General features: G+C 41.6%; 1 protein-coding gene across 7 annotated transcripts; it reads left to right on the top strand.

The window, feature by feature from the left end:
* The first annotated feature begins 24242 nt into the window (after positions 1-24242).
* gria1a (glutamate receptor, ionotropic, AMPA 1a) lies at positions 24243-68507 on the top strand. 7 transcript variants are annotated; one of them, XM_041047638.1, is made up of 16 exons: positions 24243-24432; positions 28658-28842; positions 32708-32761; positions 35317-35475; positions 35943-36110; positions 37097-37201; positions 37945-38055; positions 42522-42728; positions 43022-43312; positions 43385-43467; positions 57146-57344; positions 57725-57972; positions 61962-62076; positions 66143-66277; positions 67632-67635; positions 68323-68507. In XM_041047638.1, the coding sequence occupies exons 1-16, from the start codon at positions 24258-24260 to the stop codon at positions 68505-68507; spliced, it is 2424 nt and encodes an 807-aa protein (XP_040903572.1). In that variant the 5' UTR covers positions 24243-24257. The 7 variants fall into 7 exon arrangements, with proteins under 7 accessions (XP_040903572.1, XP_040903570.1, XP_040903573.1 ...); XM_041047636.1 differs by lacking the exon at positions 61962-62076 and adding an exon at positions 61125-61239; XM_041047639.1 differs by lacking the exons at positions 35943-36110; positions 61962-62076 and adding an exon at positions 61125-61239.
* Positions 68508-72089: the final 3582 nt, after the last annotated feature.

The raw sequence follows: 72089 nt of genomic DNA, 5'->3' as shown, positions 1-72089 counted from the left end.
GATGTTTAGCAGGCAGCCAGCAACTGTGATTTTTTCTGTATGGTTTAATGGGGGCTCATGTTTGGGGGAATGATGAAATGTTTAGATTTCCTACTTGCAAAAATGTCTCTAGTTTTGTTTTTTTGTTTTTTTTTTATTGACTGCGCTCACTTTACTTTTGTCTCTTTTCCATTACTTCTCAGCTGACATTTCCAGCTCTGTTCTTTTCTCCCACTTTCCAAGACTTTCTCTGCAAGTATCAGGTCAGTCGGACAGCATCAGGCAGCGATTGAGATCATTAGAGCTGCTGATTTAAAGAGCTCATGGCACCTCTTGCAGCTGTGGTAGTAAGAGGTTTGTGCTGCTGACATAAACACACACACACAAATGTCCACACAAATTGATTGGACCACCACTGATTTCCCTGGGCAAATATGCGATGCGTGGTTGGTTTCATGGGATGGAGCTGTCAGCACCATTGCCTGCAATGTATGCTGCAACACATGAGCCATGAGCCATGATATTGAACCCTGCATGTATGTGAGTGTGTGTAAGAGAGAGAGAGAGGAATAAAGAAGCAGACAGTGGTTATCAAACCAGACTCAGAGCTTTCAGAGGGATTTCATGATTAGAAAATTAATTACACTGCATCCAAATTTTTCTTATTCTTTCCTTGATGAAGATTTTCAAGGCCTGAGCGGAGGCTTTTCCACTGTGTCAAAAACAGTTTCAGCAGTATATTTTTACTCTCCCTCTCCCTCCCTCCCTCTGGCCAAATGGTCTACACTACTATTATCACATGCAGCCACTTCTACATTTAGTCAGAAATAGTTCTTATGAAAACAGGTCATGAGTAAACACTGGCCAGCAAGATTGACAGCTCGAGGTCCCGTTAATCATTTATTTTCCTTTGACTGTCCCTGTAAGCGTGTCTGATCTCATTTGGGCTGACCCTGTTAGCCGTGCAGAACGTTAATTTGTTTTGATTGATCCTAAATGCTTGTTAGCGGAGGCAGAGACATTCACACAGAGAGACGGCAGGCTCGCTATTCAAAATTATGAGGCGGTGAGACAGTTAGGTAACGTATCAATTTACACCCCACAAATTTACTGTCGTTAGAGCACATTCACCTGAAACGTATCCCTGCCATCGTTAGAGAAAATGCAAACAAATTCAAAGAAGCAGATACTGTACTCAACGTTATTTAAACAATATCCGTCCGATTGTTTATTGCATGTTTCTTGCAGCAGCAGATGGTGGAGGGACTAAAAGGTTTTATGTAAATAAGACATGTTTATCCTCTTCAGTAAAGCAATTAAGAAAAAAACAAGGAATCTCATTTGTTCATTGTAATTAAACCAAAGTGTCAGGATTAATTGACCATCAGCGAATGCTTAAACCTGCTACACACAGAACTTACACTAGTTGTCGCAGATAAACTGTAGGTTTCCTAGCTCACACAGCTTTGAACAGGTTCCCAGTTTTGTTCATACTGGCTCACTGTCTCACTGTCATCATTTACTGGGCACTTGAATGGAACAGAGCCATTCTTAATGCTGCTATAATGGACATAAGTAAATGGGACCATCAGTGAGATGATTCTCATTGTTTTTTCATTGGGTCAGTATCAATCCAGCAGAAGCGGGAGCATTTACTGCTTCAAATGTGAAAGCAGCCAATCTGTTACTCATACTAATCAGTACTAAAAGTTATCAAAACGATTACTCTGAGGCAGAATGAAACAAAGTACATTTAATCAAGTACTGTTCAGTTTTGAAGCACTGGTGTTTCATATTATTTCCTTTTTGTCAAACCTCTTATCAAGTGCAGATCTAAGAAAAACTTTTTTTAATATAAACTGTGATGCATCACTACAGATGTAAAATGCCCAACAGTCTATAACAATCTATAATAAAATAAGTTTGTAATTTAATTTATGTAACACCTTTCAAGAACATAACATCTTTCAAAAGCATAACATCACAAAGTGCTTCACAGAAAGAACTAAAGCAACATCAAGAGAGTCATAAATAGAGAAGTAAGAAGAATAAAAAACACCATAAAATAGAAATAAATTCACATAGAGGTAAATAGAAAATTACACAAAAGCAATTTTGAACCAACGGGTCCTCCAAACTAAATCAACATCGAGATCGTTTTTCCCTGCTCTCTGATTCGTCCTGAATTAGCGCCCCTACGGTGGCAGGGGATATGCCACAGATAAAATATTGAACTCACTGTTGAAAAGTAAATAACTAAACATTATATGTTGTAACAATAATGTAAAGGCTTGGTCAGGTTTAGGGAAAGTTCATGAAGGTTAGGGGGTGTTCATCGTCATGGTTACAATAACAAATCCATGGTAAAGGTTATTTAATCATAGTGGTCGTGGTTAAAGGAGCTGCACTGACTGTTGGATTGAAATGGAGAACGAACAGAGGTTTTCTGTGTTAAAGTCCAGTGTTTTGTCGACCCATCATTCCCCCCTGACCTCATCCCTCATTATTAATATAGGTTCGTCTTCTTTGTAAAGGTGTCCACAGTGTTCATAGATGTAAAGTCCACAGAGAGAGAGAGTGCCAAAGGTCTCCTGTGGTTTTAAGCCTGGAGTGCAGAACAGCCAACCCTGCTCAGACCTCAGAGACCTTCTGATGATAAAGGGCTGCAGTAGATCTCTGATGTAGGCAGCTGCCTGTACTGTAAGTGATCACAAGAACCTTTAATTGGATTCTGAATTTGATGGTGAGCCAGTGAAGAGAAATCAAGATCAGTGTCATGAGAGACTTTTGGGAGATCCTCATCAATAGCTTAGCATCAGCATTTTTGGACCCCTCGTAGCTACAGTCTTAAAATATAGCTCTGAATTAGTGCAACAATTAATGCTGTATACCCACAGTTAGAGATACCTACTTTTCACGGTGACAACTGGAATTTTTACAAAATACTATTCTGTGTTTGCCCGGTAATATAAACTAATTGACCCAATGAGATTAATTTATGTTGTTTTTACAATGGCCCATCATCTTATGATGCTTAATATGTGATTCTGTATTTTTTGTACATGTTTTATCACAGTATAATTTCAAATCATTGCACATACTCCAAGTGTTTTAAGTTATTAACATAAAAAATATATTGTAAATGACAGCCGCTTAACAAAGAGCGACCTTTTAGTCAGTCTGTTTCTCATTTAAGTTTCTTAAGTAAGTAAGTAAAAAATAAATAAATAAATCAAGAACTATGTGGTCTATATAGCTTGACTTGTTACACAGTGCTGTGTTCTTATTGCACAGTCAATGATAAATGTCAGTGAGCTATAAAACATTAAATCAGTAGGCTGTAATCTAATACACTGCAGATACTTAGGTTTCAACAGTGATTCACTGTCTTTACGCTGCATTACTGTCACAACTGTTGACCACGTGATTACTCCGTTTCCTCAGAGCTCACAGTGAGTTTCTGTTAATCAGGAAGAGAACAGTGAAAGTAATTTTTAAGGATTTGGAGACAGTCTGACTAATAACTAATCATGTCACCAAAAAAAAAAAAAAAAAAAAAAAGAAAATCTACTCTTGAAATTTGGCTGATTTATCATTTACTTCTTTTTCACGCGTTGTTAAGCAGCCATAGCTATGAATTTCCTCTTCATCAACCTTCCCTTGTGTCTCCACAGCTAGACAATGGTTACAAAAGCCCCCTGAGTCTGGTCCTATTGTACATGTCCTCCATGAGTTCATAGGTATTCACAATATTTCCATTTTCCCAGAGGGGATTAATCATGATGCAGGCCATTATAATTTGTTCCCTGAAATTTGTCATGTTTTTGTGCGGCGATGCTCGATGTTCTGGAACCGCACAAGTATCGACTCCATCAATCAGTATTACCACAGTAATGTTGTGAGAGCTCCACTTCCCCCGCGGCCAGTGGAGGGGAAAGGCAATTATGCAGGTAGCATATGAGGGAGAGGGAGCTAGAGACAGAGCCAGAGAGAGAAAGAGAGAGAACACCGGAATAGCTGTAAAAGGATAGACAGGAGGAGAGCGTGTTTATTCCCCACGCCACTTAATGTTTTTCTCTTTGCACTGTATGCCTGTTTGATAATTGGCATTATCTGATTGACTGTGCTCTGTGCATAAACATCCTCCCTGGGTATAAGAGGCCGAATGGTACAAACATTAAGTGTAACCATCTGCAATGGCTTTCCATGATTTGGTAGCTCAAAACTGCCCTTAGGTAGAGAGTGGCTTAAAGGACTATGCCAGTGTTTTTCTATGGTGCTTATTGACTACAATATACAGAAGTACTGCTGTAGACTTTTCAGTGTTTTCCTCCTCTTATAGGCAGGGGTTGGTTTCCACCCAATTCACTGCTATAAATATCAAACAAGAAGGAAAAGCAAAGATGCACTCCAGTCTTTTCCTTTCTTTTCTTTTTTTTTTTTTTTGAGTATAAATATCAAATTGGAGATACTTGAAAATTGCAGTGAATTACATATTATGCAGCTCAAATCACTGATTGGTTTGGGAAATATACACTGAATTGCCAGATAACAGTAATATAGCTCTGGAAATAATGAAGACAGGCATAATGTGCACTGGGATGACTACCTATCTGAACCTGATTACCAAACCCAACCTAACTACCAATACGTATTGTTTATGCAGTCAGAGCCTGATAGCTTATTCCCCTGTTCCACCGTGCCTTGTTGCTGCCCAAAAAAAAACTATTAAAAATGCATCAGAGAGTCACATTCTTGCACTGGATGATATGCTCCTTCATTATTTTGAGTCCCACAAACGCTGTCCTGCTGCCATAAATACTCACTAGTGCAGCGTATTCATCCAGAGCTGAAAATAGTCCCCAACAAATTCATTTATTCTTATTGAGTTTAAAGAGTTATGGCTTTAGTAGGAAACAACAGACTTGGAGATAAGAGGGACAAGGAGGCTGTAAATTACTGAGAAATGGACTAACACACGATTGATTTTGGTCTTTTCAGTAAAACATAGAACATTACCAACCTTACTTAAAAAGAAGAGAATATACAGTATGTAATAAGTTAAATATGACAATTAATTAGTGAAATGTTCAAAAACTACATCTGAAAGTGAATTTATCAAATTTGAACTGGTTATTTACACTGTATTCATGTAAATTCATATCATTGTTCTATAATGTAAAACAGTCTGATATACTGTATGTTTGTAAGAGTCTATGCTTATACCTTCTCCTCACACATAAGTGAACTCACGAGCAACTTTGAGACTCAGTATTTTCAATAGTCCCTGATCTCCTGCTTCTAAAAAGGAATACATCCTCTCTGGGCAGACCTGCTAAATCAATTAGGGGGGCAAATAATTAAGCCACTTGTCAATAACTCATCCCAATTAAGGTACAGAGCAGAAATCAGGCGTGCACTGAGTCCAGGCCGGTCTGCTTCCTATCGATTCTGTGCTAATGCCAGGCATTTGTCCAAGGCTGCTGGTGTGCTTCCACAATGTCTTTCAGTCAGTCAACAAGTGCTGTAATCAAGTCTGCAGATAAAGCGAGTAACAAGCCAAAACCGTCAGAATCCATTACTGATTTCTGTGTGTGACATGCAGATTGATCAGTGCTGCGCAACAGCTAGATCACATTCAGAGGGGTGGGAGGACAATTTTGCTGCTATCGCTTTATGAATTGTGTTTTGCTGTGCTTCTTTTCCTTTGTTTGAGAATGATGGGAAACAATTGCACACTCAATTGGTGCAGTCTACCTTTTTTGATGCAGTTTTTTTGATTAAGGCAAATTGGCTGGAAAATCTCATAGGATTGGTGAATTTCTAAACAAAAATAACATAAGAATATCATGTAAGAATATGGGAGACCCTCAGTTTATCTTTGTTTCTTACATAATTTTACTCGGATATCAGAAAAAAACTCAGCCTTGTATTATTGTTGTAATGTTTCACCACTGAAACATTTGTAGTATATATTGTAACCTGCTACTGCTAATCACACAATGACAACAAAATGTGTGTTTGTGAGTCAGTATCAGGGCTGTGGTAAGAAAAGTTTGTAGTTAGCTTTTTAGAGGCTGATACCAGTGCCAAAGGTGATTTTCTTTGTTAAACACAATTCATTAAAACTTTTTAATGATTTTTGGCCACTAGGGAGCATAAAAATACCAAAACAAACCAACAGATGCACAGCCACTATCTTACCCGACAAATGCAAGTTTGGTATTTATTGACCCTTTTGGGCTTCCAGTGTTCCCCAGCTAATTAGTCGCTAATTTGGTTTCTCTGTGGTTTGGTGCTGGTGGGTAGCATATGTTTCATTTGTCAGACCTTGTTTGTTGGAATTAGGTGGGGGTTGATGAAAGCAGTGAGACTTAATAATAAATAAAATGTTGAGGCCGCAAAACCAAAACAATGAGCTAAAAAGGCTAAAAAACCTCTGCAGTTAGCCTAAGTTAACTCTTTCTGTGCTATAACTTAAGCAACCTACTGGATTTTTATTCCCTGTTAAGATTAAAAATACTGATGAATTCAGGTTGAGTGGATGATACAAACCATCAAACAACCATCCCTGCCAGTGTTTTTGTTCTTACTGTCAATAGTTCCTGTCCTCCCTGGAGAGCTATCCACATCTATTCCTCAGCCCGTTTGACATATTTTGCTCCTTTGTCACTTCTGCAACAACATACTTTTTATAGTTTTGCCTCCAGCAGTATGACGTACACAAGTACTTGACAGCACAAGTGCAGTGGCTCAATTATGGGAATAACATGCTGGGGAGTTTTTCTTTTTTTTCCCCCTCCTCACTCAAACTGGAGTGGAACCGGCAGATTTTGACGGATTAGCCTCATTATACTCTTCACATAGACTTCTATTAAAAACCTCCAGACAGACACTCACGTTATGATCTATGATGGAGACATCTTTAGGAACAAAAAGATGGTGTATTTCCTTCTTTCTGTTACACAGACTCTGTCTGATGGTGACGATATTTTTAACCTAGACCCACAAGCGATTGCCTCTGTGATTGTTATTCCTCTACTTAGTGCCATAGAATATTTAGCCACCGTTACTAATGCTATTCTAAGATCTATTTGCATTAATCAGGATTTTAAAAAAAATTGCATGGTACTCATTACACATGGGGCACTGCAGGCAAACACAAATCACACCCAAACACTGAAATAAACACTATGAAATGGGCTGAGAACAAATATGCATAAGTCAAATGTGTTCTTGCACACACACACACACACAGAATAAAATGCTAAAAGATGTGACAAAAAAGAAGTATTGTAATGAAAGCCTGCCAAACCATTTACGTATGAGCCAGCCCCTCATCATTTTGAACAAAGGTGAGGAAAATTGACAATTCTGCCTGCATTTATAGGACATCCATCATTCATAAATTAGATAACCTTTTACTTCCTGCATTTCTATTGCTCAAGTGTGTAAAGAGCTGTGGCCAGAGGTAGTCCGTCACACTTTTTTTCCCCTTTTTTTATCAGAAATGTCTCTGCTGCATTGGAAACACTGGAAATCTAATTCAGCATAAGCTTCTAATCTTCTAAATTTCATTTTCTTGGAGAAATGAGTTAATGCCTGTCTTTGTGTTGTGGAAACAATAAGTGGGGAAAGTGATTTTAACTAAAGAAAGTACCCTGCCTTGGTCTGATAAATGAGCTCATCCCTAATCCTAATTGTGTCAAAGGCAGGATTTACCACTTCATTTTCTAAACAAGCACCGGGGCATTACACCACAGTGCGGTTTGCAATCAATCTCATGTGAATATCGCCTGCGTTGGTTAATTTTGCAGTGTGTACAAAAGCATGGGGGCATGTACCTTTTTCCTCAGGAAGTAACTGGCTGCAGCTGTCAGTAAGTACATGGTTTAAATCATAACCCCCCTTATCAGCTGCTCGCCAGTCCTGCATTATGTGAGAGGGCGGGGGGAAAGCATGCAAAGCAAAAGTCCTCTTTCACATTCCGAATTCTAAAATTTCATATTAAACCAAGCCAGTTTAAGGAATGAATCTTGGCATTATTAAACCCATTTTCCAGAGAGTGCTCTCTCCCTTCTGATCCTCCTTAAACTGAAATTCTTACTTGCAATTCAAATGGCCTTGTGTTTTAAGCTCCAAGTGATTGAGAGCAGATTTCTCAGGTGGCAAACAAAGTACAGTAATCCCTGGTGGAGATGTTTCCATCCAGCCAGCCATCCATTTATTGTGTTTATTTCATAATCCTGTATTACAGGATTATGAAAGACATCCAATCATTCTCTTAAACATGTTGAAACTCTGGGACTTGGAACCAAGTGTAGTTTTTAAAAACAGGAAAATTGTATTTGGTCTTTTTTTTTTTACTGCAGACTGCATCAACTGTTCTGTCTGTGTTTTTCTTGACTACAGTAAACAGACATAATAAGAGTGTGCAATAATATGTCGGTCAGTGACAAGAATACAAAGAGCTAAGGTTTAAAACTGATGTGTTCCTATAATTTTCAAAATCTACACTTGTTAACTGTGTTGTCCCGATGCTTTCAAAACACACGTCTTCAAGTAAATCTTCATCATGTTAGAAATGCCAAATTAAACCTTAGCTACCTATATATGAATCTTAATCAAAATGAAGGACAATGGTGTGGACAGTGTGTGTTTTTATTGCACTGTAGGACAGATGACTTTAGGGATTATCACTTCTCTTTACAGTGGGACGTAAAAGTCAGGTTCAAAGTTCACTCTTTAGGGTCCATTTAGTAGCTGTTCTGCAGCTTTTGGTCGTATCACGTGGTCTGCAGATGGAGTCTGCCCAGTTCATGTCCAAATTTTCACTTTTTGTTATGAGAACTTCTCACGGCTTCTCACCCATGTTGGCTTGAAAACTGAGGTTCAAAGTTCGCTTGAAAACATAAGAAATATCATTTTAAATCGTATTATGAATTTACATTAGCTGGATTGCAATAACTTTACACCCCTACACCATCTTGAAATTAATCCCATTTGAAAATGGTGTTTGCTTCTTTACTGCATAAAACCTAAATTTATATACATATATATCCAACATATATAGGCGAACAAAGGTAACATATTGTCATGAACTATTTTACAAAAACGCACACAATCACAAAACCTAATCCACTACAAAATAAAACTGAGAGTAGCATTATAAATACGTTGTGATAGTAACATGGATACTTCCTGCAGTGCTGGAAAATGAATGGATATATCCATGAAACCCCGTGCGACTCCTGAGGGACCTGTGGGTGCGCTCTGAGGGTGTACACTGCAAAAAATATTCATCAAATCACCGAGTCAAGAACTGAGCGTGAAAATGTCTTTTTTTTTTCAGACATGAAGATATCATCCAGCAGGGTGGGACACCATCATTTGTTTATTGCGCAAAACTGTTTTTCTTTCTTTTATTTATATATTTATTTTAGGAATATTTCTCATTTGTCCACATGCCGTTTCCTTTATTACAGCCTTGTTGCACTGACGCTTGTTTTTAGACTTTTTTTTTTTTTTTTTTTTAATTTAAATTTTTTAAATTTTTCCTCCACTCAACAAACAAATGAAATCTGTGGAGAAAATAAATAAATAAATGCATTCTAAAACTGACATTGAGACTCAACAGCTTGTCGAGACGGGCATATTTTTTGCAGCGCGGCTAATGCTGAAGTCATTCTCCGTCTCATACAACAGCAGCCAAGGACAAGAGAGCATCAGCAGAGAGAGATAGAGAGAGAGAGGAAAGAGGAGAGAGGAAGGTGCCTCCTCTCGCCATTGCGATATCTAATTGTCTCGCTGTTGAATCGATGTCGGTGTAAACGCTGCTCTAACGGGAGGCGACAGGAGGAGAAGCGGGGGGTGATTTTTTTGTTAACTTCACACACGGACAAACCTATGCTCGGATTTCGGCTCTTTTTCCCTTCGCCAATGCAAAAGGAAATATGCAGCGAAGCTTCACCATCCTCTACACCAGTTTACTGGGGATGTGCTTGGGTTCAAGCTCAAGTTTTCCAAGTAACATCAATATAGGTGAGAATGACGCACACGCGTCAGATTTTTTTGTCTCAGTATTAAAACCTTTTTTTTTTTTTTAAAGTTACCTCATGTGTCTCCCTCTCTCTTTTAATGTGTGTGTGTGTGTTTCGTGATTTGCTCTCGGGTCCAGTTTGTCCAATATTAACTCCTGATTCTTTGCTGCTCAACAGGAGGATTGTTCCCAACCGAATCGCACGAATATGAGGTTTTTCGCTTCGCCCTCTCGCACCACCAGGACATCCCCAAACTGGTGCCGCAGGTGGACATGGTCAAGATGGGGAATAGCTTCTCCATGACATATGCCTGTAAGTACTGTCTCACTGGAAACATCTTATTTCCGCCGCTATTGGCCACGTTCTGTGCGTTCAGCCCGTTTTCCTTCCTCTCAGTCTGTTGATCGACTTGTTCAAGAGCGCCTGGAACTCCATGTGTAGGATAAAGCCTGCGCAGGCTATAATCGCATATATCATAGGCCTACTGCAAAGACACGCGTGTGTTTGTAGGTTATCTTATTAACTGTTGCGTGGGGCCGCCAAGGACTTATTTTCTCTGCCTTCCTCTGCATGATTGCAGCGTGGTTGTGCGCTCCGGGGAAGCCTCGGGGGTTTAAAACCAACCTCTGCAGCAGCAGCAGCAGCAGCAGCAGTAGAGATCCTACAGTCATATAACATCAGGTTTTCGCAGGTATATGAATTGTAAAACGACTCCCACTGATCCCAGTGCGTCTTTCCTTCTTTAAACCGAGGTAGAGAACAAAAGAGGAGAGAGAGAGAGAGAGAGAGAGCGCAGATCAGGGCTCTCAGGCGATGTGAACAACGAGGGAAAACGACTCTAAATGCAATTCTAATTAGGCACGGATCACAATCCGATTATCTTTTTCTGGCAGAACACACACTATTAAACCCTCCCACAATGAAATCTTGACAAAGACGCGCGTCCGTGCGCGCATGCACGCACAATTTCAACTTTTAGGACTTCAGGATTACCTGCTCTGTCTTTGTCGATGTGGATTTATGACAGATTTCAGACTATCTAGGATTAATTTATGTGAAGAATCATTGTGACAGTGTTTTTGAATTAAGGTGACTGCATGGTGGCAGTGGGATGCAGGATTTATGGAAGTTTAGAAATCATTATTCTGAGTCCATGGTCAGAGCAGTGGGGATGCCATTCTGCTGCGGGTGGTAATGTGTGCCATTATGCCAGCCAAACAATAACTCCATGTCTGAGCTTTACAAAGGAAATGCCAGTCTAAATGGTTTTTTTCCCTGCACTTATCCCTCCTTTGTATTCTGACAAGATTTTGTCGCCCTTGAGGCTCTCCAGCCCTGTTTTTTCCCATTCCACCCTCAACTCTTCTGAGTTTGCCTGTGGCTCACTCACACTCACCACAGTGAAGGCACAGACTTCCTGTCTCTCTGCCAGGTGTGTGACATTGCCTCGGTAACAGAAATTTTGGTTACTTCTTTCAGACATCAGTTGTTGCGTTTCTGGCTTTGCATGCAGCCACAGATTTCAGTCATAGCTCACAGAATAAACAAAGACGTAGGAAAGAACACGATGCAGTTTTATAGAGACACAAAATACGAGCGTAATGATATTCTGACTCAGGGGTTTAATGTAATGTGGTTGTAGCAGTTCTTATGAGATTCAGTTATGAGCTTAGAATTGGATTGGAAATGAAGCATTATGTGCATCAGTGCTCGTGCAGATTTATAGACATTCAGCACTGGCTGCCGCTGAATGTTGAACACCATACTAAAAGGAAGTATACTCTCATCTGGCAGACTATGGTACAGATTGCCCTGCACTTCTGTTTTACTCAGCATCGGCTTCCTAGCAGACTTCACAAAGTTCATCCTGTCCAGAATTGGCTTTATAGCTTTAGAGATAAGACATAGGACATAATAAGACATAATAGAAAACTGGACATTCTCCAGCTGACCCCCCCAACCCCCGACACCCATCCATTAGGCTAGGGCATAGGCAGAGAGCAGTGTAATGAAATGTAAACATACCCAAGATGCTCTCTTTAATGAGATGGTCCTCTGCTCAGAAGGGAGTGTGACGTGAATATGAGGGTCAGGCTGCAGCTGAACGTTTCCAGGGATGTCGCTAGCAGACCAAACATGAGCCTATAGCAGCAGGGAAGTGTGTGTGTGTGTGTGGTCTCAGTCACAGTGTGCACTCTGGGGAGAGAGAGAAGCATTTTATATGTTACTATCAATTTAAAACTCAATAAAAATATTCGATACTTGAAATGTCCACAAAGATTGACTGTCCCAGTCTGAAAGTGTTCAGGTAACTACTTGAAGACGATTATTTGATCAAGTATCACCAGCCACTATTCAGGATTTACTAGATCCAGCCCCCGTCATCACTACAGGATATCACCCCTCTCAGTCTTCAGAGAGATGTCATCGGATTTGACATCTTTTCTTCGTTCTGTCACTCGTATCACTGCAGTCCATAGGTACGATGGTGGGCTGTGGAACAAGCGTGTCAGAAAGATTCACAGTGGAGGGAGACGGCAAAAATGAAAATGACACCTCTTCCTGCTGTGTGTCACTTGTTCTAAAAGAGTCTTTGGATGTGGAGGCTATAGAGACGTGTTTGTGAGGAAAAAAAAAAATAAGAAGGGCTCCAGGGCTTGTTTATAATGAGTCAGATGAGAAAAGCAGCCTATTCCTGGGTTATTATTTGGCAAGCCTCTACGGAGGAGTGTGTGTATGTGTGTATCTGCATCTGGGCGCCCATTCTGGCATCTGCGTAGGACGTCTTGAGCGAGTGACGGCTCACCTCTGTAAGTGCGCGTGAGTGTGGGAACGTGCCCGGGGCTCTTGGGGTCCACGAGTGTGAAAAGCAGCGGGTGAATGGGCCCTTGTGCACGGGGATGAATGGAGCTCCGGATGAGGGTGATACTCATCAGCTGGCTCTTATGACTAGCCACTTCCTCCAGAAGCAAGCCCTCCCACCACACACACACACACACACGCACACACACATGCACATGCTCGCTCACACTTGCTGGCACCTGCCTAAAGAGCAGGAAAATAAGGGCAGGAGGGGGTTGGGTGTGGGGGGGGTGCAGGATGGGGGTTGGGGGAGGACTAGGGCAAAGGTGAAAGAGAAAACGAAGAGGTGAGAGAAGGAAAACATAACAGATAGAGACATTGAATAGTTAACGGTGAAGTGATTCATTTTATTTCCCGCCTGTGAAGTCATCATTGTCGTAATGACGACGGCAACGCCGTTGGCATAATGTGAGACAGAGCACTGGAGCTTATTTGCATTTCTTCCTTCTTATGTTCACATACACACATCAGGTTATAAGCTGTTAGAACATGTTTATATAATTTTTTAGCATTAATTATTATTGATCTTGCCATGTTTTTCTATACGTGCCTCATATTTTCAGTGAAAACGTTTGCTGAACTGGTTCATTTCACATGTTTCCAGTGGTTAAAAATAACCACCAGGAGGGATGCTGTGTGTACAAGGAGAATATTAGTCACTGTTCCCCTCAGTTAGATATCACATTACCATAATCTGCTATTGACTTGGTTTATATTAAGGACGTCATTGAATCGCTAGCTTCTTGTCAAATCCCCTGCAGGCTCACTCCTGTATTATCTACTTTTCTCTTTGATATCCTACACGAGTGTGATGAGATTTAGGCCAATCGTTGGCTATTTTTGGTTTAAAAAAAAAAAGATTCTGTGCAGAATATTGCACCTAGCAACAAAAATTAACATTTCATAACAGGGAATTTTGAGATGGATGTACGTTTAGTTTTACGAGTCACTAACTCGCATTTGATTTTGTGTCCAGTTCAGTCCTGATAATAAACCTTTCATTAAAACTAATTAGTGTTTATGGAAAAGACGATTTGTGTTGTCAGTGTTATGTAGGCAGCAGTATTTCTCCGGGTCTCTGAGGGTCGCTTAAAGAAGACTGGAAAAGGATCTATGAGGCAGCCATGATCAATGAACTGAGCACTGCACAGAGGCCTGCCCAGCCGATCAATACAGCACAGATGAGAGGAGGGTTGGGTGGTGGGGGATGCTTCCCTCCGGGCAGGCTTGCAAGACACTTATGAATTACTGTCGGATGATAGGATGTATGTAGGTCTGTGTCAAAGACAGAGTGCATAGAGAAAGGTCAAGTCCAGGGGTGGACGAACGTTGGTGGTAAATCAGATCCTGAGTTGTTGTGTCGTGATGCCAATGGCATTCCCCGTCGATAATGTGTTAAAAAAAAAAAAAAAAACAGGAAAAAAACATTATATAAACCTGGCAGGTGTAAGGTTGCAATCAGATTTTCCTTGAGATCACAAAACTGATCCGCTCTTTGTAACAGGGTACAATGTCGCAGGTAGATAGTAAATATTGAGCAGTGCTGTTACTCTGATAAGTTACTGTTGTATACAATGACAGCAACCAGTTGACTGAATGAATCCTCATAAAGAATTAAAACAGGTGTTTGCAGTAAGTTAAGTGTGTAGATGCTTTGACTTCTTGACTGTGCAGTCCCATTTCAGAGTTTGTGAAATACGTTGTCAAATTCTCCACCAGTAACAGCATCCATTTCCAGATTATTACAACTCATTTTATTCTGTAATAATATGGCACCCACCACATAAGTTGCTGATATTTGGGAATTTTGTGAATGAAAGAGAAAATGGAATTAAATGGTAAAGTTATTTACCTCAAAATGAAGTATTTTAGATGAATAGTTTCCAAACATTTTGGCTTATGACCCCTCAGAAACAAGCAGTGTCTACATGTGACCCATCAACACTGCTTCCGTGTGACTGTGGTTTACGACCAGTTCAACCAAAGGCAGCTTCTCCCTGTTTTATTTGAATCTACAAAGGTGAAACTCTCCAGTAATTCACATGTGAAATACCTTAAAGATTAAATGAGTTTTAGTGTATTGATATATAAAAATACATTCCAGCCGTCAGACTGGGCCCCACAGTTTTAGATAACCTGACTGAACTGTAGCCTTGTTTGACTGCTATCCTCACCCTAACTAACCCTGTATTACCATGTTCCCAGAACTCTGCAATTATTTTAATGAGCACCGCTTTATCAAAGGCATTTTTTTTATGTCCAAAACTATAAAAGTCAGTCCTGAATGGTAAAAAAACAAAAAACCCTCATTTAACATGCATGAAAAAACAGTTATGTTTTCTGTGTCTGTCTGCTGCAACGTTAACCTGGCTCAACTGACTCCTCATCAGTCTAGTGTCATGATCCGACTACTAAACAGAAACGTGTGCGAGCATGTGAGACTGCTTCATAAAATTCTGTGGTCACACACTTGCACACACACACAATAGCTAACAAGCGACAGAACTTGAGCAGATGCATTTAATGTATTATTCAATGCAGCACATCCAAAGCTATCACTCCATGGAGTTATAAGCATAAATATGTAATAATAACCCAGCAAAAAAAAAAAAAAGACAATTGAACTGGTTCTGTTAAGCCCTGTAATGCTTAAAAGTACTCAGCTCTCCAAAGGACCTGCTTATAGAAAATAAAAAAAGAAACGTCTGTCATTAGAAGATCTTTATTTGTGTATTACATTCTATAGGCTCCACTGTAAACAACACCCCCAGAAAGGAGCGTCTCAGCTGGGGTGTAAGTGTTAGGAGGAAGAGGGCTTTGAGGGGGCTGGGATTAAGCTGCAATATCAGACCTGGTGGCTGGTGTCAGTGATGCTCTTGGGTGTTGTATTTTATTGTGCAGCTACTGTGTCAGTCATTGAGGTACAGCTGGGGTGACTGACTTCTACATTGGCTGCGTGTTCAGAGGGATTACTGTGTGTTCGGTGTGTTATTGAAAAAGCCGGACGAATAGCAGATCACCGCTCCCTCCTGACTGTTCGGTACATGACAGTTATTTGTCGTGGAGAAAACAAAGAGAATGGGGGAGAAGAAAAAAAAAAGAAAAGAAACTGACGGTGGTTCTCTTGGGCTACTGTCTGGCAGGTGCTGGTTTGATGAATGAGAAGGCTCTGATTTTTTTTACTCCAGAGCGCCAGGGATAGAGAATGGCCCATAGCAATCAATGTAGATCAGCCAAAACTGCTCCCCCAGCAGCAGAGTGATAGAGTGTGGAGCAGAAGGGGGATAGAGATTGTTTCTTTGTGTCGTGTGTGCTTGTGTTGTTTTGCAAAAGAAAGGCAGAAGGAATGTGCGCACGGAGCAAGGATGAAGGCACAGAGAGGAGAGAGGCATGGTTAGGAAGGAGAAAATAAGCAACCTGTCATTTAATCTCCTCACTCATCCAGCACCTTGGCGTTTGAGAATTCAGCTGCGAAGACAAGAAACCCGTCTTTATCACACACTCACTCCTAGTTCAACACATAAACACACAGACATTACAGATGGCTGTGTCCACTCTGTTTCCATTCACCGTTGTCTTTCTCAGCCTGCTCCGAATCCTTCTCTGTATGCATACAAGCCCACCAAGTATTTAAAACAAATCTGTCGTCTCTGGAGGTAATGGCAGCCGGGACGTGGAGGTCTGAGCTCAGACGTGTGGGGCTGGCAATTAGAAAACAATGTGTTTGGGGATGAGGACCAGGATTTGTGCTGCGGGGTGGAGGGGACGAGCGCCGGATGATGACAGCTGTCATGTTTTTGCAGCAAAGACAGAAGCGGAGTCCCTCATCTCAGGAGCTTCTGTGTACTTTAATGAGGAACAAAGCCTACAAGCACATTAAACAGTGTGACACAGTGCAACAGCTCTTACAGTGACAGCTCAAGACTGCTGTCGTCATCCACACAGCCGTGCTGCTGCTCGCAGTGCTAAATGACTGTCTTGCCATGACACCAGACCTGCAACAGTTGCTGGAGATGCAAACAAGACGGGGGAAACAAAAAGAAAACAGCAACAACAAAACAAACAAACACGTGTTGTTCTAAGGTAGTTAGCTCGAGTGCTAACCTTGTGGTCACACCAGATTAGCAGCCTCAATTAGCTACTGTTTTGTGTCACGTATTTGTGGCAGCTCCTTTGTAAGTGACACCAGATAACTGAGCTGAATTGACTGTATTAGTGATTTTATTGTGATTCAACTGCTAGTGGTGGTATGTTTGTCGACATGTCTGTAGTTAGTTTCACTACAAATGATTTTACTATATCAATTTACTATCAGTATTGGTTTAAGGTTACATACACTGAGATATAGGATTTTATCCAATGGTGTTATCCATGAGAGCATAGCACTGTATTGCAGCTATTAGACGTCAGTTGCAGAGCTGAATTTGTTTATTAAGAAAAATTGCATTCTGCAGGGTCCAGCTTCTCAGATGAGAGAATATTCATTTTAAACTGAGTGTATTTTGGTGTTGGACTGTTGGTTTAACAAAACATTGTATTTAAGGACATCACCTTGGGGTCTGGGGAATATTGCTGGTAATTTTTCTTTAACATTTGATAGATGTTTGGATTAACTTATCAGTAACAAAAATAAGATTATCAGCAATAACAACAGATGGGTTTTGTAGCTTTAGTTAGTTGTTGTCATGCAACATTTATGGCCACACTCATAAATTCTGCACAGGTAACGGACCTGTGCAGAATGAACACTTTATTTCCCAGTGGCTCGGCTGGAATTTGTTGAAGACAATTGTTAATTTCTACAGCAGGTCCTACTCAATTAGCATGCAGGTTGTGCGTTTGCCTCTTCTTGCTCCACATAGCTGCCTCCATCACTTCCACTGTCACCGAAATGAAAGTGTGGGAGCGGGACCGTCCCTCTGCACCTGTCGACACTGATACGCAGATGGGGAGATAATTGAGAAGGGATGATTGTTAAGGAGATAATTGGAGTTTCCATACCCCCTGACAGGAGCTGGTCTGGGCTGGGTTTCTGACCCGCTGCCCGGGTAAGCATTTATTCAGCAGGCGGTTGGGCTCCGCAGCAAGCCAGATTGGAAACGTGGCGAGAAGCAGTGAGGAGGAGAGACAATGGCCTAGCATGAGAGGGTTACACAGTGAGACACAGGAAGAGAGAGAGATGTTCGGAGCCGAGGGGAGTGCTCTCACACCCTCGATTACCCATTTAATGAGGCGATGCGGTGCCATTGTTTTATTACTTAGAGGAAATGGGAGAAATCTAGATTTCACCGTGTGGTCCCTGTGTTTCCCACTGCTAGGCTGGCATCTGTTCCCTTTGTTCGCAGCAGTCTTCCTATCATCTCCTCTCACAGACACTAATACTTTTGTTTCTTCCCCTCTCCAGCAACCAGCCTTCGCCTTCTGCCTGCCCTCTCCTGCATTTTCAAGACAGGCATGCTTTTTGGCTCATCCTTATTAACCTTCCATTACCCCCGTTTGAGCTAATGTAATCTCTCATGAGTATCCAACAGTCTCGGACATTAATCTAAGAACTCTTCGGCTGGTCATCTGCTCTGATCACTGGTGTTCCCACAGGTGGAAGCTTAAGAGTTTAGCTTCCTCCTGTCTGCCTCCTTTCTCTGTATTTTTCTTTGCCTCGCCTATTATTTTATTTCTTTTGTCTTTTCCTCCCCTCTCTCTATTATTCTCACATACTGGTTGTGGCAGTGACATAAGCACAGTTTCACTGCTCGTGCATGAGCACTAAATCTCCCTTGAGCTTGAGGAGATAAAGCTGTTTATACCGGGGAACAGCGAGCGCACCTCTCTGGAGCACAACACTCCATGGGGCAGATGGGTACTCTAGAGAGACGGGAAGGCAGTGAGGTAAAAGCCCTGCCTCCTTCTAAAAACCTCTAAATCTTGTTTTTCCTTGCAGAATATGCATGGACACAGTAACCTCTCTGCAGCACACTGACACGTTATCACAGAACGTACTGGTTGAATCATTTTCCTCAGAGAAGATTTCAGCTTGTCTGCACAAGATCCTGGAGAAAACTGCTCTCACAGTTAAAACCTCCTACTCAGTCATGTCGGGAGACATCCATGCAGATCCACGTTGATGCTGCGTTTCGGTCCCCTGGGCCCCTGTCCTCTGCACAGAAGGAGATTGATTGCACTGTGTGAGTCATGCTGTGTTGGAGGGCTCACGGAGTAGGCCTCCCCCACCCATCACCTGAGGGATTCTTCACAAGCACAAGCTGTGTGTGAGACTCGCTCATGTCAAAACCAGCGAGACATTTTTTTTTTTTTTACTGTGAGGGGTGCAGAGGGTGGGGTAGGGTGTTTGATGAGTGTATGAAGAGTGTGCAACCTTAGCAGGTCCTGAATGCTTGTACGTACGCTCGTGTGTGAGTCGGGTATCGACTTCTTTTGCTGGTCCTCTCATTAACATAGCTGATAAGCTCTCTGGAAGATGGATGGGACCAAAGGGACCACAGCATGCTCTCTGTTTTTATTACACACATCATCTGACAGTTATTAGCCATGGGTGGCTGAGTGGAGGATGATTGTGTGCGTCTTCCAGTGTCTGGTGTCAGATGTGTTTATCTCCTCTCAAAGTGCTCCGTGGTTGATTGAGTGACCCTTCACCCTTGTGGAGGTGGTGTACATTACTGCCTGATGTGACAGCAACCTCCCTCCTCCTGTCACCCCTCTAATCTTTTAGAAGGATACCTTAAACTGAAAATGGAAAAGATGTAGCGGCAGCGTGAGTCTTAACCAACAAACTTGCTCTATTTTCTTTGAGGAAATGAGGAGAGAGAGATGGAGAATGACATGCAGCAAAGGTTCCTACCCAGGAACGTTCCAGGGATGTTCTGGTTCGTGATCGGTAACTTAACCCTCAGGTCCACACCCGCAGTAGTTATTATAATCACCCATACAGATTTGTTTGGCAGCGCATGGATGGGGTTTTTTCCTGAAATCGTCTTGTGCTGAATGCCTTTGCATCACAGTGCACTTCAGTAGAATATAATGAATCAGCAAAATAGTGCATCCACTTCGACAACACAGTTTTATAAAGTTGATGACTGCAGTAATTAACAAGTTGCTGCCTTGGGTTTTGGGAGATTGTGACAGACATTTTCAATATGTTCTGACATTTTATTAACTAAATGATTGAATTATTGAATGAAGGATTTTTTTAACCAGTCTGAAAAGAAATCAGCTTTGACTTCCTCAGGCATCAGGCTAAAAGCTGTGGTCTTCTGTTGTAAAGGTGACATTGGATGGAAACCATAAACCCTGATGTAGTTGTAGGATTGAAGCTCAGTGTATGAAGGTGGTGTGTGACTCTGGAAATCTATTTGGTCAGGGTTATGCTGAGGTGGAGGAAAGCTAGGCTGGATTTAGCTGCTCACTCTTGCACAGTCTGTGTTCACCGAAGCCCAAAGGAATAGAACATGATTTCATACCGTCGGAAAAGAGATTTCTTTTCGAGTTTGACAGTAAAAAATACTCATGGCAGAGAATTGTATGTGGTTGATCAGTGGATAAGATGAGCAACTTAATCGGGTGTCCTATTTTGTGAAGTCTTTTGACATGTCGGTCCATGGTAGAGGAGCTCTATTAAAAAAAGACCTTTATGCATGGCTGAACAAGAACCCTCCAATCAGCACGCTCCCTCCAGCTGAACCCAGCTTCCTGCTTCTGTGAAATTCCCTCTGTGCTGCTGACCTTAATGTTGCACAGGATAATAGCATGCAAGTCCCAGGGGAGAAAAATTGTAGAAACCCTCTGTTCCATCTGTGTGTGTGTGTGTGTGTTTGTGGAGATACATTTTGTATATAATGCCCTTATCAGAATTTGTGGTTTGCATGTGGTCACAGTAAACCCTGGAGTCTGGAATACATGTGTTTACTGAGCCAACACACTCAAAAGATTATATTGATTCTTGCAAACCTGGTTGTGTGTCTCCCAAAAAATACATTCCAAGAAATTGTTTTGCAGCTGCACTCGGTACAATTCAATTCAGCTGTGTCGCTTTTTATTTTATTTTTATTTTTTTTGGACATATCAAGCTCTCGACAAAAGAATCGCACATGCACACGCGCACACAAAGGAGCTGCTCTGTAATACCTCAGTCCTATGTACAGGTTAGTGAGCAGCTCCAGTGGAGCAGCTGGGAGGCAGGCACCAAGCACAAGGGCACCTTGATGCCTTTCACTTATACATCCATTTGCCAATATATCCGACAAATATTGACATTTAATCAAATATTGACCAGTCTCACTTTGATAGTAGAATACCTCCCACCCCCCACCTTCACGAGTAAAGAAAAATCAATCAGCCTTTATTTAATGGATTTTATTTATTTAAAATTTTAACATCAAACAACAAATCAAATTTTACAGCTCCATTATTAATGTAACGATCGAGTCAAACTCAGACTGTATTTTTAACAGCGAACTGCTAATGTTTCAGTGGCGTCGTGTGATTTTGTACTGGGCTTTAAACATTCATGGCTGTTAGGAAGGATGCAGCCTTGCCTACCACCCCCCCCCAGCAGCCCTCCCATCATCCACAACTTCAGATGCAGGAGCAACTGTCACAAACACGCCCTCTTTGTGCAGCCGGCACAGACACGTCTTGTCATTTGATATTTGGCTCATGCTAAGCAGAGAAACAGCTGCAGGGCACAGGAAACGGAGAACAGGGAAGACAGTAGCTGCGTGAGTTGTTTCTGACAGCTCCTCCTGTTGTGCTAGTATCAGTCCCTTTAGGATTTGAGGTTTTTCTTCTCTCTTTTCCTGCTGCCCAAAACTCTTTGGCCACGCCAAATGCAAATCAACTCGTTGTTCATTCATAGAAAAAGTTTAGAACGAGTGAAAATTTCTACTTAGGGGACAGTTCCACTGAGCTTTCCTACATCTGTATGCATTTGCTGAAGGATTTTGTTGACTTTTGGAAATTGTTACGGTTTGTTTTGAGTGTAAATAAGAGTGTGGTGCAGTGGAAGTGTGCTGCAAATCCTCCATTATTTCAGACATTATCTAAGGATTCTACAAAGCCAAGTCAGTTTTGCAAATTTGCCAATTCCCTGAGGGGAAACCCAGTTTTGACAAAATGTCCAAACACTCACAGTTCCCACTCCATCTTTCAAAAGTCCTTCAGCAGCTCTGTGCTACTGTAATCCCTGCCAGAAAAACAGACCGTTGCCTGGGCAACCTCAGTCCTGCCACCATGGCAGCTGTAACTGTGGCGAGGAGACACGGTGTGCCAGGGTGGACAGGTGTTGCTGGGGTCTTCGAGATCACTTTAGGTGTCTCAGTCCTGCCTCCAATGTCGTTACACATGTGGAGCGGCGCTAACAAGCCGCTCACACACACACAAACACACTCAATATGAGGCTCCTCTGTTCTCCTATCAGAACTGAGACTGCTGAGTTACACTAATGTTCTGTGTCATGCTCATGTCGAATTAGACGAGCGCATTGGTTCTCTTGCCAGCTCGGAGCAGGAGGTCCGTGCCACATGGCTGCATGTTTTTTGTCAGACAGACATACTGTAGGTATGAGAAATGACTCATGTTCAGCGAAACGTGGTAACCTGCTGTAGGGCAGAGTAATGGGACACTGCACAAAAAGTCAAACAAGCTCTCATTACCTTTTATCCAAGCAGAACATGGGGACCACCGCTGAAATTGGTCCTAGAAAATGGTAAGGGGAAATATAATGTGTGCTGGTGGAGAGCAATAGCTGAGAGAGTGCCCATTTACTAGCAAGAGCGTGTGCAGACCATGAAGGAAAGATAGTTCTGTTACTGAGTCAGTGTGGCGAGGCGCAAAATGTCTATTTCAGGGCTTGTTTTAAGTAGGGTGAGTCACCAGGCTTTTGGAGCACTAGAGGCTGCATATGTGTGTGCATGTGTGTGTGTGTGTGTGTGCGCACATGTATTTTTATGTGATACCGCGCTCTCCCTTTCTCACTCTCCCTCCATCTCCGTCACACACACACGCAAACACACACGTGCCTGCCTGGAGGGCGCAGGTCTGTGGCAGGTTAGGCGTTTTGGGTATGGGCCATCCACTCTCTGTCTCTCCCTCAGCACCTAGCAGCGAGCTTGGCCCTCGCACAAGGGACAGGCGGCGACTTCAATCTGTTTGGTAAATACTGAGATAAAGGAAGGTCCACCCATCCACCACAGCAGAAAATAACCCAGGCCAGACCTGCGAGTACAAAGATAGCACGCTATGCTGAAAGCACGGCGAGGATTTACCTTCCTCCGAGAAGACTGTCAACGTAAATTAGCTATTTCAAGATATTAGAGGGTGTGAAGGAAGTCAGAGTGACAGGCAGACAATGAGTGAAAGAGGAATGGGCAGACTGAGTGAGAAAAGCAAATGAGAAATGGGAACCGCCTCCTGCTGCCAGTAAAATGTCAATGGAACCCTGGGGATGCATTGATTAACCTCTCTACTCCTAATCTGCCTTCACCTCCTCCACCTCTCACTGAAGGCAAACACACGGACCGGTGGCACACAGATGGACCAACAGGCCAGCTTTGCATAAACATGCCACAGGCTAGTCGAATGGACAAAGGCTGAAAATTTTTGAAAAGGTCTATACCTTTCAGAATTCTATTTAGCTGTAATTGAATTCAATTCAGTTTAGTTCAGGGTAATTCAATAAAGGGTTGCCATTATCGATTCATCTGATGGTTGTTTTCTCAATGAATCGATTCACTGTTTGGCCTAGAAAACAAACCAAAAAAAATAGTAAAAATGATCCTTATAATTTTCCAGAGCCAAAGGTGATGTTTTCAAATATTTTTTTAAATGCTTCATTTTCTTCAACCAAAGGTCAAAACCCCAAAGACATGTATTATAATGTAAGATAGAAAGGAAGAGTCTCACTGACTGATTGACTTCATCATATCAGCTCTAATTCAATACATATTGGACTCCTACATGAGGATGTCTATAGGACATTAAAATCCTACATATAATGCAGGTGTCACGTAATAAGAAAAAAGACATTACAGACAATCAGATAAAACTTTTATTGCATATTGTGCAAAGTGTTAATTGACAGTTAAATCAACTGTATAAAGCTTAAAACTTCCAGTGTTGAACATCCTACAATTCATATTACGTTTTAGGGATTCTTACTAATAATGAATTTGCTCACATTAATTGCCCAGAGTTTTTTCTTAGCTTAATACAAATATGCCATAATCCTCTAATTAGGAAAGTCCAGAGACTAACTTTCCTCCTGTCCCCTCTTCCCTCTTTTCTCTTCTCTCACTCACAGTTTGCTCCCAGTTCTCCAAAGGCGTGTATGCCATCATTGGCCTGTACGACAGGAAGACAGTCAACATGCTCATGTCCTTCTGCGGAGCGCTGCACGTCTGCTTCGTCACGCCGTCCTTCCCCATTGAGACAGCAAACCAGTTTGTCATCCAGCTGAGGCCTGAGCTCCAGGACGCTCTGGTGGGAGTGATCGACCACTACGGATGGACCAAGTTTGTCTACATGTACAGCTCTGACTCAGGTGGGAAGCAGAATTTATTTAGCTTTTATTTATTTTCATACATCATGCTGTATCAATGTAGTCATTTTTGTAGTGGACATTTAGATTTTTAGAAGTTTATTAAATGTCAAATCATCCTAATTCATTTTAGCATCGATTATATGTTTTATCACAGAATTTCTTAAATAAATGTGAAACAGGCAGTTCTACTACACACATATGAAGACAGGCAGACCCAGCACCAGTTGTTAAACCACCCGCCATTAGTTGTCTTCAGATTGTCCTTACGATGGCAGTGGGGTCTATTATGGCCTTTGTGCAGAAATGAGCAGCCATCAGAACATTTGTGTTACACCATCGTCTTTGTGCAGACGGCGGATACAGAAAAGAGACATTGACCTGCTCCGGCTAGCAGATAAATCTCACAATGGAACAAAAGAATAAGCTTTTCTTTGTACAGTCTTCCACATTAACCCACGTCACAACAGTCCCCTTTACAGCAGAATGCCAAAAAGTGCTGTAGTGTTCAATTTAAACATCTTAATAATGGACCTGCAGAGGCAGAGAGAAATAAAGCAGCACACCTGTCAGCCTCCTCTTCCTCTCCTCTCCAACCAATCAGCTGCACCCTTCCCATAATGCTATGCCATCTGTCCCAGGTGTTGTGGGTTTTGGAGCATGACCATGATGGGTGTATTTGTGTGTGTGTGTGCTTTTTGCAGATGCAAATCATCTGCAAACATCATGAGGGCTTACTGCAACTTTAATGTGCTCATGTTTTTTGACTTGTGTGTGAGAAATACTCAGGCTTAAGTCAGCTTTAAGAGACAGATGCCATCATGTCACAGTGCACACAGCACCACTACTACCAAGCGCTGACAGCGGAGATTTCACAGTGGTCTGCAGCTCTATTGCTGTATGACGGCCGCAGATTTTTTTGATCATCTGTGACCCCTTCATTATCCACTTACAAACTGTTGAGTAGTGTGTGCGTGTTTGTGTGTGTGTGTGCAGGGTCACCCCTGCGTGATTGAGTGGTGGGATGGAGCCAGTGGAATCCATATCAGTAGCCCTCTGTTGCCTGGATACTACGCTGCAGTCACCCTTTACAGGGTTATTTTAAGCCTTTAAGAAAAATCATATTTAGTTGTGAGGAATTTGTCTGCTGTGTGTGTGTGTGTGTACGCCTGAGTGTGCTTTTTCCAAATATTTTATTAAAGTATCTTCTTGGTGATATTGCCTATGAAGAGGCCAGAGGTTCTTTAATTTCTAGCCTAATAAATTTCTATTATTTATGTATTTATATTCCTAGTTTGCCCAGTGTTTTAGTCCATTACCTGAAATGGACAAGGACGTACACATATACCATATGAATTATCACTTTCCTGCCATCTCCAGAGCTTTAACATCTTCCTCTCTTTTCCATGAACATCTGTCTTGCTGTCTTAAAGCGCAGCTCCCGCTAATAAAAGTGCCTCTCGTTTTTATTTTCAAAAACCAAGAACGGGAAAACAAATTTGATAGCCCATTAAACCTATCATAAACAATATTCAGGAAATGGTTTCCCCAAGTGTTATTTTCTCTTCTCTCGATTGCCTGGTTCCCAGGTTTCAGTGTTGTGCCTCTGGCCAAAAGGGTGCTTATGACAGCCAGATTCTATTATGATATTATTCCCTTTCTGGATGCCTTTGGAAGACCATTTTTACCTTGGCTAGTCCTACAAGCCTCTGTGTCAGGCTGGCTCTGATTTATAGGGGAGCGTCAGGGCATATAGCTACATTTAAAGAGGCGAGAGGAAATTCAATGCAAACACAGTGAGCCAAAAAAAGGAAGGAAGCAGAGGAGGAGTGAAGAGCAGATGGAAGATATGGAGACATAAGAGCTGCAATAGTTCAGCCACGCTGTTAACATTGAGGGAGAGTTGACTGCAGGTTTCTCTGTTACAGCACAGAACATTCTCAACACCGAGAGTTAATGAGATTCAAGCACTAATTTTAGTGCGTCTTGACTGCTGCCCAGCTGTACGCTCAAGTGCTGGAACATAATGTACATAATGCACAACCAGATTCACAAACAAATAAACACATGAAATGATAGAGGAGATGATATATGATTTAAAGAAAAAAGGGATGAACAAAAGAGTAAAAAGATGAAAAGAAGCGAACGGCTTCAGACCAAACATGATGTTGTGTGGTGCTGTCCATGGTGCTGAAAACTTCCACTCACACCAGGACTTATTCACAGCCACGATTAACGGCCTCCCATCATCAGTTTCACAGCTCTGGGAGAGAGATTAGACTCAAAATGGTCACAAATGTGTATCAAATGATCTACAATTTACACATATCTACAATGACTTGTGTGTAATTGTGGGTACTCGCAAGTCCTTATTCCAGTCCCCACACAAAAACCAAGCAATTGGAATACATGTAGAGCAATTTTACACATTTACACAACCTGAATAAATGTTAATATTTTATAAGGAGATTCTCAACAACAGCTTCACAAATCTGATAAGTTTCTCTTTCAAAAAGCTTCCTGTTTACCCAAATGTCAAAAAAATGTTTTGTGACATTGTTTTGTATTTATGCACAGATCATTGAACGTGTGTACACGGATCACCTGACACACATGGATCAGGTAACATTCGCGTGTGGAGTTTTGAGACTCTTTTCACGGTCTCCAGCTCCGCACAGATCCACAGAGGCATGATGCATTTAAGTGCTGGTGGAAAACTGGGACATCTGGGCTTTAAGTGGATTTATGTGTAATTTCAAAGCAATTCATGCGTACACATTTAACAGCTGATGATAAAGTCAGTATGTGAAAAAAAAAAAAAATACACTTATAAATCTTTATTTTTCAGTTGTAGACCATGTAATACACATTCATGACCATTTCAAGTTTAATTTCTCTCCATACACAACTATTACACATCAGTACCAAGGACTACAATTATTCACTCATTAGCAACAGTGAATGGAAAGAGATGCCATGAAAGGTGACACTTCTGTTCAACGTCCCTGCATTTTTCTGGTTGTCTAATTTATTTACATGCACTGTATTGTAGTCATATGTGGAGGTGAAACACCATCCATCTTTGTATTTCTTAATGACCTGGTGTCAAATAGGCAGCATGAATTGCCTGGAGAGCAGCTGCTGTGCATTCTAATAAGGCCGGGCAATCATCTTTCAGAAGCTGCGACTGCATTCCTCATTCTTCTTTTGACAGGCTCTGTGTTGTTGTTGTGGTGGTGGTGGATAAGCCATTTTTACATTTGCTCAATATGCATAAAATGCCTGTATGAACATGAACAAACAAGCACGGAGGATATGCAAAGCACATCACGTATAGCCCCACGGTGGCTTTAACAGTGTTTGTCAGCTTAGTGGAAAAAAAGAAAAACAAATACAGCGACATTATGTATTAGTTTACATTTCTAAATTTTGTAATTGCTATAATTCATTTGGGTAATGGCTGCCAGTCTGCTGCGGGTGAAATTACTTTATTTACTCTCTGAAACAACTGCGGCTGCCAGCTCGAGAGGAATCTGATTGGTGTACTGCCAGCAGCAAAGGAGTACAACAGTGAGTCAGACTGTAAATCAGAGCTCAAGATCAATGTGTTCTCTAATCGCCTTTTATTTCCTGCCTTAGCGTGAGCCCCTAGCTCATTGGCTGCTCTGACTCTTTCTCTGTGATGCTCGAGTGTCTCAGCAGCGTATCGGTGACTGTAATTGGTGCTTGGAGGGCGTAAAGCTGGCTGCGTGTGTGTCGTCTGCGATGATGCACGGACTGATTATTTGTTAGTGTGAAAGTGGTGATTATTTAGCCCGGCGCTGTACGAGCTGGAAAAGCACACCTGTACGTGTCAGTGTGCTTAATGAACTGTCCCACTCGTTACACTTTATCACTGAAGCTACAGGGGAGATTCTGATGGATAAGCTTATCACGAGCAGTTTGGTTTCCTGCACAGCTTCTGTTTTGTTCTCAAGTTGTTTTAATTTATCTCTCGGCTCATAATATGACTACATACAATATAAGTTTAACCCGCACATAATTTATGTCTCATGCCGCCTAATAAAATATAGACACTCATGGATCGCTTTCAGTAACTGAATAGCAGCTAGACATTCATCACTTCATTCATCTTCTTTGCAGAACTTTCCCTTCTCCGGCTGAACCGGAACTTGAGATCCGAGGCGTTTCCCAGAGAGTTTCACCTCTTTCCATTGTTCTCCCCCAGGCCTGTCAGTGCTGCAGAAGGTTCTGGACACAGCGGCAGAGAGGAACTGGCTGGTGACCTCGGTTAATGTGGAGACCATGACGGAGGCCTCTTTCTTGAAAGTGTTCCAGGATTTGGACAAGAGGAAGGAGGGCCAGATTATCATCGACTGTGAGACTGAGAGGCTTACTGGCATCCTCAAGAAGGTAAAGAGCTTTCCTCTGTTTTTACCATGATAGGGGATTATGTAATTATATTGAAATTTTACAGTATAATGCAATTTCAGTTTAAAGAGTGCAACCTCATAACACAATAAAACCATACTGTTGTGTATGTTATGCTTTAGATCATGTATTGTGCTTATTATAAACTCAATAGCCTGCATGTTAATTTAAAAGACTTCTTCAGATAAATACAGTGAACACATTTTAAAAAAAAAACACTCTCTTAAGAACAATGCTGTGCTTGTTTTAATCAGATGAACAAAGGAGAGAGGCAGTAAGAAAAAAAAAAGAAAGAGTGTACGAGTGTAAATGGAAAGTGGGGGTTGGTTGGCGGTCTGCTGTGGTGTTTGGTCTCCTGGAGCATCAAGGACAGGAGCAATAAATAACACAGCACTGGCATTTGGAGTCTGCAGTTCTTCTGTGATAGCATGGTCACTAACTCACCTCTGTACTATTGAAAGGAAAAGCATCCTGGCATCCTCCCCCGAACAAAGATTGTCCAGTCACAGCTTAGCAACTGTAACTAGGCATGGCAGGTCTGTTAGGCCTTGGATTTCACCGCATGTTGAAGAGGTGTTCATAGGGCTGTGGTACGAATTAAACTCAGCATCTAAATAGTTTGGATCTTTTTTTGTAGCCTTTCAAAAACCAAAAACATAAGAGCTAAAGTGGAAGAAATTGGCTAACTAGCTTATTACTAACAGTAGTGACCAAGCAGTGATTGAATAATACAATTGTTTACCATTTATTCGCTACCTGAGTTATCACTATGCCTGCCAGTTAGGAAGAACAAACCTTTCTCCAGTAAAAATGAAAACAGTTGACTAGAAATGAGAAGCCTGCTTTTGTCTACCTCTGTCTGAAATCAACAACTCATTGCTTCAAAAATTACTAAACACTAAAAAGCACAGGTGTCTTTTTATTGTTTCCCACTTAGGTAAACTAGTTCCTGGGTAACTGGTTCCTCTGGTATTTTGCATGCTGGCTCACTGGAAGTTGTTTCACCTGTGCCTTTCTTACAAGTCAAAATATCTCCTGTGAAAAAAGTGATATAAACTACATACAGGTTGTGTTATAACAGAAAAATCTACAGGCAAACAGCAACAGTAACTATGTTATATTTGTATTGTTCTGCTTGTTGATATTACTTGTATGATTTATGATTTTCAGGCAGGTTGTAATTTTTTTTTTCTGTTTCAGTACATTGTTGTTCATAAGAAACAACACACACCTGCACTTTAATGATGTTCATAGCTCACACCCGTCCACACACGCAGAGATAGTCCCCATCTGTTTGTGTAGGCTATGTCTGGTCTGTGTTAACGTTATTGATGGCCCTGTGTCTACAGTTAAGGTTATTGCATGAGTTCTCACCAGTTTACAGGAGCTGAGCCGGAGAAGTTCTCCATTCAGACGGCCACCATCAATCACCCACATCTGCTCCCTGCCTCCACGCTGCCCTGCCAGCGCACCCAAACAATGGCAAACACATTCATATACACATACACACACGCACACACACACACACACACAACACTTCTGCCTCGTTTGCCCTTTAAACTCTCTCCTGTGTTCTTCATCTCATTCATCTCATATAGTACATGGATTCTCTTACGATAATGCCACTGACAGTATCCTGAGGGTGACTTCTCATGTAGGCAGAATGTTGATGTGGACTCCTCGGAGAACATTTATTGTGACAGAGAACGTACCTCTGAGTGTATTTTCCAACAGAGAGACAAAAATGACCCGTTCTCTTGAGGCTGAACTCTGAATGACTCTTCAAATCTGCATGTATAATTAAAAAACCACTCACATCCAAAACATTTCCATTTGACAGTCCACTGTGGCAGTAACGTGTGTGTGTGTGTGTGTGTGTGTGTGTGTGTGTGTGTGTGTGTGTGTGTGTGTGTGTGTGTGTGTGTGTGTGTGTGTGTGTGTGTGTGTGTTTTCCCCCCATGTCGGGTGTATTGGTGTCAGTGCTGGCGTGTGTCTTCCCTCTAGATTTTCCTTGCCTGGGGCTCGGCTGCCGGGCCCGCCTTGTGCTGGGGTCACCATTAATAACAAATGCCACCTTCTGTCATGACCTACAGCATCATTAGACACACACACATAACACACAAACAAATGAGTACACTCAGCGAAGAATACGCAGTGGAAAAAGCTCACAGAGAGGATGAGGAGTGAGGTCATGCGTAGTTCCTGAGTGGAGACAGTGAAATCCTTTATCCTCTGCACTAAGGCTATCAATCGGATGGTGCATGGCTTTAAATTAGTGCTGCCCGCTCGGCCTTATTTTATGTGACTGCCCAGCATGCTGTGATGACACATGCACTCACACACTGTTGTTGTATAGCACAGCAGGCTCTTTATTTAGGCACAGGCGAAGCAGTACACTTTCGCCTAGAGTGCCACCAGCCTTTTTTTTGTTTTTGTTTTCATCTTTTACATGCATTTAAATGTCAGCCAAAGTGGTGTCCGATGTGCCCGTTTCATTTATAAATAAACCAGCCCCGGCACTACACTACACTACACACCTCTCACTGTGATGTCCAAAACTGCCCTGACCCAGAGGTGCTCGGCTGACCTGTTTCCCCCGCAGTTAGAAAATGACAGCAGTGCAGGCAGAAGAGGGATGGAGTGTACAGTAGGCGTGGGAGAGGGGCATGTGCAGAGTTCAGCCCTGACAGACTTCATTTTTTGATGATATTGTTAGACCAATGATGTGGTTCCAGGGAAGCAGAATATTGTAAGTTATTTCAATATTAGATCAAAGATCAGTTCAGAGCTCTCAGGGGAACCATAGTGAAAGAAAAGAGCAGGAAGGGGAAGGAAGAAAATATAGTAGTGTGTACGGTATTATATTTACAAACTGATGACTAATTGCAATTTTTACGACAAGTTCGCTCGGCAGTTTGCTTGCATTAAATATTCATTTATTTGTTCCTTCATTTTATACTACTTTTATTGAGTCAGTTGACTCTATTTATTCTTTTCATTTAATTATTTATTTTGTGGTAAAAAATTATTATTCCTCTCTTTTTTAATGTTCAGCTTGGTTTGTTTTAGGGTTTGACTTGCCTTTATTTGTGGTTATGCACTGTAGTAATATTTAAGTGTTTAGTCGCCGTTTTAATTCATAAATAGTGTTAGTCGGGGGGGCAGATGAGGAGAGGAGAGGAGGAAATGAGAGAGGAGAGATGAGAGGAGGAGAGGAGGAAATGAGAGAGGAGGGGAGAGGAGAGGAGAGGAGGAAATGAGAGAGGAGAGATGAGGAGAGGAGAGGAGGAAATGAGGAAGGACAGGAGAGGATGAAATGAAAATGAGAGAGGAGAGATGAGGAGAGGAGAAGAGGATATGAGAGAGGAGAGGAGAGGAGAGAAGGAAATGAGAAGGGAGAGGACAGAGGAGAACATTTCATTCATAACTGTTCAGTTCCTTTAAACTGCTTTGATCATATGTGGTTGGTTGTTAATATGTTGCTGTTTCACACACAGGTTAAAGCAGACATTTGTGTTAGTCGCCTGTTTATAAAGTAGTTCATTCAGTGTTCGCTACGTTTGCTCTGATTTCCTGAACCCACTTTCTGTCTGTCTTGCACAAGGTCAAGTACTGTACACTGTACCAGGCACACTGCTGAGACGCTGTCAGAAGCCTCCCCTCACTCTTTTAGTCACACACACACACACACACACACACACACACACACACACACACACACACACACACACACACACACACACACACACACACACACACACACACACACACACACAGAGAAATCGACCTTGGTTTTTTGTATTACAGGCATTTTATCCTTTATTTCTCCTCCACCTTTGTCTTCCAGATTGTTGAACAAGGCAAGAATGCAAAGAGCTATCACTACATCCTGGCTAACCTGGTAAGAAATCATCATCATAGCACTGCATTTTTTTTATCTATTTAGATTTCTTTGGACATTTTCCACATGCTTCTCTACATACTTTCATGCCTCTACGGAATTTGCATCGCTATTAAATGTTGCTTTCAAAAAGATTCCAGACCTCCGGTGCTTTATTACCAGTTTAATAGACTGGCATGTGCCTAATAATTTAGCCTTAAACTCTCTGGTTTCGTGTCTTTTATGTTCTGTCATCCCATTTTCCTCTTCGGCTACACCATATAATATTTTCCCTGCACTGTCAAACCTGCAGACATAGCTGCAGGACTGTAGTAGACTTACAATGAGACACTAGCAGGGAATCTGTGACAGCCAGAGACAGAAATCAATGCAGACTCACATTAAAACCAGTTTTATATATGTATGTACAGACATGTCTAACCCACTAACTGGTCTTAATGTTGTGGCTGATCTGTGTATATCCATCCAGCTCTCTCTCTGTCTGCTGCCATTTTCTCAGTGCAAATGGTATGTAGACCCCTACAGCACTGTTCAGTCTCCCTAAATGCTACCAAATGAAGAGAAAATTGACATCAACAGAAGCTGTAGTAATAACAGCATTAATATGCAGCTGCTGGCTTGAACAATTTCTCACTGCAGGGGTTTTAGATTGGCTCAATCTCTCTTGTCTGGCCAGTTTGCCAGATTTAATTTTAAATGATAAGACTTGGACGGTAATAACAGCTGATACGCAAAGTGGCCACTGTCATTTATAATGGGACCATTGAAAGGTTTGTGCAAAAAAAAAAAAAAAAATTTCAATGTCCTTGCACCTTTTTATAATTTTACTAATTTACTTACTTGCATGTGCATCTGTAGCAGTGTGTGTGTGTGCGTCTGAGAAACACAGCATAGCGCAACAGAGAAAAGAAGAAAGAATTAGTGTAAATACTTAAATGTGGCTGTAATATCTGTCTGAATTACCCACCTCCATGTCCAGTGTTAGAAAGGCTAGTTTCTATAGTAACCTCTTCAGCTCACTGCACTGCATTAGCTCATACATGGAGCAGAAAGAAGACAACTCTGTCTGTTCAGCTGAGAAATATGGACACCTGGCAACACACACAGGTACATTAGGGAGATGGTGGCAGTGGGGGGAGACTGAATGCTGCCCCTCTTCTTTGCTTCCCCTCTTTGCTAGCCTTCATTTTGTAGCCGTCCGACCTTTTATCAAAACACGAAGGGCATGAAACGATTTGAACTTTGGGCTAGTTAACAGCCAGCCACTTCTGCCTGACATCATTTGTCTTTACTGAATGGATACGAAGATCAGAGAAAGTAAACAAGTGAGAGTTTGAGACAGACGTATGGCCAGGAGAGCGCCAAACGTCAGATGACATGAAACAAATAACATCAGAGCAGAGAAGAAAGAGAACAGGATAGGAAGGTGTGTGTAGTCAGACGGATGCCTGGTGAGCAGGAGACAATCAAGTGAGGCCCCTTTTCTTCTCATCAGTCAAAACTTAAATCTCAGGCAAATCACAGACAAATCTTCTCTCCCCCTCTCCCGCTCTGTCTCCACTCCCCCCCATCCCCACTTGTCTGCCTCTCCTTCTCCCCACACTGACAGGCAGCCTGCTAAGAGGCTGAAACTACCTCTCCTACTCTGCTGCCTTTCTTCCTCTCTGAAAAACGTCCTTCTCCACATAATAGTCAGGGGAAAAAAATACAAGTAGGAGATACCATTACAGTAAATCGCTTCTCTTCTCCATTCTACTCTGCCCGAGGCATCCCTGGCATTGTTCACAGTAGCCCATAAGGGTTTGATCCTGCCATTGTTAACAGTAGCCTATGAAGGACTGAGTCTATCAGAGATTAGCTGCGGACTGCTCCCGCCTTGAAATTAGGTTTTCTATTTTCTTTCTCACTACTCTTGTCCCTCAGGAAAGACAAGGATGGAGTCTGCTCAATGGGATAACCTGTCTTAAGTCAAAAAGAAGGATTTGTCATTTTCAGTATGCAATTAACCCTTGCACTTTTGATGGTTAAAAACAGTTACAACAATCCTTTCTCCAAAATTACCCACTGGTTTCCAACCTTTTCGGCTTGTGACTCATGAAACAAAGCACGACCTGCTCGTGACGCCTTGTCACCATTTTCATAGGTCAACTGGTTTTAGAGGTAAAGTTACTGAGTAATTCACAAGAAACAAAAGCAACAGTTGAAGTCCATAAAAAAAAAATAATTCAGTATAGCAGAAAAATATGTCCTATTTTCCTGTTCAATCATCTGGCACAGTGGTTTCCCAGCCTGGGAATCTGGGGCCCCTAAAGGGTTCAGTGAAAAATCAGAGGGGCCAAAAGATGATTAAATGGATAAGAAACAAACTAAAACATTCTTTTTTTGTTTTTTTGTTTGTTTGTTTTTTTTTGGTGAAATACTGGAGACAGTGACACCTTCAGACCAAAGAATCTCGAAAGAAAAAAAATGATGCATGATGCATGATTAATACTGTGCAGGAGAATAAAATCATCATTTTAACGGACTTTCCCTGCCTGTCCTTCCCCCTGTCTCAGGGTTTCCTGGACATCGATCTGACAGACCTGAGGAAAGGTGGGGCGAACATCACTGGCTTCCAGCTCGTCAACAACTCTGAGCCCAGCGTCAGCCGCGTCGTCCAGCAGTGGATGGAGTTTGACAATAAAGACTCCAAAGTGCCCAAGAGTGGACTCAAAGTATTAACCCTTCACTCTCCAATCTATTCTCCTTTTCCTCTTTCATTTTCAGTATTCTGTCTGTAAAGCATTGATACAGTAAGTTAAAAAGTATTGTGGGATATGCTAAGAGTTCAGAGAGTTGTTATGCTGTAAATCCAACCTTGTTCTTTGGAGCTGTGATCACTGGTTAAGGTTTGTGTGTGACTGTCAGCAGCATTTGGGAAAAGTTATGAAAGGGTTTTCATTAGATGTTCTGGGCACATAACCCTTGATCCTATCTGAGTTTGTTTGTGGGGGTGACCATTGATTTTTAGCCATAACAACTTTCCAACCAGCTGAGAGAGACAATTGATTCCAAATCCAAACATTTGTGTGTTTACAGAGTCAAAAACTTAACTCAAAATACCTTAACTCCCTTCAGCCTGGACCTTTATCAGTTTTTACTAGTGTTGCTTCTGTTTGACTTGTCTTCTCTCTCTGTGCAGTACACAGGTGCGCTGACATACGACGGGGTGAAAGTCATGTCCACGGCCTTCCAGAATTTAAGGAGACAAAGGATAGACATTTCTCGCAGGGGCAACGCTGGAGAGTGTCTCGCCAACCCACCGGCTCCCTGGGGACAGGGCATAGACATCCAGAGAGCCTTGCAGCAGGTCTGAGCACATGCATAGAAACACAATAATACATGCGCACGCATGCACATACATGGACGGGTGCACACACTAGCGCAAATTCTTGAGTGGCACATCGGCTAACAGCTCCTGAGTTGGGGCTGGCTGAACAAATTAGGTCTCATTCTGTCGTGTAAAGTTCACATTAAGTCGTAGAGGAGCTCTCCAGTATCAAATGTGACATCATGGCTAGTAAACAAAACCTGCGGGCAATAACACTCAGCTGTGATCATCATGAAATATGACATCAGCAATTGAGTTTAGAGATTCAATATTTGGCAATGGGAATGGAAATGCCGGTCTGGCTGTGAGACTTCTTGATCTCATGCACACACACACACAGACGCACCGAGGCATCTAAAACCCTGTATATCGGCGAACAAAGACCTTTATTTCATATTTAAAAATCTAAGTTTTTGCAGAAACACAGTGCCCAATTAAAAGTTAAGTGTGTTATTTATTTACTCTGGAACCCCATCCACATAGACTATGAACAGTGTATAATAAATGCACTGTGTCTGCAAGGGTGTACATGTAATTGCATATTAGTGTGTGTGTGTGCAGCCTGAGGCTCTGTCTGCAGAGTGGCTGTGCAGAGGCCTGCTCAGAGTCAATCTAGCCATCTGCCTGCGGATAGACTGGAGATTGAAGCCGTGTTCGCTCAATTAACTCCATCACGCAGCCAAGACAAACACACTGCACTGTACACATACACGCAACACCGTCTGTCATTCGCCTCTGTAGGGACCCAGGCACTGTGGACTTTCACAAATGAATACTATGCAAGCACATGCAAACTATGCTTAACATGCATCTTGTGTAAGCGTGACATGCAAATGCTTGCTGCCAGTGCAGACGTGAAGAAAATGGCCTGTGTGAGTATGCTTCACGAGAGCCATTATTTACCCATCTGCCAGGCGAGTGCGACCCTGTGAGTGACTTATTCAATATCTGTGACTCCATTACAGGTCCGTATAGATGGATTGACTGGTCACATTCAGTTCAACGAGAAAGGCCGCAGAACCAACTACACCGTTAGCGTCATGGAACTGGCCCCGTCTGGACCCAAGAAGGTAAACATGTAACCCATCTGCACTGCTCTTCATCCTTCAAAATAAATCCTTACAGTTAATTCAGTGATGTGGTTTCCCAGCGAGCAATACATGTATATATATATATTTTTTTTAATGAGAGAATGAAATCCTTTATAGGAGTGAAATCATTATTAATATCCTTAATAAAATGTAAAGAAAATGAAAACCATACTGGAGCAGGACAAGAAAATATTATGCCGCTGATAAACATGATGCATTAGAGAAATCTTATCATAAGAAAAACTACATTGACAAGTGTAAACAGTGAGGCTGCATAAAAAGTCATTTATGTTGTTTGCACCCCTGAAAAATGAAATAGTGGTGTAACATCCTATCAAACCTTAGGATCAAATGCAAATAGTGGCTAAATTAGCCGTACAGTGCTGCCTTCACTATTCAGAAGACTTCAGATAACATATTATTCATCGTGACCAATGATACCAATGACATTTGGTACAATCAGTGGGTGTGTGCTCATCTCTCTGTACTGCAGCCATCAAGGATCTACGCTGAACTATCTTAAGAGACCTATTAACCTCTCTTAAATTTAAGTGCATTTTTTAGTCATAAGAAATTTGATAAACAGCTTTTATTCTTAAGTATGTGAGTAGGAGTAAAAGTGAAGGATTTTTGTTTTTATCTTTTACCTCAGCATAAAATTTCACCTTTAGCAGTTTAATAAATACAAGCCCCGGGACTGTGACACACTCTCCTTGTCCTAGGTCGGCTACTGGAACGAAGATGAGAAGTATGTGACCACCGCCAGCTTCATGAGAGGCAGCAACGAGACTTACGGCCTGCAGAACAGAACTTACATAGTCACCACTATCTTGGTGAGTCTGAGTAAAACAGAGAGATTGAGGGATTTGGGGGAAGAGGGGCGGGTGAGGTGAGGTGAGATGAGACCGAGACAGAAAGTCAGGGTAACATTTTTCATTTTCTTTTATGATAGAGTTCCTCATAGTTCAGACCCCTGAAAGAATTCAGCAGACATACATAGCTGTATCTCCTTCCCTTCTCTTCATGTGACCGATGCCTGCTCAGAATCAGAATCAGGATCAAAATCGCTTTTTTTTTTTTTTGGCAAGTGCAGGAATTTGTCTCAGGAACTGGCTTGCTGCCATGCTGATGACTTGGAGGCTTGATACAGTACGTTTTTACTGTACAATTAAAAGACAACACAACTCCACTTTTCATTTCAAGAAAAAACAAGTAGAGTGGAAAGCTCCAGTTAGTGCATTCCTCTTTATATGTGTAGTTACACAGCTCCAAGTAGCACTGGAGTTATAAAATACATTATGGGCACTGGAGAACACTTATTTCTGAGGCTGTGAAGTGTCAATGTGTCCTTCATTTCTCTCTCCTCCCATGTTCTTTATTTGGCTCAGATGTCACCATCAGGCTGTTCAACACGACTTGGCCAGGTTGCGTTTAGTGTCCTGGCCTATATAACAGAGATGGAGCTGGCAGGGTCTGTGAAGGAGGTGGGGTTTGAGAATAGGGAAGAATCTGACCAACTCTCATGGCCGCTAGCTTATCCTGACATTTTTTCAACAGAAAGGCCATACCAGGCAGTACCTGGCTGATATACAGTAGAAGATAATAAAGATGACAGTATATCTCTGCAGGAACAGGATGTTCTCAGTGTCTGCATCTGGTTGAAAATTTAATATCAGAGAATACTCCATGTCTGTAGACGCCTGGAGCCCAGCACTGGTTCTTTTTGTACTCTTGGTGTATTTTTCAAGTGGGAATGTGTTTTATCTCTGGGCATTACTGCCGCCATGCAATTTTGTTGGAGTGAGAACAGGCATTTCTATTCAATGTGTGGTTGAAATGTGTTAAAAAAAAAAAAAACACACACACACACACGCACACACATGCACACACACACTAGCTGATTTTAGATATCCCACAGGAGACTTCAGGTCTAGCAGGGCAGTGTGTGTGCAGCTGATCTCCACTACGAGAGGTTAATGGGGTAAAAGATTTCAACTATGTGCTTCCCTTAAAAGAAATTCACCGCTCACCAGATAAAGGCTCGGTGGAGGTGATGGCGCTGAGAGACAATGTAGAATAACTGGAAAAAGCATTGGCACACGCCCCCAATCTGTGCAATCTTATTTTATAGACGCAAGCTTGCAGTCTGGGACCTTGTAGCATCAGCAGAAAGCAGCCGAACAGAACAATATATAGTGACATTACCAATGAGAATCATCCGGTGAGGCTGTATTCCCGTCATTTCATACAAACAAGCATCTGAATGGGAATAACTGTTCACATCAGCCTCCTAGATGTTATTAAGATGTTGCAGTTCTGACTGAAACTGTATCTCCCAAATGAGCGAAAGATTAGGTCAAGTGTCAACAAATTTGTTGCAAAACGGTTGTAAGACTGAGTAGTTGTATCTAAATAAACCCCAGCTTTAACACTAATACAATCAATTTAAGTAATTAAAGCTGCATGGCTTTCAGAGCTTGTTTATATCTGATTTAACTTCATAGCAAGGGGACAGAAATATGATATGCAAACAAAATTGGCTAATTTAGGCTACTGTTACATTCATTTGGTGTGTGTGTGCAGGGCTAGTTACTCTCATACCAGAATTTTCTCAGTATTCCCACTCTAACGTCACGCCTAAGTCCTGACACAAAATGTCCTGTACAATTTGAAAATGTGACTATGCCAAAAGGAAGACTTTAGAATAGCTCAGTTAAGTTAAAAAAACAGAAATGATAATTTCCTGTAAATAAAAATATCCACATTGAGTCTGCTGTAACAAGTGAACACTACGTGTTGCAACTGAGATTATGTAAAAACAAGTTGGCAGAGAAACTGAAACAGCCAACTACAGGTTACGGATGAGTGGTTCAAATAAATAACTGAAACATGAATAAACACTTAAAATAATTATAGAACTGTATTGCATAAATGGTTGGAATAGCTAAATGTAATGGATAAACAGTTGAAAGAGACAGCTTCTGCCGCTTTAAGTGTAGTAGTCGACTTGATCAAACCAACCTAGCATTGATAGTTTAATCTTATGAAAGTGCAGTATCCACTTTTATGTATCCGTGGTGTTAAACAACATCCAGTTTAAAATCAGTTCAAACGAATCACGTTTAAAACATGACAGGAAGTTTCGATAAAAGGCTACTTGAGTTCATTTGATGGGACTGTGGTTGGGAGCCACTGATGTAGAGCATTAGGTACACTATGAAAAACTTAACATGTGGTCTATTGGCATCTAATTAAAAAACATGAAAATCCTCATTTAAACCCGAAGGTTGCAGTCTCCCAAGAGTACGGACTTAAAATAACTCTCTCATAATCTCCTATCAGTGTCCCCTTTTTCTAGGAAGATAAATTGGTTTTCTGTCTTGGAACCTAAGAGAAGAGATAAGGTGTGAACAGTTATTGGGCTGCAGGGTAGCAGTCGAATTTTTTGCGCCTTATAACTTTTGTGCCAACTGATATGTCGCTTGAGGGAGCATGTTGTTTTGCCAGCGTGGAGGTATCGCTTCATGCTCGCCCTGCAATCCCTGCCCTGTGCGCAGAGACCAAGCCTGGGTTAACAGGAGATCTGGAGGACTGGAGCAGAACGTATTTATTAGAGCAGCTGAGCTTGGTGTCTTCACCATGGTGGCTTTGCACTAAAACCAGGCTGTGACTGGAATTTGAAGGTTTAGTTTTAGCATGCCATAAGTTGCAAGTTGTGTAATTTTCAAACTTTTCACTTTTTTTACCAAAGGTAAAACTAATCAAACTAATTTCCATGCATTTTGTGTTATTAAGAATGTTTTCAGTGTGTGTGTTTATATTGTGCACATAATGTGTGTCTGAAATGGGTACTTGTGGGCATGTTTGTGCGTCAGTATTATATATAACATGGTTGAGTGACAGCAGATCTCAGTGGAACAGTTTGAGGTCAATGAGACTAAGCCCGGGAGGACCTTCTGTATGCCATGCCATATCTCTATGTGTACGCGTCTGTGTGTGTTCAAGTGTCAGTGTGTGTCTGTGTGTGCAAGGGCACATGTGCATGCTCACGTGTGTGTGTGTGTGTGTGTGTCTGTTTTTGTCCGTGAGTGTGAGTGCAAGTGCACAGGCTGTCGAAGCGCTGCATGGCAGACCTTTCGCTCCACTGTCTCCCCGGGGTGCCGTTTCTTTACCAGTGGGCCTCGGGTCTCCATGTGTAACAATGATTACCTTCACCTCAACCATAAAGAGCAGGAGAACTCAGATAACTGTAACACACAGAGGGAACCCCCCCCCCCCCACCCCGAGTCTAGACCCTGATGAAATATGGTGGCAGGATTTGCTCAGCTCAGCACAGCCTTAGCTTAAAGCAGGCACACATAACAACTTCAGGGAATTGAGGCCCTGCTAGTGCTGGTGGACAATACAGACTGAATGGAATTCTATATGAAATACATTTTTCTGAAAGTAAAGCGAAGCCCCAGGTGTCATGCCGGCAGTAATTTCTCAGGACACCCAATCAGTGTGAGATGTACAAATGTCAGTGTGATATAACAAGAAGAACAACCTGGCCCTGGAGCAGAGGTCAGCTGTGTCTGCTTCGCTGTCTACATGGCTCAAACATACACATACATGCAGACACACACACACACACACACACACTTCTTCCTCTCGGATCCCATGTCTTCTCAACTTTAATGACCCTGTCCAATACCTCTGCTTCCTCACGGCCGGCTCCATGTTATCAACACTCCTTTCACTGTGGCAGTGCTGGTGTAATGATCATACTTAGGCACCTTTTGTATTTGAATTACACACCATACCTTCAAGGAACAAAGACAAAATAATACCTTGTAATTTCATAGAATTATCTTTTCTTCTGAACCTTTCACAGCAACAATTATATTTTGGGAGCACTAAGATTTTTTTTTTTTCCAAAGCCTCAGGATTGAACAGGTGGGGGCTGGGGTGTGTGTGATCAATTGCACTGAAGCACAAAATGCATCCATAACATCTCTTCCCAAATTTTTACATAGTAATATTAAACTTAACTACATACTAAAGCTTTATTATCAGCCATAATACTGACTTTGACTTAATTAGCTTCACAAATGGTCTTGCTGTAAATGTTATGCTGCTTACAGTTGTAACAGCTTGTGACAACAAATGCGTATCAGTGTAGATTTTGTTTTCACATCAGTGGAAAAAAAGGGTTCACTTATTTCCTCTGTGGGATTTGTGACACCTTAAGTAAAATTGATCAGAGTGGGGGGAAAAAAAAAAATCAGTTATTTACTCATGGTTACTCTACATCTGACAGGAGTCTCCCTATGTGATGCTGAAGAAGAACCACGAGCAGCTTGTGGGAAATGATAAGTACGAGGGCTACATCGTCGAGCTGGCTGCTGAGATTGCCAAACACGTGGGCTACCAGTACAAACTGAAGATTGTTTCAGATGGCAAGTACGGAGCCAGAGATCCTGATACCAAGATGTGGAACGGCATGGTGGGCGAACTGGTGTATGGGGTGAGTGGACAGAGATTTGTGTTGGATTATTCCCCATTTAAAACTAGAAAATAAGCATAACCTACTAAAAGTCTAATACCTAAACACTGATATGCCAAAACCAAAACACCAATCAATTAAGTTTATTTAACAGTTACAACTTAATTTTAGTAGTCTGGTTTTTATTAGTGGGGCTAAAAAAAAAAATCTACCATTTACCATTAACAAACACTTACTGTAGATCCTAAAAGACTGACACATTCATGGCACAGCATATATGTGTTTATATGCCTGTCTTTGGTTTCTTCCATCAGAAAGCAGACGTGGCTGTGGCTCCTCTCACCATCACCCTGGTCCGTGAAGAAGTCATTGACTTTTCTAAGCCCTTCATGTCTCTTGGTATCTCCATCATGATTAAGAAACCCACCAAATCCAAACCTGGTGTGTTTTCGTTCCTGGACCCGCTGGCTTATGAGATCTGGATGTGCATAGTGTTTGCCTACATTGGCGTCAGCGTCGTCCTCTTCCTTGTCAGTCGGTTCAGCCCATACGAGTGGCATGCTGAGGACTACGAGGAGACAGGTGAGCCCCAGACTCCGACCCAAGCTTCAGCCACTAATGGGGTGCAGCAGGGACAGACACCAACACAGCAGAACACCAACCAACAGAGTCCTGAGCAGACCAATGAGTTCGGCATCTTCAACTCCCTTTGGTTTTCACTCGGCGCCTTCATGCAGCAAGGATGCGATATCTCACCACGGTAAGAAACTGAGGCCAAACATTTTAATGCACTGCATCCACAGTCCTTTGAATCTCTTCTTTTGTTTGATCGTACACAAAGAGACACTCAGCGCCACCTACATACAGTATATTTATGTCTGCCACACCAACGCTTCCACATGCCGTGTTGTTTTTTTGTTGTTCGACTCAGTTGGGCTTTGTTTATTGATATTTTGTTCTGTGCCAGTCACTTGTCATACAGAGAAACAGTAAAAGTTTGATGAAGAGCAGCAGAGGGAGTTTATGATGTGGTCATGTTGCAGAGCTTTGTGTTTCCATCCTCCTGTCTCCAGACACTTCTTGTGGTGGTATAAACATGCCATGAACTTCTAGGACTGGAAAAACTTGTTGGTAGCTTCCTCCAATGTTTTCAAAATTTCATATCCAAATTCATCTACATATATTTATATCCATTTAAAATCGGTCTATCTATCTATTGAACAGTCAATCTATGGATCTGCCTGTCTGTGGGTAAAGGTAAATATCAGACCGTTGAAAGGCTGTTATGAAGGATCCTGGTGTGAGTATTGAGTGGTATGTGTTGGCTCCCCTCGAGTGCTCTCATGAGCTGTGGTATGAAACCATTCTCAAAAGGTCACCAATTAAAAATCTCATTAAGTGTCTGAAATTAGAGACACTGAGGTCGACTTTCTGAGCTTTCCAGAGGGACTAGCAGGAAGAGAGGAGAAAAAAATGTCAGTACTATCACTGTAAGCTCTGAACCAGCAGAGACAGGTTAGGTCACTGTCTCTTGAAACATTAAGCTACATATACATTATGCATACAGCAGTGTGGTGTAGTGTGGCACACGTATGCATAATGTATCTACACTCCAGTTATTATACTGTGAGGATGGAGAGGCTGGTGAAAAGTTGCTAATATCACCATCACTTCATAAATACTGATGTGCACTCAACCACACCATTGAAACAACTTGAAAGAAATACTTTGACATTTTGGGAAACATGCCTGTTCTCTCTTTCTTTGTCAAACATTGAATAAGAACATTAAAATCACATCTTGTCTGTGTGGTAAATATGAAGCTGGGGTCAGAAATTTATTAGCTTAGATTAGTTTAAAGACTAGAAATAGCTAGCCAGGCTCATAACTAGTCTAAAGACATAGTCCTTGTGAAGAAAGTGCAAAAGTAGTTCCAATGAAAACTATCCACTGTAGCATCAGTTGTAATTCATGCATAATCCATCCTGCGTCGTATTGGGGAATAAAAGCAGAAATATCTGCACGGCTCTTTTTGGGTGAGCCGACTCTTGCATCATCTAAGCTAATCAGTGACCAACAACCCAACAATAGGAGACATGCTGCAAGGCTCCCGGGTCTGAATGTAATTATTTGTTGAGAAGGGTGCTGCTGAGAAATAGCAGTGGTGTTCAGTCAACCTTCCCTGATTGAATGGCTGAAGGTTAAAGAAATTATAGCAATGTGAAACACTCCGTTTTTATCGTGGCTTCCATCTTGTGACATTTACAGAATTTATTTCCACTTTGCTCTTACCTTACACAAATATCAGAAGGGAGAAAATCTCTGCACCTACAGGCCTGCTTGCTGCACATAGGTACTCATCAGTACATGATGTAGGTATTAGATCCCTGCTCCCACAGGCCGTCTCTTGATATTTACCATTTTCTGCCTGGAGACTCTGCTGCAATTCATGCAGGATGAAGCCTATTGTCCGAGTGTTCTTCTCTTAGAGGCAGAAAATACTCCAATAACTATTGATTTCCTTGTAGGTCTCACAGAGAGAGGGAGAATGTCACCATGCTTCTGTAAATTGCCCGTTCCCTGTGGTTTCTCTTTGTATGCGCACACACATTTTTTTTGTGTGTGTGTGCATGTATGTTACTGTATGTGTTCTCGACCGCACATGGAATCACACATATTTGTACAGTATCTGCATTTGTTTTGCACTGGGGGAAATCAATCTCTCTGACCAACTTTCACTGACAATTTGAAAGGACAAAACAGCAGATTATCTTATGTGCTCACAGCAATCGTGTTGGTGCTACCTCTGCCTGCACAATTAGCCTGTTGTAAGAAATATTTCATCATCGCTCATAAAGTAACTGTGACTAAAAAAGAGAGATGTGGCACAGTAGCGATAAAATTACGTTGAGTTTTGTCTGCCTGGTAACAGCAACAGCTTTCGCTTGAAGTATTTTGGGATACTCGCCCAACACTGAGTGCACCCAGACATGTGCTGGTACTTGTGTATGTTCTCATTTAAATAGGTTTCAGGTAGAACAGAAGATTTCCTTGGTGTCATCAGTGAGGGTGGCAGCTGCAAGGGCTCCTATCCTCTAAAGACTTGAGTTATCTTGCTTTACTTACAGTGTCTTTCCAAGGTGACTCCTATTGTCCCTTTCTGTGTTCTTAATGAAACATTGTTTGGTAGTCAGTATGGCAGCTTTAAAAAACAAAAAAGCAAAAAAAAACAAAAAAAAAACAAAAACCCAGCATCAGTTGGTTAGCGTGTGCAGCAGTCCACGGTGTAGCGATCAGCATGGTGGAGTCTGCCTGGTGTCTTGAAAACCAGCACAGTGAATGTTTCACCCCACTGAATTCTGCCCTGAAGGAAACATCTTCCCCTTGAAAATTTGGGTGACCTAGTTGCTCTAGTTAGCACAGCGCATATTCACACACCGAGGTGCATGTTGATGTATCTCCTAAAGCACTATCACTTCCTCTGCTAGATTTAAGAGGACATGTAATATTACAGCTCGTATTTTGTCGGATGAAAGCAATAGCAGTTGTAACCTCACATATTTTGTTGTCAGAGTTTCACATGAGCACAGTGTACGGTTTTATTGGGCTATTGGGAGTTGAGCGAATGAGATTTTTATCCATAAAGACTCTTTTTGTTCTTGTATCCATGAGAGCGTTTGCTCATTTCTTTAGATTTGTTTGGCCTAAGCTCGTTTACAACCTACATTTATACACTTTCTTTTTTTTAAAAACCCATTTCCAAGTGTGTCATTAGACTTTAAAATGTGTTTTTATGGATGAGTCATACAAGAACTATCATATCATTATGCATGATATCAAGACAACTTCCATAAAATGGATATTAAGGGCCATATGTTACACATAATCAAATTAGGATGCCTTTCTGTTTAGATGTGTTTTTGTAAAGCTGGATCCTACAAAAAGCTGCAGCTTTGGGTCTTTTGAGTTAGCAGGAGCTAAATAAACAGCAGGTGCTATTTTGTCAGTAGGATGGAATACAATTGAATTCCAATAAAACTCTGTTATTTAGAAAACAATAAGAATGTAATAACATTTTGTATTTTATTTTAATTTCTGAAATAATTTCACAGAGTATTGGTTTATTTATATACCTCACACGCATTACATTACCTTGCATTAGTCAAGGGATTATTTTTTTTACTTATTTTTTAATGTAACATTGAACACTTTGTAGCTCCATGCATTCAACCACTGATCATTTATTTATTATTGTGCTAAAGATTCTTACATTAAAAAACATATAAAAGACATTTCGTTTTTTGAAGTTGCTGACATTTCAGAGCAGGTGCTTATAAACCGCTCATCCTTGTGCCTTTTATCGCTAATAGGTGAAAACAGAATGTTCTAGAGGTGCATTCAGCTCTGAGGTAGGCAGCGCGAAGCACTTCATGCTTTATGCTTCTCCCTTTAATAAGAGACAAAAGGCCAAGGAACAACACTGACGATCCACTCTGTCCTGGATTAATCAGTAGGCTTGTTTAATTTCCCTGTCTGCCTCTATCAGCTTGTGTGTGTGTGTGTGTGTGTGTGTGTGTGTGTGTGTGTGTGTGTGTGTGTGTGTGCGTGTGCGTGTGCGTGTATGTGTATGTATGGGCTGGTTCTATTAAAAGCAACCACTTATTGCCATTTCCTTTGTCTGCTGCATAACAGTATCTGATTGGACCAGTCGAAAGGTGTCTCTGCGTCCAGATTTACAGGCAGCCCTGTGTGTGCGTGCATGCATGCACTCATATAGTGTGTGTATACACTCTTGTAGGCATGCATTCACACACTGATGTGATGCATTAATGTGTACAGTACTTGAATGTGTGTGTCTCTTCTCCCCCTGCTATTTATTCTCTGAGACCTTGTTTACTGTGCTCTTTCTAAATGTCAGCACTGTCAGTCAGGCCCTCCCATAAGCCCCAGTCCGTGCTGTTGGGCCCTCCCTGTGTTTATCTCTGCAGACAGGTGGACTCTGAGAGTGACCCCCCACTGCCACCAGCCCCACCACCATTCCATCCATCCATCCAGGCACCCATTTACTCCCTCTCCATTCACCTCTCTTCTTCTTCTCTCATCCGCTCTGCTCTCCATCCTTTAACGATCTCTCCTCCAATGGTTGTGTTTGGTTAAGAATTTATCATCATCAGCGATGCTTCCTGCCTCATGTGGCAATCCTCCCTGTGCCAAACAGCTGCACACACAAAAACACACAGAAACTGGGAGGCTTAAGAGTGCGATTTTATCTTTTTCACAGTAATGAATAGTATGTGCTTTTGTTAGTCACAGTTGTCAGAAACAGAATTGCTAATCGCATCCTGATTATTCTACCTTGTTGGTTATTGTACCTGGGTGCTTCCACCAGCAATGTTGGAAGCACCCAGGTACAATAACCAACAATAACCAACAATAACCATGGATTACCATGGAATTCTTTTACTGTGAAGCAGCTGCAGGTCAAAATGTGGCGTAAATCTGGATTTGAATGTTTCTCAGCTCATCACTTCTAAACATTGCAACGGAGGAACTGACTTTATATGTTATTACAGCACCAACAAAACATAGAGGAGGGCGGTAGGTAGGGTAAGCTGACAGTTGTCTATTAGCAGAAGGTAAGAGCAGGAATAAAAGTGTAGAAAAACCAGGAGCATATGCTTTACATTCAGCGGGACATGTATCAAACATAACCTTGTGGATTTTGACTTGGCTCTCAATTTCTGTATGAAGCTTGCTGGGTGGGAGCTCTTGGCAGGAGGAAAACATGAGTAAAAGGGTGTGGGTTCATCATGTTCCTCCAGTGAATGTGTTTTAAGATGTTTATGTCTGTGCCTGATGTCTGTGTGTGTGTGTCTGAACTGCATGGCCCCGTGGAGTTGTCTGCTCTCTTCAGTGCCTGTGTTGCTCCTGTTACATGATTGTAGACTGAAATAAATCAGCTCTGTCACTCACACCCTGCCTGCCACAACAGCAATTTCTCAGTCTGGCGGTCAGAATCATTCAATAATGGATTGTGTATGTGGTGTATTATGGTAACCTGGGGAGGGTCAGTATTTCTTAAACTGAGTTTTTTGTCATACAGTCATGCTTGTTTTCCTCTTTGAAGAGCTAAACAGGAGAGGCTAAAAACACTGTAGCCTCAATATCCACACAGCTACTGTAGAAAGTCTTTGAATAGCCAATTAATTTCTCTTAAGACTTCGACCTTGGCATAGCAACAGTAACAACAGCCAGCAAAAAGCAAAGATACATCATAAAACTGTAGCAAACCATAAATTTGGAGATTTATATTTGATCATCTTTGTCAAAGTTACAGTATTGGCTTGTAATAATGCTATTTGGCACAGCGAATGATTTAAAAACTGTGATTTTTAAATTTATGTCAATGTCCTTGAACACCCCACAATTGAGAGTTTGGTCCCTGTTTGCAACTTCATTAGTGCTGGGTGATAATGGAATTTAGACAAATAAAGACAACAAAATGTTCACTGTGGGGAAGAATCTATCTCAATCAAGTTTTCAGTTCGTTTCACCTTGGTGCTCCTGGTATACTCAGAGGGAATGGAAACCACTGGCTGCATACTGTCAAATCTAAAAAATAAAAAAAAAACTATTTCTTATAGTTGACTTTACTTGATATGTAATTAATGGGCTAAAATAATCAAAATCCTGCAAGATGTCTTGCTAGGCTTCACTTGCCACGGCCAATGCACGATTTAAATCCATTTTATTTTTGCAGATTTTCCTTCTTGTTGCTATATGTGTGTTTGTGTTCAGTATAAGATGTCCACCTGGTTGCACAGCATACGTTTCTCTTCCTTTCACCCAGATTTTACATAGCACTCTGTACTTTACATATTTCTGCAGTGCTTGGACTGAACTGGATGGAAGCAAAACACAGTTCATGAAATCATAAACGTTATGTTGTTTGGCACGTTGTGTGATGTTGCTGTTCGGTTGCTAATCATGCCCACAGGGACAAACCAAGTGGATTCTAGTGATCAAGGAAATTATTGATCTTGCACAGGGATCAATTAGATATAACATTGCGTTATGGTTGTTATTATTTTATTAACAACAAGAAATTAGATCATGTTACACACCAATGAGTTACGTAATTGTGGAGTTGGTAAGCTGCTGTCAAAGCAGTTGGGGAAGACTTGGTAGGAAAGAATGATTTATTCATAAAGAGAAGGTTCAGTTTAGTTCACGGCATCACTTATGTTTTATTTATCTGGAAATCGCATGAAGGCAACTTTTGATCATACATTCAGGCACATTCACTAACAAAAACAGAGAGGCACACACACACACACACACCCCCTCAGGATTTCAGTGGGGTATCACACTTTGTACACAGACAAAGACACCATCCCCTCCGAGGCGTATACTCACATGTCAAATCTGCATTTAAAACACTGTCACACAGAGGCACACACGTTTCCAGCAGCAGAGGGGGGGTTTTTATTTTCTTTCTTTCTGTAATCAAGCTGTGACAGTATATGAATGTCTTTCCTTTCCAAGCATAAATTATACACAAGACTCGAGGCCACATGGGAAATCTACCTGGCCCGGCGGAAGCATTGCCAATAGTTTGATTGGGGAGATAGCAGGCCTGTGTCTGCTGGCCCGTAAGCTGAAAAGAGTCCTAATGAGAGCTTTCCCTCACTAATGACAATTCTGTCCTACTATAGAGGTGGTTGCTCTTGTTCAGAGAAACACAGAGAGAGAGGAAGAGGAGGAGGAGGAGGAGTGAGATGACTAAAGTCTCTCTCAGCTCAGCTGTACTGTTTGGAGTGCGGAGTGTGCTGCCATGGCAACCATAAAGAGACAAATTTTTCTTTCAAAGCAGTGCGGCTTCACATCAAGTGTCTCTGGTCTGTGATACCAGAGAGGCATCACGCACACACATGTCATCTCTGTGTTATGATACGGCCAGATTTAATGCACTATAAGTTGGTCCATGTGTGTGCTGATGGTATTGATTTTCAGTGAACAGTTTTTGATGTATCTGTGTTTGGATTCTTGTTTTTCTTGCTGGAGTGACTAAGAGGCTGTGCGTATGTGTGTGGGCGCGTAGCGAGCACTCTCACAGCTCGCCAGCACTGACTTATCTCAGGTTACATGAGGCTAAGACAGCACCCATGATATCATTCAGCGAGCACGGTTACAGCCACAGATGTGAAGATTACAGTCGTATCTCAAACGTATCGATTCCTTCGCAGAAACACCTGCAGTAGCCGGTGGCTTCATTGTTTGGTGTTCATGCTCCACAACCCCACTGTATGTTGGAAAGGAACCACTTAACTCAGCTGCTTCTTAATGAAAGGAACATGCATTAAACAATTACATAGCATTTTGAATCATAATGCTTTTGTCAAATTTTCGATAGCGTGCTTGAATGAACGTAATTACAAGCCTTTGGTGTGGTTGCTGCAGGCTGGTAACGGCATTATCATAATATTCTCTTTTCAACTCAATGGCATGATAATATTGACCTTTAGGGGGGTGGGGGTGTGTGTGTGTGTGGGGGGGGGTGCTTTAATAAATCATTATTTTGTCCTGCTCGCTTAAAGCTTGCACATTAGTTTACCCTTGAAGATGAAAGCGCTCTAAAGATACACAATCTAACAATCGTGAGAACATCAAAACAAAAGCACAAGCAAATGCAAGCAGAAGTAAACCTACCACTTTCCAACAATATTGGACACAACACATCCTCATCCCCCAGAGCCTCATTTAGCAATATCGAGACCGAATTAATTGGCGGAAAGCTGCAAACACACTGCAAGAGTCAGATAAGTGCATTTTCAAAAAGTGTCTCTTGTTTCCTGTGGCCCGGCGCACACTAAAAGCATCGTGTGTTGCACGTCAAGCCTATCTGCCGTGTCTGCGCCAAGCTTAGTTCAATTTTGGAGCCACAGCGGTGGACCAAAATTGGCCCCCTTTTGCGTGTGGTTTCAGGAACCACTCTGACCTATATGGAGGCAGAATTACATTAAAAGGTAATCACATTTATAAATACTTTATTCTTGTTAATTAACCTGACATGCCCACATTACTATGCACATTTTGAACAGGTTGTTGTTCGCTGAGGAGACTATAGGGACTCGTGAAGCTTAATAAAACTTTTATCAATTCATAACGTTTACAAGCAGCTAAGGCATAGTCGAGGAAACACTAATTAACGAAAGCCCTGTGATATAAGTCAGCAAATGCACTTGACTCATGGAGCAGCCCTTCACTTGGTTGTCATTATATTTTAGAAAAAGACTTTTATTTTGGAGGAAGCAAGACAAGTGCCATTTATTCACTGAGACTTATATTTGTTTGCCTGAAGCTACATTCCCTCTTCTGTGGTCTTGTGATGGTAAGCAGATGCTCTCAGATGTGATGTTGATATAAATAATGCCCTGGTGTTATGTGTTGTTTTTTGTTTTTTTTTCTTCATAAATCTGTCATAACTTTCACGTCTCCTGGGTTGCGGTTGCTAAGGATGTGTCCTGCACATATTAACACTGGAGAAACTGTTATTACACTGGCATATATGTTTATGTGTGTGTGTATATGCCTCGTCTGCTGTACTGACTGCTGTATCTGTGCCTTTTTGCTTGCAGGCTCCACTCTGCCCGTCACTGTCACTCTCATTTTGTCCTCTCGATTGACTGGCACAAAATAAACCTTGTCCGACCACGTATATCGGGAGTGGTTGCGCGCAGTCATTAGCTGCCTCGCTAATTTTTAAGAAGCGCAAAAAAAAGCAGTGTAGCAGAAAACTCCTTTTCCATCCCTGATTTGTCTTAGAATCACACCATAATTAGAGACCATTTTCTTTCTCATTTAAACCTCTGTAATTCCTAATCCATTGTAATGTGGCCATTACTGGCTCATTTTTTACACTTGCTAAAGTCATTAGTCATTCCTAATTACCATATCGAATAGAGGAGGCCAGCCAGGGGAATTCTAATGAGAGTTTAGTGCTACAGCAGAATTTCTGGGAATTGTGGGTGGAGATCATATAACAAAGACTATAGATCTGGATCTGACATAGAGGAGACGGGTCTAATTCATTTTGCTCTCCATCATAACACAACACGCACACCTGGAAAACTTTTGGTCACTGTTATGCCTCAGCACACAAGCATTTACTACTGACAATGGTTATATATGTTGTACGTATACAACATACTCCCACACTCTGTGCCAGGGTTGGATTTGCATTTCAAGTTGGCAAAAAACCTGGATTCATTAAATCTGCTGCACTATATAAATGCCAATATATTCTTGTGAGACTAAGTGTATGTGAAAGACTCACTCATTGTGCCAAACCCACAGATAATAATCACCTGACTCTGCAGTTTCACTCTGTTCTTCCAGCTCGTTGTTTTGGTTTCAGTCTCCCCGCTGCCATCAACCTGCTTCCAGATGCAGCAGCAGCTGTTTTCTTTCGTAGCGCTCGTTTTGATGACTCACTGCGGGATACACCCCACAGAGTTACACATCCTGCTCATGCTACACTGAGAACCACTTTTTATGCAAGTAACCCAAAGTGCCCAGCACCAAGAAGGAGACCAGAGCTTAAAGGAGAGTGAATACTGGACATATAGAGGCAGCTCTGCTGCTTCATGTGCTGGATGTGTAAATAAGCAACTGTTTGCCAACACTTTCTCTTTATGAGGTGATACACTAATGTGTCAGTGTTGGTTTTTTTGTGTTACCCCCAGATGGGCAAAAAATAAATGAGTTCAGGTTCAAGGTTTTGGGGCCAGGTTCCATTCTCTCAAAACTAGATATTATGATGTGCTGTCTGACCACCTCAGGAATCTGAAGTGTGTTTATAGTTGTTGTTTCTAAGTGGCCACACTAGGAGACACAGTGAAAAGCTGGCTATATAAGGAGGGGGAGGATGTGATATTTAAAATGTTTTAATGTTTTTAGTCAGTCAGAGCGAGAAGGGGTCATGAATGTTGGATCCTCGGTTTGGGAAAGTTACAGAAGTTTATTGTACAAAGACCTCTCTAAACTGTCTGACCACCTGACAAGCAGTTTGGATGGCGTATACTTGCCCTTTCAGAGATGTTAAGTCTTATTGAATTTTTTGACCGTCTTTCATTTCATCAACATTTCTTAGATTGTTAGTTTTTGAGTTCCACAATCTAAATATTTAGTTATTTATTTCTTGCTTCGCCTAAAATTATTGACAGCTAAACCTAAATTAATTCAATTTGAGGGGGTTCAAATTTGGTACCGGATTCAAATTTGAAAGTCCTTTTGCACTCAAACCATACTGTCTACTTCGTTTTCATAATCTCTTATTCAATCAGTTCTGATTGAATAATAATAATAATCTGATTTTTGATCACGTTTCTTGAGCACAGACTGATGAATTTTATTCTGAAAACAGCAAAAGAGACAGATCTTTGAGAATCTGGGGCTTCAGCTGGTAATTCTTCGGTGTAGCTAAATTGTTTGAACGCTAAAATGATCAAACGATCAGTTATAATCAAAAGTGTATCAGTTATTTCAGGACTGATGATATGCGTTTGCAGCTGTATTCTTGTATACATCACTGCTGTTGAGCCAGAGCTTTTGCTGCTCACATTACCATCCTTTTCCATGGTAATGCAATAACACAGGCAGAGTGAATAATTGATTAATCATTGCCTTAACAAGACTATGAAATTACAGTGCTACTTGGACGATTTCCCTTACTGTAATAAGACAGCTTAGTTAATGTTTTACCAAAGAGCCCAGGTTGGCTGCTGTGCAATAATGTATGAGGAGCGGAAAGGAGGCTCAAAGGAAGCCAGTTCAAAAGAAAACAAACAGAGACAAACAGGTCTGTGTTTGCCAGTTGCTCTGCTCAACTGGGGAGGAGGACTGCTGCAGGAGAACCAACACACACCCACATACACACACACACCCACATACACACACACACACACACACACACCCACACACACACACACGCATAGACACACACAGCCCCCTTTTTGTCTCCTCATCCCAGTCACACAGCAAATGGTGACCCGGTTGTTCGCACACACACACACACACACACACACACTTTCCTCAGGAAAGAAGTGTATGCATGTTTGTATCTGTGTGTGTGCGTGCGTGTGCGTGTTCGTGTGCGTGTGTGTGAGCGCACGCGCACGCATACTTTAATGCATCAGTGTCAGTGCCAAGGTGTAGGCTATTGTTGTCTCGGCCAAAAACAAACCCCTGTCAGCCCTCGAGCACATGAAGAGAAAAGCAAGGAGCACAGCGGAGACGAAGGGTGGATGGAGGGCAGAGGAAACAGAAAGGAGAGAAGGAGAGAGAGGAGGAAAGAAAAAAAAAGGGCGATTGAAGGAGAAGGATTAGACAGCTGTTTACTGCCATCTCTGGAGGCCAGCAGCTGTCAGAGCTAAGAAGTTTGTCAGCCTCTGGTGGTACTATCCAGTTTACTTTTCATCTCTGCCATTTCTCTCTCTCTCTCTCTCTCTCTCTCTCTCTCTCTCTCTCTCTCTCTCTCTCTCTCTCTCTCTCCCTCCCTCTCTCTCTTGCTTGTATTGCTGTTTCAGCCTAACGTAACACACTTTCCCTCTCTTCCCCCGATCTTAGAGTGGCTCTTTGTTTATCTCATTGTTCCTTTTTTCAAAGAACTGAGGACTAAGTAGTAATTAGACCCAATTCAAACAGCAAGGTAGCGCTCTGAGTATTGTGATGGTTATTGTGAAAGAAACATAAAATATCTGCACGCTGCCGAACGTTTACACTCATTCATTCACTCATCACTCCTGAAGACATGAAGCATTCTGGACTCATATAGTGTGTCAGCTGAGATTAATAATTTTTTTTTTTTTTTTTTTAATGTTGTTGGTGTATATGGCGTAACAGTGGCAGCAGGCTGAGGCCGAACACCCACTAACGCCTTTGTCGTCCCGCAAATAATGTTTCACTGACCTTGGTGAAATGTATCCACACTTAAGAAAGTTTCAGCTGAAACAAGTGGGCCATGTTCAGCCATATAACAACTGGCTGGTCCTGAGTTAATACATGTGGGTAGACATGAGCAGTTTTTTCTTATTTGTAGGTGTCAGACAGAGGGAAGAGTAACCATCTAAGAGCGATTCTGAATGAAAAATGGATTCAGTTTAGAAGAAGGTCCAAGGACTGAGATGTTGTACATAAAGTGATTGCAATTGTTGAACAGTGTGCAGAAGTTTCTTTTTTTTGGTTTTGTAACTGCAGCTAAAATTAAATTCACTTCTGACACAGGAGAATCAACCACTTGCTAGTTTGCTGCAATACTATTAAATATTCACGGAGGTATTTGGAAATACATGTTGCTTCTCTCACTTCACAGTCAAGGCTTAACCTTACCAACACCCATCTGAGCAGAAATCAGTGAGCAAGTTAGAATACACACACACACACACACACACACACACACACACACACACACACACACACAGCCTGCAGACAGCTCTGCATTCTACGGACTGATTTTCAAAGGCTCGGCATCCATTCTGTGTTTGCTTTCCACTTGCTCCCCGGCTGCTCTTTCATCATCCACCCGTCATCTGAAAAGCATCTTAAATGATTATGTTTTAGCTTCTCCCTTTTTTTTTTTTTTTCCCCCGTACTTAATCTTGCCTTCATGTTCACGCTCCATTTGGTTTGATGGCACAAAGGTGAATCATGAAAGCCTTTTTTGTTTCAGATTTGTGTCATTTTCATTGCGTAAGCCCCACCACTCTGTGCCTCCGCGCTTGTCGGGGACCCGATATGTTAGGCAACATGATTTTTGCTGTTGCTGTTCTAGCAGGCTTCTCTTGAGGTGAAGAGACATCCAGAGAGGAAAGACAGGGATTTGACTCAGGGGATTTTGCTCAAAAATCATGCATTTTTTTTCTCTCTCTCTTTTTTTTTTCTTCGGAAAGTGCAATTAGAGCACTGGCTAAGTGTTCTCCTCTGTCTATTAATCCCCAACAATTAATGCGCGTGGTTCCATGAAACATATTGGCAACTTTTCTTAAAGTGAGATTAATTTGGCAGGCAGGAAGCTGAGTGGGCCTTTGTGGAACTGGTTATCTTTCCTTAGCACATTGGACTAAGCTCTCCAAGCCTGGTGGAATGAGGAGTGTGTGTGAGTGCTGACGGAGTGTGAAGCAATGTAGGTCATTTGGATGGTGTGGACATCACAAGGTTGTTAGATTGATCTTCTGGATTTGAACAGGAAAAAAAAAAGACTATTTGCTATTTATTTTCCAAGTCAACACATTAACATATAATTCATTCTTTTTGTTGTCACGAATAAAATAACACGAAAAAAGAGTTTATGAGTTGAAGTGTACGTGACCATGTGAACATACAGCGTCTCCTTTGTGTCTATTATTGACCAAGCAAACATCCTGTCCTTCTGTTTTTAGCTCTCTGTCAGGCCGCATTGTTGGAGGCGTGTGGTGGTTCTTCACCCTTATCATCATCTCATCCTATACTGCCAACTTGGCTGCCTTCCTGACAGTGGAGAGGATGGTGTCTCCTATAGAGAGCGCTGAGGATTTGGCCAAACAGACAGAAATCGCCTATGGAACGCTGGATGCCGGCTCCACCAAAGAATTCTTCAGGGTGAGAAAACAAGATTCAAATGAATCTGTTTCCTGTCTCTGTTTCACATTAAAAGCCAGCCTGTGTTTTGCTGGTTGAACACTCTGAACGTGAAGCAGGATCAGAAGGAAATACTGGGTTTGCATTAGCAGTAATCAGTGTTTATGAACACTAACAATGAATTCAACAAGTAATTACAGAAATAAATACATTCTGTGGGTATTCCTGAAAAAATTCTGACCATAAATGGAATCAAAAATGGGATTTGATTTCACAAGATTCTAAGAAATATTACTTTCACAGTGTTACAGAGTTTGAAGTTAGATAATATAGTAGTCAGACTGACACTGACTCTTTCTTTGTCTTCCCAACTCTCTTGTTTCCAATATTCTGGTTGTCAGAGGTCTAAGATTGCTGTGTTTGAGAAGATGTGGTCCTACATGAAGGCGGCTGACCCGTCCGTGTTTGTCAAGACCACAGACGAAGGTGTAATGAGAGTCAGGAAGTCCAAGGGCAAGTATGCCTACCTGCTGGAGTCCACTATGAACGAGTACATAGAGCAGAGGAAACCCTGCGACACTATGAAGGTGGGAGGGAACCTGGACTCTAAAGGTTATGGCATCGCCACCCCCAAGGGCTCCCCTCTCAGGTAAACCCCTGCCACTGCAGCGCGGCTGGATAAAAGCCCTCGAGTGCTTTTATCGGAGCTCATGCATGAGCATCACACGTCACCTGTTCATTTGCCCATAGAGCTCAGTTCTTGCAGCATTTGCTCACTAATGAACACATACATGAGCTTGGATTAATTGATTGGTTTCTCCTTTTAGTGAAATTTCTCGCATTTCAATTTATTAATTCATCTTTTTTTTTTTTAAATCATAATAATAATCACTGTGATCAGATGTGGGAGGCATGCCATTACTTTTACAGTACTTAACCAGACTTTCTTCTTCTTTTGTTCATAGTTTGCACATCACACAGACATTTACAACTTCATCATGCCCATTTTCACCACTGAAGCCCATCTTTGTGTGTGTTTGCATATGTATGTATGCAACAAGCCTGTTCATAGCTGACTTGTGAGCACTAGCAGAAGTGTAAAGTAGTACTATGAGATGTCCCACACTTGTTTTCCTGCTGCCCTCCAATTAAATTCTTCTTCATGAGTAGTTACAGTGGTAGCTGGTTTCATGCGGAATCAGAAGCACCCCCTCAAACACACACACACACACACACACACACAAAATGTAAATGCACCTCTCACAAACCGGTGGGGCCCTTGAAGCAGGATCGCAGCTACCACATCCTATATGGCTACTTTCCCACTTACGCCAGGGCTCACACCTTGAATGTGAAGTCAGCAGAGTTGAATTTATTTTTTGCAACATTCAATGTGATAATTGATGTAATGAACGATAATTCGTACTTGATGTACTTCTGCCATCGACGTCCAAGAGCAGCAGCTGTCATTTCACATTACATTAACACCTTAACCAACTTCCCATTCATATTACCCTACTACAGAGAGAGCACAGAAGCTGGTGGCATCTGAAGCTTTTAATCTATCTCTAATAGGCCTCATTCGTTTTAATGAAAGGAGCCATATGGGGAGATTTCATTCAAACTCGCTGAGGATTCATTCAGGGTTCCACCTTGGTTGACAGCCAAAGGTCAGAACACGCTGTTTCCTATGAATTACTCAGAGGCTCTTTATAAAAGTCAGAAAAATTGGATTTTATACAGCAAGTAAGTGCTGTATTGGTAATAAGACAAGTGGTGAAATTAATATGCTCCCAAGTCATGTCGTCAGATTGGTCTAAATCTACGATGCAGCAATGAGATGCAGTGTTGAACTGCTGAGGATGGCCCCCATTATCTCCCTCTCTTTGTGTTAATTATTAGAGCGATGTGTGTTATTCTCAGGTTGCCGCTCTCGTCCATTCACAGATGTCTGATACTGAGTTTCATTAACAGATAACAAATATTCATGATTGGACATTTTATATTGAAGGAGGGAAATGTGAATGATTCACCTTTTTTTTTTTTTTAATGGCTGAAGTAGGAATCAGACATGAGTGAATCTCCTGTGAGTTCAAAGAGTTGAGTTCAGTTATACCTGCAGTGCGTTGCTAATGCATCAGTTTGTATTTTTTGTAAATTTTCAATTTGTTGAATATCAGTGATATCAGTGATATCAGTGATATCAGTGATCAGTGATCACCGATCTGACTCCCTTTATCTTTCGGGGTAGTGAGTTAGGTACCTAAACTCTGGGTATCTGCTCTTACCAATCAGATACCAGTTCTCTCCATTTCAGAAATTTGAAATCTTTCTTCATTGCATGGAACTTATTGGGATAATTCTTATTTAATGTTATTTTAAAAGCTATATTGTAATGGAATTGATAAATTGAGAAGATAATCAGAAGATTGTTCCAGAAGGAAAACAATTAGTTGACTAATGCATCAAATTTAGTTAGAACCCAAACTGGATATATGACAGCATATACCTTCTATTGTGTTTTTTGCAGTGCAGGTCGAATTGAAAGTTGCACTTTGAAAACAAAGATATTCAAATGCCATAACCCTTCATTTTTCAGGACTGTCTTCAGAGGACACTTTCTGATCAGTCTCTTTAATGTTCTGTACTTATTCTGTGCTCCCTGCTTCATTTCTTCCATGTATGATGTCCAGCCAGCCCCATGCCTGCCTGACTGTTAACCCCCATCCCACCTAACATACAGTAGCCTCCCTGACATCTGCTCGCCTTGAACCAACTGACCAAACTAACCAACGACCTGCAGGTCTCCAGACCATCCATGTCCACATACTTTGACTTCTTTCTTTCTGTCTGAGTCTGCTGGGCTGAGAAAGAATTCAGAGGTTTTACCAGCTCTGAGGATACCTGTGTTCCCTACAGCTGTGTTGTGCACTCAAGGTTGGGGACAAAGACTCTTCAGCGTCCCCTGATGAGAAAGGCAGAATGTCACCAAATTAAACTGTCGCTGCACAGAAGAACTGACACTGGTTCGAGGGAAAGTCTGGCAAAGGCTGTAATCTTTACTTCTTTTATGCAAATTCCGATTGCAGATTCTGCCTTTCTGTGATTTGTGGACAGAGAGAGTCTTTGTTCACAGCCAGTCAGCTATAGGAAATACACACACACACTCACCAGAGAGAGAGAGCAACCTTTTTTGAGGAGATGCTTTGGATGAGGTGGTCCCTATGGTTTCAGGAGTCCACCTATTGTTGGTCACTCAGTTTCCTTTCAGCCTGTTCAAGACCGGCTCACTGTCAGGTTCACTTTTCACTTTCCGTGAAAGTGAACCTGACAGTTAAAACATTCAGAGCCTCATTCTGAATTTGTCTCTACTTATCGTTTTAAATGAATCAGCATGGGCTTCTATTCACCAGGATACTGTTATGAGTTGAATATTGATCGGTTAGTTACCATAGCAATCTGTATGCCGGTGCCGCTGAAAGGAAATTACCATCTGTAGACAGACTTCCGTATCCAAGTCATCTCCATTTATAGTGTCTGCTCTGCCTTCCTCTGAGGCCCCTGCTTGGTAAAACCTGACTCTACTACTGTATGGGTGCTCAGCATTTCAGCCCCAACTAACATATATCGAACATGTGCATCTAAAACCAGTACTCCTGCTTCATATCAGTAGTTACATGCAGGAGAGTCTCAAATAGTAAGTCAGTGTTGTCATAATCACCACCACCATGCGACCAATCTTTCTATATATCTGTCCCATAGAGTGTCTCCTAATGGCTATCGTTTTATATTATTTTCAAGAAACCCAGTAAACCTGGCAGTGTTAAAACTGAACGAGCAGGGCCTCTTGGACAAATTGAAAAACAAGTGGTGGTACGACAAGGGAGAGTGCGGCAGCGGGGGCGGGGACTCCAAGGTCAGAGCCCAGTTTGATAAACCCTGCGGGTAACCCACCACCACTGGGAGTGGCGGGGGGGACGGGGGGTGTTGTGGGTAACCGGCAGGCCCACGCTGCATTTCCACTCGGGCAACACTTTATCTCTCTGTGGTGTGGGGGGCGAGCAGTGGAAAAGTGCTGGGGCAGAGGGGGATTATGTGGCCTGCGGTTGCAAAATTTGAAAACCACAGAGGGGGAAATTTTGTATCATCTCCCCTGCTTAAAGAAGATGAACAACTATTATTTAAAATTGATCAGTGTCTAGCAATTAAACCAGCTGGGCCCCTCATGCTCAGTTTAAGACCACTTTATTTTTCAGGTTTAGTTATCAAAATTGGCCCCGTTTCTTTTCACTAAAGGTAATATTGAGACGCTCATGTTGCATAAGTGAGGGTAAGCAGTGTGCCGGTTACCCAAAGTGATATAGTAATACACATCTACTGCCTTAGGGAGCAAGCCAACCAAGCTAGATGGAGTATTAATGCATATCACTTTGACTCTGATGACTCTAATGATTTCTATGCTTTATATATGTGTGTGCGTGTGTGTGGGTGATGTGTGTGATAAGTTGTTTTGTTTTTTTTTGTTTTACTTAGCGAGCATTAATGTGTGTATGTATTTGCTGCTCTGTGTTTCTGAATTAATAACATAAAATAACATGGTATAATATGTTATTTATGTTATTTCCTTATGGTTGGAAGAATCCCAGTAAACCTAGCGGTGTTGAAACTCAATGAGCAAGCCGTCTTAGACAAACTGAAAAACAAATGGTGGTACGATAAAGGGGAGTGTGGCAGCAAGGACTCCGGAAGAAAGGTTAGTCTCCAACCCAAACCTGTCACCTCACAGCACCACCCAGCACAACCCCGCCCTGATCCTAGACCAGCCCCAAGTCCAGCCCTCAGCCTCTTTTACACTGAGCAATACTCCCCCTGTGGTTATGGCAGAACTACCATATTGGCCCGAATATAAGACGACTAACCCTGCATCGTTGCATTTAAATAAAGATGCAGTAAATTACTGAAAGCAAAATAAATCAACTTAAACGGTCACATTTTTAATGTAAGTTATGAATGAGTAAAAAATCAGTGCATCAGTCATACTATCACCAGTAAGTTTTTTCACAAATGTAAAACATATTCAAAAATGACACCACCTGACTGATCATGTAGCCACAAGTGTCAGTTAAAAGAGCATAATAAATGCCAGAGTATCGTCACACTAATACGAATAAAGCCATCAGACTGGCTCAGGAATGTAAGTCACACATATGTTCATACCAAACCAATTAAGACTGTACAAGGGAAAGTTCTGACTGCACTGAATTGGGAAAAAAAGTCTTTTATTGTTTATGAATTCAGCTATTGATTGGCAATTTGGCCTTTCAAAACTTACACAGCTTTACTTTAAACTAGGCTCTCTGGAAATTTTGGGGGCTAATGAGCGCTAGCAGATATTAGAACATAGCTTGCTTTGCAACACTAAAGCTTAAAACAGCTCAGTCTGAAAGCAACAGTTCTGTAGTGCAGGAGCCTAACCTTTTAAAGAGAACATCTACTGTTGTAACTATGTAAAAAAGTCTAGTTCTCTTATGTGAAATGACCCCCACTTTCAAAAATGTAATTTCCAAAGGAAAACATCGTCTTATATTCGGACCGGTATTCTGGTGGCACACTGGTGTGAATTTCTTCCCACTGATGAACTTGTGTTGTTGGAGATGTAATGTTCATTACCAGTGTGTAAACAAATATTGTGTGGTGGATTAGTTAGAATTGTTGTTTATACTCTCATACACATAGAGACTCTAGTCACCATCTAGGTGGAATAAACACTCCCCCCGAACACACACAGACACATACACACAGATCAAGTGTTATGATAACCTTGAGTTTGTACTGTAGATTAAATATAAACAAAAGTAATTTGTCAGAATAAATCTCCCTCCCAAGGAGAAAAAGAAAGAAAGAAAATGAAAAATAGAAGGACATGAGGGAGACAGATGATGACATTAGACCATTGGACTTTACCGAACCCTCCAAACATGTTGAGCTGTAACCTTTGTATTCTGTCCCTTATAATAATTCTGCCCCCAGCTCTCACTGTAGATCATGCATGTGTGGATGCAAACCCTGCCAGTCTGCTAAATCGACCCCCGAGTCACACTAAGTCTGCCACTGTTCCTTGCATGCATTTGTTATCCACTGTCTCAACAAGACGTTCTCCCCAACAGAAAAGCTTTTGCTGTTTAGCCCAGCTACCTCTGTCAGTGTCAGCTGGCCTTCTGATCTGTCAGCGTGAGATTTCTATCTTACATTTGTTTAGTTTAGTGCAGGGGTGTCAAACTATGTACTGTGATGGGCTCTGACTCGGGAACATATTACAGATAATCTTAGAATATATTTTAGGACTCTTAACATAGCTAAAGGCTCATGCCAAGACATTCTGTAATTTGATAATTTAGTAGAATATGATGTTGTTGGTTTACTAACAGCACATTTGGTGATATAGGCCACATTTTAATTGGTTTTAATTGTCTTTCTGAGAACAAAGTTTTAATACAAACACACACACACACACTCACAGGGGATCTAAGGATATGGCCACTAGGATCAACTTTAGCAAGCTTTGTGGAAACAGCTCCAGCAGATAAATCAGCCTCTCAGTCCTCCATAGCACATAGATTGACACACATGCCCCTAATATAAAAGCCTTATTTAAAATCACATAATACTACTGTATATGGCAGGGTTTATCTCAGCCCAAAGACAGACTGTATTCAAATGCAAATTTGCCCTTGGAGTTAAAATCTGTTAATCTAAGTGAACGGACAAATAAAAAGGCTGAATTTCAGTGGTGGCTAGAGATCACTGGGGCTGATATCCTGTGCCTCACTGTGAGCTCAAATGCATGTCAAGGCATAATAAAGTGTAAACAGTCGGAACAGAATAGCTTTCCACGTGGCAATGATTTCTTCAAAGGGTGCAAAGGTATTCCCCAAATGGATTTACATGAAATAGCGTCCCTTTATGCCTCATTGTTCCATGAACTCCAGTTAGATTTACTGATTTAAGTCTTAATCTTAATGATTCCATTTCATTACAGACTTTAAATAGGCATAAGTGTAAGTAGGTGCCATTGCAAGAGAGAATAATGACCTATAATATGAAGCAATGTCAAACTAAAGACTTGTTTGTGCTGTCGCTGCATGAATGCATGTTGTGGGTGTTTATACACTTTACCTGTACGTACCTGTTCCCTCACAAAATGTAATTTGTCAGAAAATAGTCATGTGTATGAGTGATTTACCTCAAGATAGATATTGTGTAAAATATTTAGGAATGTATAAATAAGTCATAAAAAAAATCTGGGGCCTGTCTCACAAAGCTATGAACACGTGCACATGCAAGAAGCCCGGGGATCAGAGAAACACAAATACGTTTGTCTTCTTCGCTTATGAAGAAAGAAATGACACAATGAATAAATATGAAGGAAAAAAAAAAAGAAAATTAAAATGTTTCATTAATGTTGCCTCTGTTGATGTAGAGAGGAGCACTGCAGGAGCATGATTTGCTAAATTAAAAATGACTTGATGAGGGCCTGTGACCAAAATGTAGCTTGAATAATCACTGGGAGCTAATTTTCAGTGTGCAGACATTCTTCTTTTTTTTAAATTAAAAAGGGCTGATTACTTCTCGTCATTAGGGCGCAGTCAGAATACTTCTTATTTATATGATAGTGTCATCGCGAAGTCGCCTCACATTCTCTGTCTCTGCAGTGATGGACTCGCTGAACGAACTTCAGTGCAATTAATATGCAGCAGTAGAATTTATTCATGGGTTTTCCAGCTACCTACTGTACTTGCTATGAAAAGCTCTGGTTTATGGCCAGGAAGGAACACTACCTGTACTACAAATTATTTATGATAATTGTTATCTGTACCCACGGTAAAATGTGGCAGAAGCTGAATGAGCATTCCCAGTATTCATGTTAAATGATGCTTTGACCTATAATTACCCTGCGGTAGGTATCAGGCCGTGCTGTCAAAAATTTACTGAGCCCTCTGACGGGTGACACCATTCTCTAACCCTGACCCTAACATACCATTGAACTGCATCTGAGCCCTCGCATTTCCAGCATTTTCTAGTACCTACTGTATTGTTGAAAGCCCTGTGCTGTAGTCACAAATCTTTAGTATGTATCTGATATAATAAATTCTCCCAGGAGTAATAAAATAAAGTCATTTTACCCATTTATATAAAGTTACTCTGTGGTCTTCAGTACCTGTCATTTTAAGGTGAATGCTGTAGGATTTTTGGCTCAGTGTCTCCTCACAGTTAATAAGTTTTCGACCATATATCTGGACAAAAGCTTCTTCCAGGTTTGGTCTGCATCTTTAATTACTTCTTCATCTCTTCCTTGTTTTGTGGGATCAAAAAGCCAGAGTCATATCCAAAGTTATCCAGCTAACATATTAAATCCTGCTTTGTGAGACAGGCCTCTAAAATGTGTTATTATTAATGTTTTTTGTTTGTGTGTGATTATGTGTGTGTCTTGTCCTCTGGTGTTGTATTTTACATGTATGATTGTTCAGGCTCATCTGTATACTGTGTATGTGTGTGTGTGTGTGTGTGTGTGTGTGTGTGTGTGTGTGTAGTCTAAGGTGTGTATGTGTTTGAGTGTGAGTATGTTTGTGTGTTGTTTTTGCTGTAATGCATTTCAGTTTCAGTCCCTTGTGATTCCTTTGTGTGAGACCACTGTTTGTCTATAAGTAAGTGTGTGTCATATGTGTGTATATATCTGTACAGTATTTCGTATTGCTGCCTCTCACTATTGCTCCTCAACACTTGGCTCTGTCCCCTCTTCCTCCCCATCCTCCCTCCAGGACAAGACGAGCGCTCTGAGCCTCAGCAATGTGGCGGGAGTCTTCTACATCCTGATCGGCGGCCTGGGCCTGGCCATGCTGGTGGCACTGGTGGAGTTCTGCTACAAGTCCAGGACCGAGTCGCGCCGAATGAAGGTGTCCACCGCGCGAGCCGCTGCTGCCTCAGCCGCTCAGGCCTTTCACTGCTCAGCCTTAGACAGTGGTGCTAGCGCCCCCTACACAGAGCTGCAGAGCTACGGCCTGTACGCCAACAACACTGTTAAGATATAAGCGCAGAGCACAGCCACGGGGTAGGAAACGCTGTGATCAAGCCATGATAATGATGATGATGATGATGATGATGATGACATCCGCCTCCTCACACCCCCCGCCCATCTAACCGTGATCACAGTAGGGCCTCTCAAGGCTTCCACCGCAGTGCAAACGCTCTCCTGTACCTCTCTCTACCTCTGCCGCTCCCTCGCTCAGACTTTACGTCACTGATCTCCTGCAGTGTTGTCGAATCACTTGATTTTAAATTGCCCTTATGCCTGTTTCTTCAGGTTCTTTGAGTTCAGTCAGGTTTTCTCCATGTTAGTATCACAAGGTTGTTAGCATATAGCATTTCCCTTTAGTTTGTCCTCAGGAGTTACCTCCGGGAAAAGACTCTACCCTTTACCCTGCATTATATCGTCCACATCTAAATATGAAATTTACATCAAGTCACTTTTCCTGTCGGACAGTGTAGAATTTACAATTTGCAGGACACATTTCACTTTTTTTTAATTTCAGCTTACAGAAATGTTAATCTCACGCCTCTAGTTAAATCCGATTTCTACAGTCGGTACAATAATCTCGTAGCACATATGCACAAGTGAAGATATTTCACTTTGCAGCACAGGTATAAAGGCAATTTGAATCACAGTGGTACGTCTATCTGTCCTCTGTCGCTCTGAGCAAATCTCTCCCCTGCTCCTTCTTCTCTTTTTGCTGACTGTCTTGCAAACGCAGGGCCCATTGTGGTGAACATCCTTTATATGTATACCATAAGGCAGGCCTGGTGCGGCTTACATGTGTTCCATCACTGCTTTAACCCCAGAACAGTCTAACTCAAATTGTTGTATGTTCAGAAATCTCAAAGTGGAGACTTGTTGCTTTATAGTTTATTGGGAGATGTGAGGTTTCTCCTCCGACAGCTGCGATATCGTAGCTGTTAGTCCTCTGCCTCGTGGATCAATTTACAACAAACAACCTTTGATTCATTCTTCCAACATCAAAGCCCCTTGGGACACATTGATATATTCTTCATGTAAACAGCGAGAAAAAAAAAAAAAAAGCAAGACAGGACCAAGACAAGGAGCGATCTACTACACGAATCTCTTATGTTTTAATCAGCCCGCGAAGAGGCACCTGATCAGTATGCTGATGAGACTGGCGAGGAGCCTATTAGTCCAGCGGTGCCTTTATACTGTTTGGCTTGAAAGAAACAACAACGCCGTTCCAATTAGAGGGCGGTGTAATTCTCCATTCCACATGCAGCACTCACCGGTTGCTCCAGGTTGCACTCGCTTTGCCCAATTTAATCAGCTATAGAATAGGGGAGGCAGGCAGACAGCAAAGTGGCACGTGCACACACACACACACACACACACACACACACACACACACACACACACACACGCGCGTGCATCACACATCATTAGGTCGACTTTCGAGCCCAGTGGCTTTTATTGTGCTAGACTGGAGAATGGAGCTATTAAACCAGTGAGTGAAGCCTCAGCTCCCGTCTTACTGCCCACACTTCGCTCTGCTCCTCCTGTTGCAAATTAGGACGTTGATGCACATCGGCCATCACCATAGTTTACCACCCACGAATATCACTCAGGCCTAGATAAGGAGGGTGAAAACTAGAACCCTACGACTCCTAACAGCCCATTCAGCACCTGGATTTCTTGGTGTGCCAGAACCACATTCAGACAGTGACAGCAACAGCTGCTTATGCTCATATATTCATATAATAAAGACCAGCAAAATAGCACAGGCTTATTTTTATTATTCTATAGCTGAAAAACCTTCTAAAGTGCATAATTCTGTGTCCTGATAGCTGCAACTGTTGCATAAGCTTTCTCTGTTGTGATTAGGACATACTGTAATGCATATCGGTGAGATACATACAAGTGTGGTGTGCACACTAACTGCAGTCTGTTTGTTTCTACAGCAGTCCATCAACGACGCCATGCGCTGCTCCACCCTGACCAGGATGAGTGGCAACGGGAGCGGCGGAGAGAACGGACGAATCCTCACCCACGACTTCCCCAAGACCGTTCAAACGCTGCCCTGTATGAGCCACACCGCCAGCATGGGACTGGGTGCCTCAGGCATGTGATCATCACATGACTGTGCTGGCGGCGAGGAAAATAGGCAGGGTGGGGCAAAAGAAGAGCACAAGACTCTAAGGACCTCAAAAATCATGGCTGTCCGGTTTGACCCCATCTATTCTCCCGGCTGTCAACGCGCCCAACTCGTTCAAGACTTTTACCTACTGCCAAAATGCACTCTCGAACCGCTCCTTACAAACTACGAACACAGACTCGCAACATTTTTTTTTTAAATAAGTGGATGTTTGAAAAAGAGATACCGAAAAAAAAAAAAGAAAGGAAATGTGCTGCAATAAAGAATCCGTCAGCGGGGCGTGTTTTTGAATTTTTTACGGTGTTCATTTATGTGTGGAAAAAAAAAAAAAGAACTTTATTCTTCAATGTGACGCCTGCGCTGTGCCATTTCGACGGAGCTGTTGACGTTAGTCTGCGTGTGCAATATCTTCACCTCCACTGCTGACCTTGTACTACCTAGATGCTTTGTGGCGGCTGACGAAACGTGTCTTTGCACAGATGTGGCGGAGGAGGACAAACACATGTGACTGCTACGATGATTTGATATCGCTTTGGGACATTCCCGCTCTCTTTCACTCTCACATTTACGCGCCATTTTGGAAGGACAAAGTGCTCCGTGTAGCATAGCCAGTTTTCAATGATATAGTATATGGTTTACACTGTTGTAATAGCGCAAAGAGCTTTGTCAAAAGTAGTTTGATTTGACTTCTCCTCGACTGAAGGTCAGTGCTGTTTGAATCAGCGGCTGACCAGGCTACAACAAACATGCATTGCTGCTACACCTCATTTAACACATCATGCCTTGTCTTTGTGCCATAGGACCATTCTCACAAATGCACACAGATACACTATACACAAGTTTCTACTGGATCATTTGTTTGGCCAGCAGATAGATATATAGAGAGTTTTAGTATTTAATGATCACAGAGCTCAGAGGGCAGATTCAGACCTGCTCACTTTGACCTGTGCGAGAAAGATGAGAGAACACACTGACACATTACTCTGTGGCTATGTACAGTACTGAGTGACCTTACACTGTATTCTACTGTTGTGACATTCATAGCATATCCATTGATATACTAGGGAGTCTAACGAGCGCACTGAGAGAGATTGACAAATCCGGATATAATCTGGAGAAAATATTCTTCAAACTATTGTTAGAGCCGTTGCTGCATAATTCACTCACTCCTGTGATGTATTTTCAGCTGTATTCAGTTTTAATGAAACAGGCAGCGCAGCTATTCACTCTCAATTTATTGAGAGTGGCATATCCCCTGCAGATTGCGCACGGCCTATAAAAGGAAAGTTGGCCTCCTCTCGCTGTTGCTAGCTAGCACAGGAAGGAGGATTCACAGTCATTATTATCTGTGTTTATTGGAAGTCAAGGTTACAGTGGTAACTGCACGGCTCTGCTGTAGAGTTCTCCCTTTCAGATCATGTCATGTAAACAGAAATCAGGAGTGACAGGCCCTGGACTGTAGAGGGCAGTGATGACAAAGGGCAGACAGCCTGGGTTTGACGCGGAGGCCTAAAAGGAAAATTTCATCCCAAAACATTTCAGTACTGTAAACAAAAACGACTTTAGATGATGTACTTTGCATTTCCAGGCCCGTTCTGTTGGATATTCCCTTGGGTGACTGACGAACGGCAGAAAACAAAACTTAAGCTAATGTTATGATTTACAATCAAAGGATAATTTTTTTTTTGGAGGATGGAAATAAGAACAAGGCTGGCATGATTTTTTTTCTTTTTTCTTACTGTCAACAAGTCTCATTAAAGCACATGACAACAATGTGCTGGTTCATCTTGCAAAGGCCCCGAAGGCCTGTAATACTTTCAGATCTCCCCACCCTGTCTGTGACACTCATTGCAAAGCCTCTTGATTCCAAATGAAGATGTTCTGTACATATTTAAGAACAGCATGCAAATATGTGGTTTCACTTTTTTTCTAAATAAGCTCAATATTTTTCTAAAACAGCTGGGCACTGTAGTTTTTAGTGAACATTTCTCTGACAGGAATAAACAGTGATTTTACTGGAGACTATTTTTAGCTGCAGATTAATACACATTTTTGTGCACTTGTGACTATATATTGCAGCCTGATGGTGTGGGATTTATTCAAAACAAACAAGCTACAGTGCCCATTTGTCAGGAAGATGTCAGCCAATGAAACAGTGTGGTTCATTGATATGTTTTTAATAGTAGTAGCAGAGGAATAAGTTTGAGTATATCAGGCTTTGACAACTCAAGCAATACTGGTTTTGTAAGAACAGCTCATTGTTGGTTTTAGTCTTTTTGTAGGATTTGTTGACAATAAGAAAATAAAGAACATCGCCAGCCTTTTCCTTCCAACTCAACAGTCTCACAGGTGAAAATTGTCAAAGCATCACAGCCAGAAGCTATGTAAAGGTTACATTATGTGCCTTCTTTGAAAACATGAAAATCTCGCTCCTTTCCTCTTACCGAGCCGTCTTTTGCTCTTTCCGCCTACACAAACATTCATCTGCTAAATACAACAATTTCACACACCTGGATTATTGCAAGGATTATATTAACTATATATTAACTATATATTTTCTTATATACTTAAGAAAATATAGGAAACCAGTAATGTTGAGTCTAAGTGAAACATGGGTATATGAAAAAGCCAAATTACAGTAATTCACAACAACATATGTCCAGAAATGCACTGAACATCATCGTCATCATCACACGTGGTCGGTATCTACGAGTCCAACAGTGTCCGAAGGTGTTTACTTAAAGGTGGCTGGAAGGTTGTTGCTCTTAATGGGATTTTCCCTGCTGTCTGAGGCCAGAGGTCAGCTTCATATTATGTACCTAGCCGACCTCTCGTTTCTCAGCAGAGGCCAAGCGCCTGTACAAAGGCAGCACTCACCCCCTGCTTCCACAAACTGGTCGTCTGTTTTTTTTTTTTTTCTTCTCCTCTGAGTTTCTGCTTTAAAAAAAAAAAAAAAAAAAAAAAAAAAAACAGGTACCAAATCTAATGTAAGACCTCTCTCTTTCTCTACATTGTCATACAAGAAAGAATAATGGCCAGTCCGAGTTTACTGAAAGCATACATATCTCCACCTATTATGTATATAAAAAGCTTTTTCTCTTCCCCCAGTGAAAATGTTTGTTCTCCTACAAATCATGCCTCAGTGTATCTGAATTAGTTACCTACTGCGTGAGTACTTTTCCTTTCCTCCTTCATCTAAGCGTCTTCTTTTGCTGATGTTGTATTAATTAGGACAGCACAGCTCTCTTCAGTGGAGGCTTTACCTTCAGAAAGATGTTTTATATGCCATAACAAGATTTGTAAAAAAAAAAAAAAAAAAAATTAAATACATTTAAAAATTAAAATTAAAAAAAGACACTCAATGTTTGTATTATAAAGGAGAGTCGGGGTGCCAGGAAAGTGTTATACACTCAGAGGAGTGTAAAGAACACACACACACACACTGATGTTGAATAATCTGTAGATGCTAATGTTGTTTAAAGCCAGTTTTTAGTTTTTAGTTTTATTTTAATTCGTTGGTGTTTTATAAGTGCTTGAAATTTAACACCATTTGAAT

The sequence above is a fragment of the Toxotes jaculatrix genome, chromosome 10 (assembly GCF_017976425.1).
Source record: "Toxotes jaculatrix isolate fToxJac2 chromosome 10, fToxJac2.pri, whole genome shotgun sequence".
NCBI classification, from domain to species: domain Eukaryota; kingdom Metazoa; phylum Chordata; class Actinopteri; family Toxotidae; genus Toxotes; species Toxotes jaculatrix.
The sequence above is the reverse complement of the archived record's forward strand: the minus strand, read 5'-3'. Positions and strand labels throughout refer to the sequence as shown.

Coding starts and splice junctions, on each gene's coding strand:
- gria1a (XM_041047633.1), top strand. CDS start 24,258: ATGCTCATGTCCTTCTGCGGAGCGCTGCACGTCTGCTTCGTCACGCCG. Junction 32,762..35,316: donor ACTACATCCTGGCTAACCTG/GTAAGAAATCAT, acceptor CCCCTGTCTCAG/GGTTTCCTGGACATCGATCT. Junction 43,468..57,145: donor GGATGCGATATCTCACCACG/GTAAGAAACTGA, acceptor TTCTGTTTTTAG/CTCTCTGTCAGGCCGCATTG.